This window comes from Centropristis striata, chromosome 10 (genome assembly GCF_030273125.1).
Source record: "Centropristis striata isolate RG_2023a ecotype Rhode Island chromosome 10, C.striata_1.0, whole genome shotgun sequence".
NCBI lineage: Eukaryota > Metazoa > Chordata > Actinopteri > Perciformes > Serranidae > Centropristis > Centropristis striata.
The window spans coordinates 5,393,611-5,465,699 of NC_081526.1; the positions used below are offsets into that span (position 1 = coordinate 5,393,611).

Here is a 72,089-nt window from a genome sequence, read left to right on the forward strand (position 1 = left end):
ACACTAAACTGTTATTATTGTCAGCATTAGAAATAACATTCAAGTCAAGTCAAGTCAAGTCATGTTTATTGATATAGCCCATTTCATACACCGAATGGTAGCCCAATGTGCTTCACATAATCATAACAATCACATATTAAAATATCTAAAATGTCATGTCATAAGAGGTCAAATCGTTTAAAATAGTTAAAATAATTTGAATTAAAAAAATGAAGACATAGGAATTCACACAACATATTACACAGAAATGACAAAAGCAAAATAAATAATTACAAAACAAATGAATAAATAATAAATTCAGCTCCTTAACTAAGGTAAACGTATGAGGACGGCAGTGAACAAATAGCAAATATGTACTCAAAATCTTAAAAACAGAAGGCCTAAAACAAATAATTGCACTTATGCAGCAGAATGACTCCAGTACGAATGGGCCTGCATATTAAAGTATTGGATAACTATTACTTGTAATAATAAATATGCTAGCAAATTAAGGTTAAAGCTGGTATTCATTTTATCTACCTATGCTTGGGTGCATCAGAGTTTAACAATGAATCACATTTTTATGGCCTTAATTTTGTGCATACATTTTTAATTATTAAACAGTAAATTATATTAAACATCTTACAGTGTAAAAATGAATACAATTATCTATATATAAGAATAAGAATAAGCATAAGAATAATAAGAATAATATAATGTCATAACTAAAATGCCAATTTATTTATTTATTGGATCTCCATTAGCACCAGCACATTAGCATAGCTATTCTTCCTGGAGTCCAAACATTAAATCAAATTATCCATTCTCCGAGATCATCAACGAAAACAAAAACAACAACAACAACAACAACAACAACAACAACAACAACAACAACCGTCAATACAGTCACAACACATATACAATCACAGACGCTGACAAACATGAACCACAAGACATGACGCAACACTTGTACAGTAAAATTAAGAGTCCACACACAACATACAAACAGATACCAAAAAATACATAAAAATTTAGTTGCATATAGTGAGTACTTTTACTCTACTTTTTAAAGTTTATTTTCTTGACTTTTGTTTATAGAAACTTTGCAGAAGATTTATGCATAGGAAATACAATGCATTATTAAACAGTAAATTATATTAAACATCTTACAGTATAAAAAATTAATACCATTATCTATATTATACTGCTGCTACTACTACTACTACTACTACTACTACTTATAATAATAATAATAATAATAATAATAATAATAATAATAATATAATGTCATTATATCAATCAATATCAATATCAATATCAATATAATGTCGACCAATTTAGTTGCATATAGTGAGTACTTTTCTATAACAGTATAAAAAAATGAATGCAAATATCTATATTATACTGCTACTTCTACTACTACTACTACTACTACTACTACTTATAATAATAATAATGATATAATGTCACAACTAAAGTGCCCACTTAATCCATACAGTGCATACTTTTACTCTACTTTTTTTAGTTTGTTTTCTTGATTATACTAACTATACTTAAGTAGGATTTTGAATGCAGCACTCTAATGGTAAGAATGTGTTGTTGTTTATTTCACTTTTGGTATTAGTAGTTTATTACAATGATTCTACCATTAGAAAGCACATATCTAAATTATTTGGATAGTGGTTTTAAAATGACGTTAAATGATTTCTTTTAAATAATAATTTATTCCATGTGTCTTACCATAGTAGTTTTTCGTGCCTATGTAACAGTGTGCTGTAGGGTCGCAGCACAGACCAACAGGCAGTTTTTTTTTTTTTTTTAACTTTATTGAGACATTCAAATACAGCCAGAACATTCATGTTGGATAGAACAAACAAAGTCTGGCATCACAAAAATTGAAAATAAATAACTATGAGACAAAGTGAATGAAGTGCATAAGTCAGTCCAGGTGTCAGATTAACAGTGAGTGTGTGTTGGAGCAGGCAGGGCGGGTCTGACGCGTCTCCAAACACTCGCATGTTCTAGACGCTCCGTCTATTTTCTCTCTCAGCTGATGGTGACGTAGCGCGTCAGCTTAGAGCCGCACATGAGGCAAACAAGGCTGCTGGCCGCTTGTTTTCTCTGCGGGGACACCGTGGACTAGTGGACCGTGGAGTCGTGGATCGTGGACTAGTGGACCGCAGCAGAACGGCACACTGCAGACATATTGTGCTGTGTGAGAAAAAGACTTGTGTCGGGGCGGTGGAGAACAGGAGGAGGACTGACTGAAGGAGGAGGCTCCGGCTGTCACGAAGGAGAAGAGGAGCGCATTCCAGACGCACCGCTATCATAACTAATTCATTGTGGCTCCAAACCGGTGGGATCACGGTTAAACTGCTTACTTATTAGGCCGAGAGACTCACACGGTAGGTCCCTATAGCTCTGACTAGTCCTGTTAAGTTATGGCTACCCACAATGCTTCTACACTTCATTACAGGCGTCCAACTTTACCATAATAGGAGTTATTTTGTTAACCGAAGGACCAAATAATGTGAACCGTTAATGCTGCGTTTGTAGAACCTGATAATGTAATAAATTCCCGATAATGTGGGCTAATAACCCCGATAATGTAATACAAATCTGCACTTGAGTCCATTGAAAATGCTATAAAACCTGATAATGTAATAACTTCCCGATAATGTAATAAAGTGCATTTCCCAATGATGTAATACACTTGTAGAACCTGATAATGTAATAACTTCCCGGTAATATAATAAAGTGCATTTCCCAATAATGTAATACACTTGTGGGACCCGACAATGTAATAAATTCCCGATAATGTAACAAAAATCTGCACTTGAGTCCATTGAAAATGTAATAAAACCTGATAATGTAACAACTTCCTGATCATGTTACCAATAATGTAAAACATTAGTGGGAGGTTATTACATTATCAGGTTAGCCTTCATTTCTCAAGTCCCGATAATGTAATAATTCCCCAATATTGTAATAATTTAACAGCAGACCACCCATTACTTGAGCTACATTATCAGGACTTGCGAAATGAAGGCTAACCTGATAATGTAATAACCTCCCATTAATGTTATACTTTATTACATTATTGGTAAAAAGTGTATTACATTATTGGGAAATGCACTTTATTACATTATCTGGAAGTTATTACGTTATCAGGTTTTATTACATTTTCAATGGACTCAAGTGCAGATTTTTATTACATTATCGGGATTATAACATTATCGGGAATTTATTACATTATCAGGTTCTACATGTGTTGCTTGAATGGCCTATAAACAGCACCTGTGCCTCTGCAAAGTGCATCTGCTGTTGTGTGTAAGTTTGTGTAGGCCCACTGTCATGTCAGCAGCAGTTGTCAGATGCCATGACTAGAAATAACATAGTTATAATACTAGTGTGAGGGCATGGCTGCTCCCGAGGGGGCATAGAAAGTTAAGTTTAGTTATTTCACCACAGTTTTGGAAGTCCCCCTTCAGCCCCTAAAACTGTTCAAGTCCACTAATGAGATTGGCATGGAGGTTAGCATGCTGACTGTGACTGTGGCTATAATGGAACTAGTGACTGGACTGACTGAGGTCTGATCATTTCAAGGACACATTTTAAAGTAGCTATGATTAAAAATGTTTTTATATATATATTTCAAACAAGTTGGAGACAAACATGTTCAGCTACATTTTAGAAAATAAAGTAAATGTGTGTTTATATCCATAGGACTGGGCGATATGAACAAAAAGTCATATCCCGATATATTTAATCTAAATATTGATATATATCCCGATATTTTTTATTGCAAAGTGAAAGTAAATGTTCAGTCAAAGCCAAATATGACATGTCATTAAGTAGTTTTTATACTGTATAACAACAGGATTACCTATTTTCAAATCATTTTCGAAGTGCACATTAAAAAAAAAAAAAATCTTAAATAAAAATAGCATATGAAATAAAATAGGCCAATCTTATTCTGAAGTAAATATATTTACATGAGAAAAGAATAACGAACATTACAAAAGAACTAAATATGACAAACCCTAATAAGGGCAGCATTTATATATAAAGAAAGACAAAACATTTTTTTAAAACTATATCCATATATTAGATATGGTCTAATTCCATATCACATTTAAAAATATATCGATATATCGCCCAGCCCTAATCTATAGCTAATTAAAAAGAATAAATATGAAATTAGCTGATCTCTATGTATAGATTTGTTTGTCAAATTAACCCAAGTTGCCAAGTCAAGATTATTTAAAATAAAATAAAAATAGGAAACACTGTTATCGTATTAGCAAAGTCCACAGTATGCATTATAATTGGGTTAAAACTCAAATGGAGTCTTGTTATTTGTCTATTATGGATTAATGAAAGTGAAAACAGTGCGAACCATAAGTGACTACTATTATTTCCTGCCCCGACACTAATTCTGGCCTTGGGTGTGAGACTTGGATCACAGTATTGATTGTTGTCTAAATCAGTTTGGCAGTCTACTCATCATTACTCATCACTGGTGTGAAGCATGATGACTCATCCCTAAAACTAGTGAAAGAGTGCAGCTTTAAACAGCAACTCTTGTCAATGTCAGTCACATGCTGGCTAAACTGGATGTGACTTTAATTAAATAAGGTTGACTTCATCAGCAAAATGTATTTTAACTTTATGTCATTTCGGATTTTGAGAAAATATCCATACACTTGACTATGGCATTAATATGTTTTGTGATACTGTTTCAATTCTCAGAAACACTATCAATATTTAAATTATATTTTATGTAGAGGTTGCACAAAAAGTAGTGCTGTAATGTTGGGTGGTGCAGGAAAAATGTGTGTGTGAAAAATGCAAATAATAATAATAATACATTTTATTTGTAATGCACTTTACATTACAGCAAATCTCAAAGTGCTACAGGTTAAAAGCACAACAGTCTAATTATAAAAAGGATAAAAAGGAAAAAACAGCTAAAAACAGAAGAAAGTATACATACATACATACATACATACATACATACATACATACATACATACATACATACATTTTAAAAGTGTCTATGGACTGTGGTGCCCTCAGGGTGTCAGGAAGTATACATTCGCCTGTTTTGATTGTATGAAAAAGGAACTTTTTCTCAGATTTTGTGCACATGGTGGATCAATCAAACACGATCTAAACAGGGACCATAAGTGAAAATGCTTGCATGGGTTATCTAATTCCAAAAAAGGGTATTGCATGTTTCCATAATCTGTATTTGTCAGCACTTTAGTGTACAAAATGATAAACAACTGTGTTTACATTACTTCTTTAGCCACTCTTAGACTGCCCTAGTTGTGAACTCTTGTCTGCAAATTATATAAATACTGAGCATAGAGCTGTTTCTTTTCCTTTTTTGGATTTTGGTAAATACCAAACATACCAAGGTTTTATAAACTCATTATTTCTGGGGACAGGAATGTGAGAGAACATGCATGTCCAATCAGAGTGGAGTATTCTGTACTGCGGTTCTGATAGTTGTGTTTTACTTCCAGGGCGGTGTGTTGAGGAGGAAACATGGTGGATTACTACAGCGTCCTGGGAGTGTCTAAAGCAGCCTCTCAGGACGACATCAAGAAGGCGTGAGTATCCTTTATTGTGATAGGACTCACTTTACTGTACAGTTCATTAAAATACAGTATATCTGGAGTTTATATAAGCTTTGAAATATAGGAAGCTGCCTCAAAATGAGCCAATGTGTCTGTTACGGCTACTCTTGCTTTCAAAAAAAGGAGAAAAACGTAGTCTGTGAGGAGGAGGTCTACGACTCACTAAATAACAAGCACTCACAGGGTTTCAGTGGTGGGATTTAAAGTTTAAAATATATATATATATATATTTTTTTTTTAAAACAGAAATATTCTCCGGGTTGACTTCCAACAAAAAGCAAAATAAAAAATGTAATTTAGTGGTTGATAAATTGTTTCACTCCTCACTCCCTTCTCTCCTTCAACAAAAAAACTTTTAATATTGTTATAATTTTGCGTCGTTTTTATGTGTCATTATTTTTTTTTTCTGTGTGATAGTTACTTGTTTTAATTTCTTGCAGCTACCTTGCACCTTCCTTTTGTTGTTATCTCTTTATCCTTGTCTTTTGTCTTATTTGTGCAAAATAAAAAACTTCAAACTTCAAAACTTCAAACTCCAAGAAACCAGCTGTCTTCACTCCTTAATCACAGGAGGAGGATGGCCTGGCTAGGAGGAGGGACCTGAGCAGCAAAAAACAATTAAAATCAATAATAATAATTAACCTACAATAGTCATCCGCATTCCTAAAATACAAAGAATTAATAGATTCCAACAGTGTCTGTATTTTCTGAACTCCAGACGACACATAAATTCGAGCACAAACAAAAACATTCCCGTTCAGAACATGTGGCTTAAAATGACAACAAAAATACAATATGTCATTATATTTTTTAACTATACACAGAAATAGAGGTTTGAAAACCACTGGTATGAAAAATACAGACTTCTTAAAAATATGGAATGGTGTCATATTTCTCCAGAGCTCTCCAGAGAGCATTGTTTGTTGTGTAGAAGAGACCATAATACTGGTCTGTCTGTCTGTCTGTCTGTCTGTCTGTCTGTCTGTCTGTCTGTCTGTCTGTCTATCTGTCTGTCTATCTGTCTGTCTCTGTCTATCTCTGTCTGTCTGTCTGTCTCTGTCTATCTCTCTCTGTCTGTCTGTCTGTCTGTCTGTCTGTCTGTCTATCTGTCTGTCTCTGTCTATCTCTGTCTGTCTGTCTGTCTCTGTCTATCTCTCTCTGTCTGTCTGTCTGTCTGTCTATCTGTCTGTCTCTGTCTATCTCTGTCTGTCTGTCTGTCTGTCTGTCTCTGTCTATCTCTCTCTGTCTGTCTGTCTGTCTCTCTGTCTCTGTCTGCCTGTCTCTCTCTCTCTCTCTCTCTCTGTTTGTCTGTCTCTCTCTGTCTGCCTGTCTCTCTCTCTGTCTATCTGTCTCTGTCTGTCTGTCTGTCTGTCTGTCTGTCTGTCTGTCTGTCTGTCTGTCTGTCTGTCTGTCTCTCTCTGCCTCTTCATGTCAATGTTTGTGTTGTGATTTCAGGTACAGAAAACTGGCTCTGAAATGGCATCCAGACAAAAATCCAGACAACAAGGACGAAGCTGAGAAAAAGTTCAAAGAACTCGCTGAGGCCTATGAAGTCCTATCTGACAGTAAGTCTGTGTGTGTGTGTGTGTGTGTGTGTGTGTGTGTGTGTGTGTGTGACAGAGATGGGGGTTTACAAGTGGCTGTTGGGGGTTTTGATGTGTACTGATGCAGTGAGTCACAGTCTGAATCCCTGTGTGATGATGTCAGGCTCCACAGAAAGGAAACTCATTCATACAACCAATCATACCAACAGTTTATAACATAGCAGTTATATTTGTCAGTTAATGATTCTATTTTTTGTGAAGTTAAATCATCAAAGACATTTAATTTGCATTTTCTTTATGATTTATGGTATTATAACTGTGTTAAACTGCAGAACACATTTTTGAGTTCCCCCCACTTCTTGCCATGATTGTGCTATTTCCATAGAGGTGTATGACGAATTAGGGCTGGGCGATATATCGATATAAAAGATATATCTATATATTTTTAAATGTGATATGGAATTAGACCATATTGCATATATGGATATAATTCAAATTTGCACTGTGATCCTTGCTCCAGGCAAGCTTTTTTTTTAAGATATTATTTTATTTAAATGTGCACTTTATGGAGTTTTAATTTAAAAAAAGGTACTCCTGTTGTTATACAATGTTTATGTTCACTTAAATAAAGGGTTTCAATAAAACATGTCATATTTGGCTTTGACTTTGACTGAACATTTGCTCTCACTTTACGATAAAAATATCAGGATATATATCATATATCGATATTCAGCCTAAATATGTCAGGATATGACTTTTGTTCCATATCGCCCAGCCCTATGACGTATATATTACAGCTAAAGTGACAGCAACAGAAAGCACCCTAATAATATGACAATACCTTTATTTAAAAACTAACTGAAACTGAACCTTAAACTGCTTGGGGTTTAGAAGATTAATTTCATGTGTGTGTTGGTTGTTTGTATGGAAAAAAAACCCAAAGAGACATATTTGTGTCTGTTTTTTAATTCTTTTTTTTTGTTTTTACTCTGTTCTTTAACTACAGAGAGTAAGCGTGATGCATATGACAGATTTGGAAATGACAGAATGCGAAACACAGGTAAATAAATTCCAGCTCTGATGAGAAATTGAGATATTATTGCATCCATTAACGTTCCTTCTTCTCTCAGTCTCTGTGCTTTTACTTCTCTCCTCATTTCCTTTCGTGCATTTTTCTCTTCTTTCCACTTTCCTCCTGTTCATTCTCTAACTCTTTCTTCCTCTTGGTTGCTCCCTTCTCCTGACCCCGACATCTTTATTTTCCAGGTTCTTCCACCTCAGACTTTTCATCAGATTTCCCAGGATTCACCTTCACATTCCGCAACCCAGACGACGTGTTCAGAGAGTTTTTCGGCGGTCAGGATCCCTTCGCCAGCTTCTTCGGTACGTCATTCACAAAGTTCTTGTGGAGTTATATTAGCATTTCATGAATATATTGTTAAAAAAATAAGATGTTGTTCTGTTATTGGGGTTATTTTCTCCTTTTGTATTTTGAGCAATAGTTACACATTAGAGCTAAAAACAAAAGATTCCTTTGCTTGACTAAAAAGTCAAATTTTTGAGTTTGTTAGCACCATAAAAACGTATTGTAATATTAGACTTTACATAAGAGTATTTCAGTGATAATAAGTGTCTTTTCTCTCATCCAGATGATTTTTCATCCTTTGGAGGCTCGTCCTCTCGCCTCGGACCCAGTCGGTTCTTTTCTTTTCCTTCTGCAGGAGGTAAACAGTGACATGAATTCAGTATCTTGTACTGTTAGTGGTCGAAATAGAAATCATGGCATATCTTTTTGTGACCAGAATATTGAAATAATTTTCTTCTCTTCTCTTCTCTTCTCTTCTCTTCTCTTCTCTTCTCTTCTCTTCTCTTCTCTTCTCTTCTCTTCTCTTCTCTTCTCTTCTCTTCTCTTCTCTTCTCTTCTCTTCTCTTCTTCTGATCATCTGTCTTTCTCCAGTTGATTTCACCTCCTTCTCCTCCTCTTCCTTGGGTGGGATGGATGGGATGAACAGCATGGGTGGAGGGATGGGCAACTTCAAATCCGTTTCTACTTCCACTCGCATCATAAACGGCAAACGCACCACCGTCAAAAAGTATGTATTGACGTCCTTAGAAAAGTGCATAAAAGTGGAATATTTAAAAAATATACAGTCAACGAAAAAATTATTTGACCACCCTTGTTTTCTCCTGGTACAACTAAAGGTACATTTGTTTGCACAAATATAAAGATAACAACAAAAATAGCTGATTAAAGTTTAATTTAAGAGCTGATATCTAGACATTTAACATGGTTTTGTTGATAACGATTTTGGTTATTATCAGTAAAACCATGGAAAATGTCTAGATATCAGCTCTTAATTTAAACTCTTATCAGCTATTCTTGTTGTTATCATTATATCTGTTCAAACAAATGTAACTTTAGTTGTACCAGGCATTAAAATGAACAAGAAATTGAAGAAAACATGGGTCTAATATTTTTTTCCATGATGGTATGTCTCAAATTTGTCAGAATTGTAGTGTCATTTTCCTACTTCAACTGGGTTGAAAATAACATTAATGCTTTGCAGCTCAGCATATTACCAGTTTGTGATTTGCAAAGTATTGTCGTTTTTTTCATCTTGCCTCGGGTGTGTTGGCATTTTGCATGCAAATGTATGCAAAACATATGTTATATAACTGCCACACTTATATAACATACATTTTTTTGTGCCTTACTTCTCTTTGTGTTTTGAGTTTTATGTGAATGCAACTGGATATTTGAGTTATTTTGATGATGAAGTGAACTTAAAGTACAGGAAACAAAGGTAATTTGAATATTTAGCCCATTACTCTGTTTAGTGTGATAATGAAAATGCCACAACATCAGTAGTGGTCACAAATTGATTAATTATACAGTTTCAAAAGATTGAGTTTGCATATATGTTTGATAAGAGAAGGTGTAAGACACAGTTACAGTACATATATACAGGTGCATCTCAATGAATTAGAATATGATATAAAAGTTTATTTACGTCAGTAATTCAATTCAAAAAGTGTAAATAACACATTATATAGATCCATTAGACACAGAATGAAATATTTCTTGTCTTCATTTATTTAATTTCTTCTAATTATAATGATTATGGCTTACATTTAATGAAGACCTAAAATTCAGTGTCTCAAAAAAATGTAATAATACACAAGACTAATTTTAAAAGTATGTTTAATATGGAAATGTTGGCCTCTGAAAAGTATGTCCATCTATATGACTCAATACTTGACTTGAACTACTGGAAATTGACTTTTCCATCATATTCTCTTCTAATTTATTGAGATGCACCTGTACACACAGACTTAAATGTGGTCAAAGAATTTGTAATACTGCCCTTCATTTGTGTATTTGTCTTTTTTACAGGATAAAGGAGAACGGGCAGGAAAGAACAGAGATTGAGGAGGACGGGGTGTTAAAGAGTATCCTGATTAATGGTAAGACCAAACACACTGAACGGTGTCACTATTGTCAACAAAGGTTCAACATTGATTTTAATGTATTTTAGTTCTTCCACAAAAGAAACACCAAGTCAAACAGCAAAATGTTGAACTGAATTCAACAAATTTAGCTGAACTGGTACCACGTGCAAAATTGAAAAAAATAGAAATAATAAGCTGTTTTGACTAGAATAGTGGGGAATAGTGGCCACCGGGAAAGTCTCAGGCCACGCCCTCTCAAATGTCCGCTCACTCTGCGTGTCTCCAATACAAGTTAGCCCTCAGAGAGATTTAGAGACTCTGGAGGCGACGTATGGTTTTCGACCGTCGCGTAATCGTTTAGCGACAGTTTCGAGCGTGACGTCACATATGCGAAGGATTAAACACGGGAGACTCAACTGTGGCCGCCGTCGCTAACTGTTCACAACGTCAGCAGCTGATCATAAACAAAGCAGCATGGCTAATTATGCACAGCATCTCCGCTGATCATAAACATCGTGATGGTGAATTAACCGGCATCACTAACTGTGCACAGAGTTTCAGGTGCTTGTTGTAAACAAACAGAGATTGCTAAGTGAACACCTCCTGCAGCAGCAGCACATACACACTGTACTGCTACAGAGCTAACTGTTAGCCTGTTAGCAATTTGCAGACTGGACGCTAAGGGGTAAACATCCCCTCCGGCTCTGTAGCTGGGAGAGACTGCTGCAGGAGGACTGTGACAATTCGACTCATTCTTACTCTTCTTAACGAGCTGCCGGCCCCCGCAGCTCGTTAAGAAGAGTAAGAACGAGTCTCCAAAAGTCTCCAGTAACACCAGAAAAAGTCGCTGGATTTGTCTCCAGTCGCTTTCGTGAAAAATAGTCCCTGGGCGTTTCGGCGAGTGAGACCCGCCTCATTCTGGGTATTGGGCGGTAGTGGAAACAGCCCTATTGACAGGAACTACATTCGCCTATCAAAAATCTTCGGATCAAATGTAGGAAATTTTCAAAACTATTGTATTAGCAGAGTTTTAGATATTTGTATTGAATATAAAGATTGCGGCATGTTGACGTCCCTATAGAATCAGATCTTGTTGCACCTCTTTTTCTGCGTGTTTGTGATAATATTACTGCATGCTGCTTGTCCACATACACACCTGTGTTGCTGTGTGTGTGTTCCCAGGGGTGGCGGATGAAATGGCCCTGGCGTTGGAGCTGAGTCGGCGAGACGGACGTCCCCGTAACGCCCCTCAGAAGCCACAAATCCAAAACAAAGCACCTGCGGAGCCCGAGAGACCTCGGCCCAGCCCTCACTCTGCAGCCACACACCGCTCCTTCAGCTCCGCCCCTTTCTACAACTACGGGGTGGCGGGCGGCAGCGAGGAGGACGAGGAAGATGAAGACCTGCAGATGGCTCTGGCATGCAGCCTGTCAGAAATGGAAGCCCAGCAGAGAGCAGCTGCTTCTGACTTCATATCAGGTGCTGGGGGTCGGGGCAGAGCCGTGAATGACAAAGCTGGTGGCCATAAAGGATGCAGATTTGTTACGACGGCACATTATAACGTGTCTCATAGTGGAACCATTGCTGTAGGGGGCAGAGGGGAAGAGGGCCAGGTTAAAAGAGGTGCAGGGACCGGAGCTGGTTGGGAAACGGAGGGAAAGGAAACCAGGGAGTCAGACTTGTCTCCTGATTCGTCCACAACTGCCAACACTACTTCACTAAGCCAGAGCAGTGAAGAAGAGTTTGAAGCTGCCATTAAAGCTAGCGACAGCAGTGTGAAAAAGAAAAAGAAGTGCGGGTGTATTATGTGCTAATGCTGTGTGTGGGTTTCTTTGAGTTGCCTTATTTTTTTATACTTAGCTCAGTGTTCTGCCTACAGCCAGACTCTAATGTTATGTGAGTGCCAGACTCTTAATTTGAGGCAGAGCTTCAGCTGATCACATGCAGACTTAACACCTCCAAAAGAGACACTGAGTCAACTTTGAGAGGGTGCCAACTCAGACAATTTCATAGAATTTGCGAATACACACTGTAAAAAAAGGGGTGTTGGAAAACAAGATAAAAACACTAAATCTGAGGGAAATGATCTTAGATAATTTCACTTGACAAGATTTTTTGAATTAAGATGGTTAAATCTAGAAATAAGCATATTGAATGCTTAAAATAAGAATTTAACTCTTAACCCTTTATCTGGTGAAGAACTATATTTGGTAACTTCAGTGGATATCAATGAGGTCCCCATGTCTCTCTGTTTGGTCGTAGAACCACATGGATTTATTCCAGCTGATCAGCAAAGATCAGGCTACGTCACAGACAGTGACACCATGACATCTGACCAATCAGTATAATAATAATAATATAATAATATTAACTTTAAAAATTTAGAAAAAAAATCTGCAAGAAACAGTTGTGTTATTCTGTTGACTATGACAGCATATTAGGGCATATTAAGTATGAATAAAAATAAAAATAAAAACCTGGGGTGGGGGTAATATTTAGAGAAAAAAGTTGCAAATTTACTAGATTAAAGTGGCAAATCTACAAGAAAAAAAATTGCAGATTTAAGAGATTTAAAGTGGCAAATCTATGCGAAAAAAGTCACAGATTTACGAGAAAAAAGTGGGAAAAAAACTATTTTTTTCTTGCAGGTTCACCACTTTAAATCTCATAAATCAGCAAAAAAAATTCTCGTAGATTTGCCACTTTAATCTTGTAAATTTATTACTCAAAATATGACCCCCCTCCCCTGGGTCCGTATGTTTTTTTTTTTTTTTTTACACATTCTGACAGTATATAATATCCTCCAATATTCTCTAGGGTTGAAATTTGGAAATTGCAAGTATTTCAATGAGTGCCCTATTAAGGGTTAAAACAAGATAAATTATCTAACACTTCTAAATCTAAAGGTTTTTTTTTATCTTGGTAAGAAACAAATAATTGTCAGGTCACATTGCTCGGGCCAGTTCATCGCTGCTTGCAGCTTTAATTTATCTTGTTTTAAGAGTTCATTTCTTATTTTAAGTGTTCAACATTTTTATTTCTAGATTTAATAATCTTAATTCAGGAAATCTTGTCAAGTGAAATTATCTGTCCATGCAGCAAGATCATTTCCCTCAGATTTAGTGTTTTTATCTTATTTTAAGACAAACCTTTTTTGCAGTGCAGCAAAAAGATCAAATTGAATGTGAAGCAGCACAGAGGATTGTTTTTAAATGAATGTAAATTTGCAGACTGGAAAAAACAGGATTAAGAGGGATATAGATTTGGCCACGTTGATAGTGATTTAAATCCTAGTATAGCAGAGTGTTGTGTGCTTATGTGTGTTTTTTTCTGTGAGTGAGTGTTTGAGTTGGGGTCAGTTTGGATCCTGACAGAAGTTTCTCATTCTGACTCTCCGGCAAAGGGAATGTATCAGAACTGTGTTACAGCCTAAAGCAAATACATCTTGTAAATACAGCCCTTCCTCCAAGTCAGAACTGTTCAGACTTGTAGCCCAGCTTGCAAAGTTGCAACCATAAGTACAGAATGTATCATTGAATTCAACTACTTGTCTTGATTTTAATACACTAAAATATCGAACCTGGTCTCACAGGAATCCGTGAAATAGCCACGGATTTGCTTAACTCAAAATCCGTGGAATAGCCACAGAATCACTCAAATTTCCGTGAAACTGACACGGATTTCGCTACAATGCAAGTTAATGACAGTCATATCCCGTGGCTATTCCAACATACAAAGTGAGTGAATATTTAGAAAAGAAAACATATATTTCTCGCTAGAAATGTATTTTTTCCTATTGGTTTGTTCCAAGTCACATGACTTTCAAGGTCCCGGTGGTCAAAACAAAAAACATGGCGGACAGTTCTCTCATTTTTAGTAAAAAAATCAATATTTTGACATAGTTTTTGCATAAAAATGGATTTTGATCACATTTCTAGCGAGAAATATATGTTTTATTTTCTAAATATTCACTCAGTGAATGTACATAATCACTTTCTATGTTGGAATAGCCACGGGATCATCGGGGTCATTAACTTGCATTGTAGCGAAATCCGTGTCAGTTTCACGGAAATTTGAGTGATTCCGTGGCTATTCCACGGATTTTGAGTTAAGCAAATCCGTGGCTATTTCACGGATTCCTGTGAGACCAGGTTGAAAATATCAGATTGTAGATTGGGGGGTGCAGCACTTTATGAAGTTGGAAGTCAAAGCACAGCATTTGATGTGTACTGCATTATGACTGATTGTAAACTACAGCTACAGATAATCATTGTATAAATCTTTCATATTTTGATCCATTCAGTGCCTTTGCACGTTTTAACACTTTACTGTGTGTTTACTTTTCCTACATTACCAGTGCAAACATGCCAAAAAAAGCCTGCTGTTTCAAAGTAAAGCAAGTGTCAAAGCTTTACATTAGTGATTGGGAGTGTTTTCAGGAGTTAAAGGGGCCAAATTCAACTGCTTTGTGCAAATGTTTAACCCTCTAGAGTCCATGAAACCACCTACACATTACTTATTCATGACGTGAAGACATAAAAATGAAGCAGCATTGAGTCTCTCCATCAGCTTCCCTCTAAAGTTCTGGCTTGAAATTACATGCCAGATTTTTTTTAAATTATATTCAGCCAAATAAAACAGAGATAATGTCAAATATATTTAGTATAAAATATTGAACTAGATATTATCCTCATTTTACCTGTTATATGTTATATTTGCAACCTGTGTTCATATTTGCAATATTTAAAATTCTGTGTTTTGAAACATAATTTTCAAGATCAGATTCAGATCAGTTTCTTTTGGGTTCAAAATTTTTCATCAATTGAGTCAAAGATAAAAAGTAATTATCAACTGATACCAACATGGCATGGTAAAGATTTTTTAACAGATTTTTTAACTGACATAATATCCGAAGATTTCAGAGGGTTAAAAATGTGGAGCTTATTCGCCAAATCAATACGAACTTTGATTTCCCTTGGACTGGTTTGAACTGTCAGGATAAAGGAGGTTCGCTAGCTGCGTTTTCTCTCCATCAGCATCTGTTGATTAATGCTGCCTGAAGCAAAAAAACTTAACACCTGCTGTAGTTTAGCTGCTTAGTGTGCAAAATGACAGACTGTTGAAAGCTGCAATAAGATAGCATCAGTAGTTAAAACAAGTATGAAAGTCAGAAAGTAGACATTTTGGTAACACTTTATATTAGGGAACACATTCAACATTATATAGTTGCTTATTAGCATGCAAATAAGTAACATATTGGCTCTTAATTAGTCATTATTAAGTAGTTATTAATGCCTTATTCTGCACGGCCTTATTATACAACCAGTAAGACATTAACTAAAAGAGTTTTCCCTCAATAACCTCAGAATTATTGCTTATTAGTAGTAAGTAATTTTATTTTGAAGGTGTCTACATAAGAGGCACACAAGCCTGTCAGAAACATGACATGACAAGTATCATGAGCATTAATGTTACTTCAAAGTGTCATTAATGTTCATGACACATCCCATGTCATGTTTATGATACGCTCATGTCACTCTCATGTAGACACCTTCAAAATAAAGTGTTACCATATCTTGCTTAAGTCACAAAGGCATGTTTAAAAAATGGCCTAAGTCACATTTTATTTTGACTTAGGCATAATAAATCCGCTTAAGTCACACACTTGACATAGGCCATTATCTTAAAGGGGTAAAATCACATGATCTGATCAACTGAGGATGAAAAAAATAAATAAAAATGGACAAAAAATGACTTAGGCGATTATTTTAACAGTGTGACGATTTGCACCTGACTATAACTACACAGCAACATCATTACATGAGCAGTGCACAAAATGCTGTCAACAGACCTTTCCACTCATTACCTTTTTTTTTTTCAGTGTAGCTGCTTATTCTAGCTCTCTGATTGGCTACACAGTCCACCTGTATCACCCAATACCTGTATCCAAGCAGCAAGGAGAACATAGCAACGGAGCAGCAGCTAGAAATAAGCAGCGCAGGTGTGTTATGTGGATGGAGAGACTAATGAAGGGAAAACACAACTCTAAATGTAGTACACACACACACACACACACACACACACACACACACACACACACACACACACACACACACACACACACACACACACAAACACACTGTACAATACTGATGTAACAGTTTTAAATGCAGTGGTGGAAAGTAACTAAGTACATTTACATTTAGTACTGTACTTAAGTATAGTTTTGAGGTACTTGTACTGTACTTGAGTATTTCCATTTTATGTAACTTTTTACTTCTACTTCACTACATTTTAAGCTAAATATTTTACTTTTTACTCCACTACAATTAGCTGACAGCTTTAGTTACTTTTGACATGAAAATCACGATAAATTTAAAGTGATACGATGTTTTTTTTTAAAAATTAAACATCATACCAGTATATTAAGTACTTAAAATGAGCCCTATTTTGAGGAAATTATACATAAATATACATATAATTACAAAAATGCATCAATACTACTGATCTAATAATATATATAGAAAATAAAACAATCTGAGTGGGTCCATTCTGCATAACGAGTACTTTTACTTTTGATACTTTAAGTACATTTTGATGCTGATACTTGAATACTTTGAATGCCGGACTTTTACTTGTAGTGGAGTAATTTCACAGTGTGGTATTAGTACTTTTACTTCAGTAAGGGATCTGAATACTTCTTCCACCGATGTTTGAATGTGATTGTTGCTGAATCTGTGAAATAAGGGAGAAAGTAACAGAAAGTGCTGTTGGTGCCAAAACACAGACGTGTTAAAATAACTGCTAGTACCAGTAATAGGTTTTAAAAATATTTTTTACTACTAATACTAGGCACAGCTGTCTCAATAAGAACCTTATAACAGGCCGTGCCTCATTCCCTGCCCTGCTCTTACAGGTTTGGTTGTCATATATTTTTCACGAGTGTTTCTTTTATATTGCATTGCATGAGTTTTTGCTTTCACTTTAAAGAATAACGATCATCACAGGCAACAGATAAGCTCAGCTGTGAGAACACACTGTCAGTTTTCAGGAATGAGAAAGAGGCACATGCTTTCTCTTCTACATATCCGCCTGTATTTTTTTTTGTACTACATTGAACTGCCATGTGTTTCTGTAATTTTTTATTTTCAGATTGTTAAAAAGGGAAATAACAAATAAAGATTGAGCAGAAGAGGATATTTGGGATATTTGATTTTTTTCAGAATATGGCAGTTAATAGTGTTGCATTTGCCACTAATTGTCACTGATTTGTTGCTATATTAGTACTAATCCACAAACTAATAACGATCAATGAAATGAAGTGCAGTGCTGCTGGACCTTTGATTCACTCAGCATTTCCTGTTATATTGGTCCATGGTACTTTATCTTTATAAGAAGGATTCTCAGGGTTAGTATCTAAAGAAGTGTATTGCATTCACTTGAAAAAACAACAACTTCTGTTTTCTTTTTTCTTTTGGGTCATTATTCCTTTTTTAATGATTATTTTTTTCCCTGTTTTTCTGATTTATTTTTTTCTGTTTTTCGAGGCAATTTCACCCCCATTTTTCAGGGCATTTTTTTTTACTTTGAAAATCCCCTGATAAACAGTAAAAAAAATAGTCAGAAAAAAAGGGAAAAAATACCCCGACAAACAGAAAAAATTAGTCAGAAAAACAGGAAAAAAATTACCCTGAAAAACAGAAAAAAATGATCAGAAAAACTGAAAAAAAAAATTATCCAGAAAAACTGAAAAAAAAAAATTGTCAGAAAAACTGAAAATATAATTACCCCGAAAAACAGGAGGGAAAAAAAATACTAAAAAAAAACGGGAAAAATTACTTCGAAAAACAAACCAAAAAAATAAATTACTCAGAAAAACCAGAGGTTTTTTTTCTCCAAGTGAATGATCCATCCTGCGTCTGATGTTTTTCATTATCTTAATACCAGATGTAGATCAGCCATTTGAGTCCATAAAATGTCATTTTTAAAAGTGCTTTTATTTGATTTCACTCAGTATTTTGTCCAAACTAATTTGTCCTCATTTACTTACCATACTGACCCTTTACCTCAAAAGCTGCGTGTTTGTGATTACAAGTCTGCCTGTTTCTCATCTGTTCTTCTCAGCTCTTCTTCCTCCAGTAAATTTGTCAGCAAAACCAATCATCACAAATTTGAATTTGAAATTTGATTATATTTTATATCACCCTTTTTATATCAAACATACACTGCAAAAAAGGTGTGTCTAAAAACAAGATAAAAACATTAAATCTGAGGGAAATGATCTTGCTGCATGGACAGATAATTTACCTTGACAAGATTTCTTAAATTAAGATTGTTAAATCTAGAAATAAGCATTAAAATAAGAAATTAACTCTTAAAACAAGATAAATTATCTAACACTTCTAAATCTAAAGTTTTTTTTTATCTTGGTAAGAAACAAAATAATTGTCAGTGCACTCTGCTCGGGCCAGTTCATCGCTGCTTGCAGCTTGAATTTATCTTGTTTTAAGAGCGAATTTCTTATTTTAAGCAAACAAAACATGCTTACTTCTAGATTTAATCATCTCAATTTAAGAAATATTGTCAAGTGAAATTATCTGTCCATGTAGCAAGATCATTTCCCTCAGATTTAGTGTTTTTATCTGGTTTTTAGACCCCCTTTTTTTTGCAGTGTAGTATTTTCTGTCGATTTCCACAGCTTACATTTTCATTTTGTTCCTCCATTAACAATATGCTGATAGCACCTTTTAATGCCTGTTTTGCATTGAGCTCTTACTTGCTGTAAAAAGATCTTTTAGTGACATTTAAGTAAAAGTTTTCACCTTAGGAGGCTGAAATTTGGCATGCAGGTCATGTGTGTGTGGATGCATGTGAATATGTGATTGCAGCTCTCTCGGATTCAAGCTTGTTTTTTATTGTCACTGTTATTGTTGCTGTACCACATTATAGGGATTAAGTTGAAATATGTTAATTGTCTTACACTTCCTACTTCCTGTTTCAGACTCAGACTTCGAGGCCTTCACAAGCTAACCTGATTGGCTCATGCTGTGCCCTAGCCCCGCCCCCGAGGTAAAGAACCAGTGTGAACCCGAGGCCTGAAGATGCCCCCTTTAAGCCCCACGTAGATGATAAAGTCCCATATTTATTTAACAGGTGATTCTAACAGTATCTGCATTACTAATAAAGTGTAACATGTCCTTGTAAATCTGTTCCTACAGGTCAAAAGGTCAATTCCCCCATGATGCACTTGTCTCTCTCTGTCGACCGTGGCTCCTACCTGCTGAATGACACTTAAACAAAGATGAGAAAATAGAGGAAATGTGTGTTTTTATATGTATGTATGAGTGTGTGTACATAGCTCGTTGTGGAGTGAAAGACTGGAAAGTTTGAAAGTATTTTGAAACCAGAGGAAAATAGTTCTGATCATCTCTGCATTAACTAACAACCTCAGCTACATTTTAACTGGACTTATGCCTGCAAGTGGAAACTGATGAATAAGACAAATAGAAAAAAATGTTTTAAAATATTTAAAGCAGAGAAAAATAAAGCATTTCCTGCTGTATCGGTCCATCGTACTTTATCTTTATAAGAAGGATTCTCAGGGTTAGTAGCTACGGAAGGGTATTGCATTCACTTGAAAAAATAATAATCCTGTTTTAGCGGGTCATTATTTCTGTTTTAAATCAGTATTTTTTCCCCTGTTTTTCTGTTTTTTTTTTGTTGTTTTTTCTGGGTAATTTTTTTTCACCTCGAAAATCCCGCGACAACATCTATGGTGACTCCTGCCCTGCACATATATAAAGTTTGGCCCATCTTCAACTTTCTACTGAAGAAACAAATGCGTCTATTGTTGCTCTCTAAACTGAAAATAAAGTTATCCCGAAATACAGGAGGGAAAGAAATACCACGAAAAAAAGAACAAAAATTGTCAGAAAAACAGAAAAAAAGTCTGAAAAACAGGAAAAAAAACGACCCCGAAAAAAAAGGAAGGGAAAGAATTACCACGAATAAAATAAAAAAAATAGTCAGAAAAAAAGGGGAAAAAATTACCCCAAAATATAAAAACTATAATAAATTACTCAGAAAAACAGAGGGTTTCTTTTCAAGTGAATGCAATACGCTTCCGTAAGTATCAGAGAATTTAAGATAAAATGCCAAAAATTAAATCAGAGGTTTTAAAAAAGATCCATTTTTATTATTGTAATGTGTTTTTTCTTTTGGCTGCTCCACCTTTATGATGCAGGGGACACTTTCTGTATAAACTCTGAAAGTGCAAAGATCGCATGGATTCTATCAGTAGATCAAATATATGGGACATAAGACCTGTTTTAATTTCAACATTTAAAAAAAAAGCAATAGCACCCACGAAGCAAAACAGGATTTAAAAATGAGCACTTGAGCCTTTTTTTTTTCATTTTTTGCTGCAACACATCACAAATTTATTCAGGTCAAGTCAAAAATACATTTTTATAGATATTTTCTATCTGTCTGCTACATGAACAAAACACAATCATCAGGGTGAGTTATTTACATTAATCACACGGTCGTACACTGAGTAAGACGATAAAAGAACCCAAATAAAGTCACTCTGTGTGCAGAGAGAGAGAGCGAGAGCGAGAGCGAAGGCGAGGTGTGAGGAAAGGACCAGTCCTTAAAGCAAACAATCATGTTGTCAAGGCAAAGACACGCCTCACAAATAAAACCCTGCCGGAAATCAACACACACTAGACAGTAGCATACAGTATTCTGGGGAACACGTAACAGCACACTCAGAGAGTTTAAATAAATTGAAACCTTATTGTTTATCGGCCAGATGGATGTCTCAGAAATTTGATAAGTTGTGAAGGGATTTACCATCATTTAACATGTAATGTTCAACAGAACAGCCAAACAAACCCTCAGTGTTAAATGGTGGTAAGTAATCTGTTAATGTTGCTTGATCATTTGAGGTAATCAGGGCCGGCTCTAGGCATAGGTGACATAGGCGGTCGCATAGAGCAAAAAAAAACCCCAACTTAAATTTAACAGATAAACAATGACATTTTTCTCACTTGTTGAGTCACGTGACATGTGGTCATTGCCTTGCCCCCCTTTAGACGGTCAGATCGCTGTCACAGAGGTCACGTCAAGTGACAGACAGGTTTTGTTTTGATAAATCTTGCAAGATGAAAAGGCCGTCAAAGCTCAAAGAAGAAAAGAGGAGGAGGAGAAGAAATTTAACTCTTTGATGCACAACATAATGACCCCCCCCCCTTCTGCACAAAACGGTAAAAAATGACCCGCATAAATTCTGTGTGTTCAGTTGCTGTGTGTTTCTGTGCTCTATCTTTTGATACCAACTTATTTTATGATTGAATATTCCAAGTAAGCTTCTCATACTTTATGAAGAAAAAAGTTTTTGTATTATGACATAGCTAACTACTTGGCTAAGTAGCTTGCTTAGCTAAATACTTAGCCAAGAAGTTAGCTAAGTAGTTAGCTTAGCAAGCAACTTAGCGAACTACTTAGCCAAGAAGTTAGCTAAGTAGTTAGCTTAGCAAGCAACTTAGCTAACTACTTAGCCAAGAAGTTAGCTAAGTAGTTAGCTTAGCAAGCTACTCAGCTAAAAAAATGGATATTGGTAATTTTTCACACATGTTGTGCATGGCACCAAATAGGCTAGAGCCGGCCCTGGAGGTAATCATGTCCAGTAGAAGGGAGTCAATCAGATGGCAGTAAGATAAGTAAACAATGTCATTATAACCATCAACAGAAGTATTTTCTATCCTCTCAGACTCAAAGTTAACATGGAAAGGGGCACAGTGTATGCAAGTTTTTACTCTTTGTTGTTCAGAGGGCAAAGATCTAATTTCAGCCATTTTGGCGAACAGATTTGATCTTCTGTCCATATTTACATCCTGCCAGACATCATTGAAGTTCCAAAAAAGATTTAAAAACCCAGAGAATGAGTAGATGGTGAAATACTGCATGCTGGAAACGAGCAGTAACTGCTGCGAGTGCTGTGGAGCAAATTCTTATTTACAGTGATGGCCTGACAAACATGACTGGATCGTTGGAGTGCGTCCTGGTGGGTTCTTCTTCTTCCTGCGTGCCTGTCCTCACTGCGTCCTCAGCTCACTGTGGCAGGGCTTTTAAAATGGCGTTCACCTCCTCGGCTACTGCTGTCAGTGCAAACTCAAACTGGTCCTGATCAGGAGAGAGGTGGAGGAAAGAAATGGGAGAGTGAAAGTGTGAGAAGGGTGGTTAGAGATAGGACATTGTAGTCAGGCGGCTTAGATAAATAAAGGGGACACGTCGGACAAAAGCACCAAATTTTGAAACTGAAACCTATAGTGATAGAGAGCATGTGGAAAAAATTTGGTGCTTTTATCCGGCGTGTCCCCATTGTAATCAAATCTGGTCCTAAGCTGCCTGACTATTAGGAAACAGGTGGATCGTGATGGAAATCCACCGTAAAAGTGCTCAAATAGTGCAAAGACAGATTTAATGGTACCTTGGTGCGGACTAAACCAGGTCTCTGGTCTCTGATGTGCTCCAGTGTGGCTGCGATGTCGATCTCCTTCACTCCTAAAGATAACAACAGGAGCAGGAAAAACAGTAAGTAACTGTGACAACTCAAGCTCAAAACAAAAATAATGCTTGAAACACTGAAATAAACTGATAACACCTTACAAAGTGCTATACATATTTAATCTTAAAATGTTTTCAACCAATGAATCATTTCAAAATCATTAACATTCTTAATATGGTGTAAAAAATGTTCAAATGAGTGCAACTAAAACTGTTAATAAACTTTATAAAATGTAATTGTTTGTTTTAATGGTAAAGTAACTATAAACTTACATTAATATATCATATATTTGCCATTTATAAATTATGTAGTTGGTTAAACATTAATATATGCTGCTTAAACATTAATAAACTATCTGTTTACTATTAATAAATTATGGTTATTGTAAAGTGTTACTAATAAACCTTAAGATTATAGACAGAATGTTTTCTGTCATTTCTAGAAACAAAATTAAACTACAACACTTTTTAAAGGTTTTCAGCTAACTTGGCACACCAGGCAACTTCTAAAACAAACATAATATCTAATAGTTTAATGTAGAAGAATAATTCAAATGTCTCAAACTGAATTTTTAACTTAAAATGTGACTATAGCACCCTCTACTGGCCACAATAGGCAACACTCCTAGGAAGCCCCATGCAATTAAAAAAAACATAACCAAGATAATTTTGCTCAATAATGATATAGTAATTATTTTGCACAATTACTCCCAGACTATAGAAACAACATGCATTAATTCAACTTGAATTTTTTTTTTTAAACAGAAGCCAACTGAAAAAAAAGAAGGAATTAATTAAAGAATAAAAATTATATATGTATACACACACACACACACACACACACACACACATATATATATACACACATATATATACACATAACATAAATTAATAAATAAATTAAAATGAATTTAATAAATTAGATCAACTATTTTCTAACACTATTGCACTTCCACAAGTAAACATATATTAAATGTTATATATATAATTATTTAGCACAATTACTCCCACACTATAGAAGCAACATGTATTAATTGAACTTGAAACAAATATGTGTGGTCATTTTGACAGTTTACATTTTTTTTTTTTAAACAGAAGCCAACTGGAAAAAAATGAATGAATGAATAATGAAAAAAAATGTGTGTGTGTGTGTGTGTGACTCACCCTTGGCCATGCGGTTCAGCACCATGTCAATAAGGATGTACGAGCCAGTCCTGCTGGTTCCATCACTGAGGGATAACAAGAAAACATGTGTAATTCTCCAAAGTGTTTTATCTCAATCTGCCAAATCCTCCAAACACATATCGTTCATATCCTTCAAATTGTATAATTCTGCAAACTCTGACACTCATTTGATTTTTTTTTTTTTTTTACCCGCAGTGAACGATGATTGGGCAGGAACGGCCTCTGTAGCATTTATTCACCTTCCTGAAAAGCAGAAACAAGGGACAGCAGAGAAAGAAAGGAGAACAAAGAACAGAAACAAGCTTTATTATAAATGATTTATCATTAATTTGTTACCGCAACTAACCTTTTTCTCAATGAATATACATGCACAAGTATTATTGTTTCTACTGCAGCTTCAGGCACTTCTGGGTTGTGATTTAATTATAAAGGCAATGAGAGGAGAAGCAGAATGTGGTTAAGTAGGAATAAAAACGAATGGAGAGATGAAAACGGTTAAGATCAGGAATGAGGTAAAAAGGGGAGAAACAGAAGCAGTATGAGGAGGTAAAAACAGGAAAGAATAGGTGGAGAGGAAGCCACAGATTCACTGTCCCTCCTGCAGTAGCCAGTCACACCTGCCAATGCTCATTTTTGTGACTATGCAACTGGAGCCAGAGTACTAGCTGCAAACCACAAAAATGACACTGGGAGATGTTAAAATACAAACCTATCAACCTGCACACTGGGAGAGAGAGAGAGCCGACAGGATGGATAGGGTCTGACGTTTAGAGAGCACGCCATGCACAATGACAGGGACGCTTGGAAACACAGAAAAAAAGATGGTTGTGATGATGGCGAGCAGGTGGATTCAAACCCCCGGGGAAGCAGTGAGTCACTGCGACACAACACACTCTGCATCCTGACAGCCTGTTCGCTCCTTTTTCCCTTTTACTTAGTGAGAGTTTCTGAATCTTGTGGCACCTGTTGAAATCAAAGGGGGTGTACTGGCCTACAAACAAGACATTTACCATCAAAATCACTTGATTTAAGCTATACCGCCCTATAAAGTCTAACTGCAGTAACTACATTTTTGGTCAAAATTGAGTTATAACTAAAAATGAACTCCTTGATGTTTGTTTAATCTTGTTTTAGATGTCAATTTTTGCTTGATTTTAGAGAAATAATGATATAAAAACCACAAAATCCAACTCAAAACCAAAGCAGCAATTGCACTTAGCACAGTCTGCTTTGGATGTATATACTAATTTAAACATAAAAATAATAGAACTTATATGTTTAGTTGAAAGGGAAATATTATCTAGATCAGGGGTCTCAAACTCAAATTACCTGGGGCCCGCTGGAGGCAGTATCAAAATGACCAAAAAAGACCCAAAATGACCAAAAAAAGACCCAAAATGACAAAAAATACACAGAATTACCAAAAAAGACACAAAATGACCCAGAAAAGATACAAAATGACAGAAAAAACGAAATTACTTAAAAAAAAGACAAAGACAAAGACAAAAACTAAGGACATTTCCACTATAATTTTAGTTAGTTTTAGTTAGTTTTGTAACCACAAAATACAGTTTTCAGTTAGTTATTGTTTTTTTAAAAACTCTTGTTTTTATTTTTATTTCAGTTAACGAAAATGTTTTTTCAATTCTAATTTTTGTTATTTCGTTAGTTTTCGTTAACTATAATAATCAAATAAATCGTCATGATTTTTGAGCTCATAAATGACATCATCAATACATGTAGAAATAAGTGTCATATCACTTATCTACATGTAACCCATTTGGCTGGCCAGTTAAAAAACGTTTCTCAGTTTTACCTTTTGCGTAGTTACTGCAGTTAGACTTTGTAGGGCAGTATAGTCTGTGTGTGTGTGTGTGTGTGTGTGTGTGTGTGTGTGTGTAATTGTGCCGTTTCTTACCTGCGGAAGTCGAGCAGCGGCCGTGTGGAGGTGGGGATGCCGTCAGCCGGCCAGCTCAGCAGGTGGAACTGCGTCAGGGTTCTGGTCTCCTGCGTCTGGACGTTCTTCAGGTAGAAGCTGCGCACCAGGAAGTCCTTACACCAGATGTGCTCCGACACAAGGTTCACCTGGAGAACACAAAGAGGGAAAGAAGGAGAGGGAGGGAGGAGTAGAAGGTAAAAAGGTGACTTTAGGGATGGATTCAACATTTCAAGACACAAACATTAATGTGAACATATAGTTCAGTGGTTTATTAACTCTATGGAGTTTTGGGCTATTTTGTCCATTTCTGAATCCTTTTCATCCTGCCTGTATGCAGGTCCATGTTGGTATATTTTTTTCAGCACAACCTCACTTATATGACCTAATAATAATTTATTTATTTTTTAATCAACATTTTGAACCAAAAAGAAACAAAGAAAAAACAACATAAATGTGATCTTGTGATTGTGTGATCCTGTCATCCAACTTGGGTTTTTATTCTAGTGGGACTCGATTTTATTTGTGTGTTGTGTGTTTAGCGTAACAATTTTGGTAATTTTGTGTCTTTTTTAGTCATTTTGTGTCTTCTGTGTTTTTTTTGGTCATTTTGTCTTCTCTTTTTGTGTCTTTTTTTAATGTCATTTTGTGTCTTTTTTAGTCATTTTGTGTCTTTTTGTGTCTTTTTTTTTTGTCATTTTGTGGGTTTTTTGGTCATTTTTTGTCTTTTTTAGTCCTTTAGTCCAACATAAAATGTGATTTTGAATCTTCTTTCAAATATATTATAATATAACATATACGAGGGTTACATCCAGTAATTCTGTGTCTTTTTTAAGTAATTCTGTGTCTTTTTTTGTCATTTTGTGTCTTTTTTAGTAATTCAGCGTTTTTTTTTTGTAATTTTGTGGCTTTTTTTGGTTAGCGGCTCCAGCGGCCCCCAGGTACTCAGTTTGAAACCCCTGATTTGGAGAGTAACAATATGCTAACCTAACAATAAAATGTTGTGATAATTCCATTAAAAAGCCACTGTGCTGACTGTAAAGAGCTGCAGGCTATGACAGTGATTTAACCTCGTAGATGTGGTAGAGGGACGAGCCCTCGTCAGGCCAGTATCGCTCGCACTGTTTCTCTCCATCTTCCACCAGAGCCGTCATCATCACGATCACCGTGCAGCCGTTCTCCCACACCATCTGTCAGTCAGAGAGACAGCGTCACATTACAATCAATCTGTGAGGAACGGGGCAGATTTCCTGCAGATGGACCGGATGGTGCCATTGCCTCCGTTATTGTCATTTGTCACTAAACAGCAAGTTAATCCTCCAAACGGGGTGTAAAAAAAAAAAAGGAACAGAGGGAAGATTTACTGACCTGCCAGAAATCAGCGACAGTGTGAGCCATGGGTCCCTGTGTGGCGATGTAGGCCGGCTGGCGAGGGTCGTGGTCAAACTGTGGGTTCAAAAAGGAAAAGAAAGGGTTTCTTCTCAAATAGATTTGAGTTATTGGAAGGGAGCAATATATTCTCATAACAGAAATACATGCAGAATATTCAAGATCTTTTCTTGACAAATGATTGAGTTTTACAAACTAGACTTGAATCAAGTGTTCAAGTGTTCGTATTATATATATATATATATATATATATATATATATATATAAGAGACCGGCTTTGGAATTTGCACATTGAAAAGACAAGAATGTAACTGGAAGACACAAAAAAAATTGCTATAATATTTTAGGGATCTTGATTTTGGCAAAAATCATAATCCTGATTACACTGGTCTAACTGGTCAATACTGAGATGATGAATATTTAACACAATTACTCACTAACTCTCTCTCTCTCTCTCTATACATACGATACATTATTTTTTTGGGGAAAATGTTGCATTGGTCCAGTTTCACAACCAATATACATTTAATATAGAAATAAAAACATTGTAATGACCTGCTACAACTAAATGAAACCTCCTAAACATATATATTTAATATTTTGGTAAACTATATCAACATATTCACAGTAATGCAGCAAAAATGGGCTAAAGCACACCGCTGTAATGGAAGTATAAAGTATTGTATAAAGGGATAAATTACCAAGTATCGAACCGACAATTATTATTGTTGTAGATTAATTTGAAGATGTATTAAAATTTCAGACATACAGCAGTTAGGAGCAGCTCTGAGTTAGGAAATCCCACTGCACCATTTGGAATAAAAACAGGAATTCATGAGACCTTACGCACGAACATTAGGTATAATAGTAACAGAAAAAGGAAAACTACGCAGTTGCTGTTTGGAACAAGGACCTGTTTGTGTGTCTTGAGTATGGTATCTGTTTTTAGATACTTCATTAAATCCTGCACAGGGCTGTCTTACTAAGAAACTCTTGTCGTCTATTAAGATTTTCCACAGCATTATATATCATCACATACAGTATTCGTTAGTTAGATTCTTTGAAGGATTCTTACGATAAAGCTGGCGTTGATGTAATCTTGTTTATTGGGGTTCACTTCAGTCTTCAGCTTCACCCGAGTGTGATCGTCTGTAAGAGAAAGCAGGAGTCATGGATGAGTCACTGGATGGATGACGAAGCGATGCGATCTATAATTGATGCTGATCACGGTGACACATTGCTGAACTCACAGGGGAGGGACTCAGCGTGTCGGTTTTTATCCATGTTGTTGGGGGTCTGAGCCACAGCCACTGAACTGGGATCAGCCTGGTAGGAACACAGAGCCTCCCACTCCCTCTGGAGACGGTCCTTATTACGCAGGTGATCCTCCATGTACGCCTGAGGAAATATTATAAAACAGTGTATGCATTTAATCCAATAGAGTGTGTTATCAATAAGGCAAAAATCAGTAAGGTCAAGATCAAGTTCACGTTCGCTGTTAAAAGACAAGCAGCAGCATTTTGCACAAGTTGTAGGCGTCGCAATAAGTGCTGGTCTAAACCTACGTAACACGTGTAATGATCATCGTTCCTACTCTTCTTAACGAGCTGCGGGGCCGGCGGCTCGTTAAGAAGAGTAAGAACGAGTCGAAGCGGCACAGTCCTCCTGCAGCAGTCTTTCCCAGCTGCGGAGCTGGAGGGGATGTTAACCCCTTAGTGTCCAATCTGCAAATTGCTAACAGGCTAACAGTTAGCTCTGTAGCAGTACAGTGTGTATGTGCTGCTGCTGCAGGAGGTGTTCACTTGGCGATCTTTGTTTGTTTACAACAGGCACCGGACACTAATGTTTGTTTAAAAGTAGTGCAATAAAAATACTGATGTTTTCCCTAACATGATGAATAATCGTGATTAATATTCGTGATGACAAAATTGATTTAAAAAAATCGTGATTATCATTTTGGGCATAATTGTGCAGCCCTACAGTGTATGATTATCAGTGCACACCTCACCTCATGTTTACAAAGATACAGATCTAGCCCTCACCCCACTCTAACAAAAAAAACACAGTAGTATGATCACCTAATGGGTGCAAACCATATCTCATGTTTAATAATACATATTGGTAGAGGGGGAGTCTGGGAGAGCCCACCAATGAAAGAAGGAGAAAAAGGAAGGTTGTATGACATATAAACTGAGCTGTAGCGAAATCCGTGTCAGTTTCACGGAAATTTTAGTTATTCCGTGGCTATTTCACAGATTTTGAGTTAAGCGAATCCGTGGCTATTTCACGGATTCCTGTGAGACCAGGTTCTAAAATAAGCATAAATCCCCTCAATCTAAGATATTTAATCTTACTTAGATTTCAGTTTTTGCAGTGTGGTTATTAATACTGGCAAGGAGAAGCTGGACTTTGTAGCTACATTTTCTCTCCACCCTGGTTAACTCACCAGTATCATGTGTCCGGTGGAGATGTCCATGTTGGACTGGGCCGGCTCTTCGCTCCAGGACGGGGTGGAGCTGTGGGTGGAGGACGGGCTGTGCTGGGGACCGTCGCTGAACTGGGAGGACACGCTGCTGACGCGGGACGTGTCCGTCCCCCTTCTTCCTCCAGCACCGGTGCCGATGGCGGAGCCCGCCATGCCGCTGGTTCCCACGCCAACACAGTCCTGGCGACACAAGGAGGATTTGGACGCCATGTGCTGCCGACAAAGCTCCTGAAGGGAAATTAATCACAATCAAAATACAGACAAGCAATGAATTAAGAGGTTTATGCAGAAAAATGGCCTTTTTCCATGGTTTTCTTGATAATTATTTTGGTTATTATAAAGAAAACCATGTTAAATGTCTAGATATCAGCTCTTCAATTAAACTCTTATGAGCTATTTTTGTTGTTATCATTATATTTGTCCAAACAAATGGACCTTTAGTTGTACCAGGCATTAAAATGAACAAGAAATTGAAGAAAACAAGGGTGGTCTAATCATTTTTCCATGAATGTATATGCTTTTGGTAATAAAACACTTAACTTATTGGCATTTTGTGTCTCTTCACGGTTTTTGTCATCACCTAGAGCCAGGTTTATGACACACAGTATGTAATATACAATATGAAAAACTACGGCCAATGGATTAAAAGGTCTTGTAACTGTAACCTTTAAATGTTTTGTATCTTTTATAGCACTGAGACATTGACACCAAGGTGAAAATAAACAAACAAAACCTCTGAGGAATAACAGTCATGGAAAAAATTGTGAGACCACCCTTGTTTTCTTTAATTTCTTGTTCATTTTAATGCCTGGTACAACTAAAGGTACATTTGTTTGGACAAATATAATGAAAACAACAAAAATAGCTCCCTATAAATAGCTAAAAGTTTAATTCAAGAGCTGATATCTAGACATTTTCCATGGTTTTCTTGATAATAACCAAAATCATTATCAAGAAAACCATGGAAACTATTATGAGCTATTTTTGTTGTTATCATTATATTTGTCCAAACAAATGAACCTTTAGTTGTACCAGGCATTAAATGAACAAGAAAGTGAAGAAAAATAAGGGTGGTCTAATATTTTTTTCCATGACTGTATATATTTCTTTTTTTTTCATCTTGTTTCCCTGTCCTGTCACCCCTTTGTCATATTGTATGTATCTTATGTATTTGTTTGGACGGGTTGATGGCTAATTTCGTCGTCCTAATACTTTTTTACTCTGTGCAATGACAATAAAGGCGATTCTGATTCTGATTCTGATATAAAATGGACTGGATCTTGCTATGCTGCCTCACCTGGTAGTCAAAGTGTGTTTCAGCTCCTCCCTCTGGCCCCAGGCCCAGCTTCCCATTAGCCACCTGCTGAGCGTAGTGCCTGAGACAAGCCACAGCCATGGCCAACACCAGCAGGCCCCCCACCACCGCCATGGAGGCCAGCGTGATGACTGTTCCACTGGAGCCCGGGGAGACCCTGCTCACCTGAGGGAGACCCCGTGCATCCGTCCTCTGGGAGAAAACAGACAGCATAAAGAGCGGCGGTGAGTCATATATGTACAAGTCGGGAAGGAACACAAAGAAAACATATTATTATCAAAGTGTTGTTTCCAGCCAGGCTGCCCCGGGGAATCTGCCCTCACCACTGGATCCAAAGGTCACTGGCTTCATCTTAACAACACGTTTGTTTCTAAGTAACTGTACGTGACAGCGAGGCGCTCTCACAGGGAGGTTGACTTTGAGTTTTAAAGACGGAGGAGTGAGAAGTCGAGGTAGTTTGAACCACAGAGTCGTTAAAAAGACAGCAGAGGCTCAGTGGAGATCAGTGAACCGTGTACAGGTTTACATTGGCTCAGTGTGTCATAGCACCTCTTTAGTTTTGGGCTATTTTGTCTTTTTTTTATGCTTTTTTCTATTATTTAATATTGTCTTAATCTAAGGAACCAACTGGGGACGTTTCATGGTGATATCTATAAGTAAATAAATTACCCTATTTACCTGGAGTGTCTCCCCTGGATTCATTTCTCAATCAGGTGCTCTAACTAAAAAGGATTTTGATCTGCTCTAAAAGAGATCAACTGAATCTGTTAATAAATGAATCAGAATTAACAGAACTGTTCCATTAATGTATTGGCAGAACAATCACATTATTATCTGCAGCCCTGAACTCAGTCAGTGTGTGTGTGTGTGTGTGTGTGTGTGTGTGTGTGTGCGTGTGTGTGTCCGTGTATGTGTGTGTGTGTGTGTGTGTGTATGTGTATGTGTGTGCGTGTGTGGGTGTATCAGTGTAAGTGTGTCTGTATGTATGTGTGTGTGCGTGTGTGTCCCTGTGTGTGTGTGTGTGCATGTGTGTATCCGTGTGTGCGTGTGTGTGTCCCCATGTAAGTGTGTGTGTATATATGTGTGTGTGTGTGCATGCATGTATCCGTGTGTGTGTGTGTGTGTGTGTGTGTGTCCCCATGTAAGTGTGTGTGTATGTATGTGTGTGTGTGTGTGTGTGTCCGTGTATGTGTGTGTGTGTGTCCATGCATGTTTCCCTGTGTGTGCATGTGTGTGTGTGCATGTGCGTGCGTGTGTGTGTTATACAGATATTCGGTCTAATTTCATTTTTGATCCATTATACACAAAGTTTATGCTGCCAGCAGTGATTCAGAGCGCGCGGGGGAGAGGGGGGTCGAGCTCTTTGACTGAAGGAAATAACGAGGTTAATGACACCTGTGACTGTTGCCATAGCACCTGGGATCTGGGAGCCTCAGTGGGGGGCTGAAGCACCATGGCAACAAGTGAGATGGTGGCTGTTATGAGGTGTACACTCTCTGATTTGTTCTGGCCACTTGGCCTCCAGGTGGCACAGACTAACAGAGGTTTACACACACAGACAAGCTCCCACACACACTAACACACACTAACACACACAGACAAGCTCCCACACACACTAACAGAGGTTTACACACACTAACACACACTCACAGAGCACGGAGAGAGTAGTGGAGGGTGAAAACAAGTCCTAGAACTGAGATAGATGAACTGCCTGTTTCTGTGCTGTGGCAGAGTACAGTACAGGGCTTGTAAAGCCATTTTTCTTATTACACTTTTTACTTCATCAGCACCTTGGTGTTTCATGGTATTCCAACTAACTGAATGATTTTCATTCTGCCTGTACACTGCAAAAAGGTGTGTCTAAAAACAAGCTTCCAAGAAACACCTTTAAATATAATAGATAGTGCTAGGGCTGGGCAATATATCGATATAAAAAATATATCAATATATTTTTAAATGTGATATGGAATTAGACCATATCGCATATATCAATATAGTTCAATTTTTTTGAAAAAAAAACTATATTACTTGAAAAACACACAAAAAGACACAAATTGACAAAACAAACAAACACAAAATGACAAAAAAATACACAGAATTACCAAAACAGACACAAAATTATTAAAAAAAGACCCCCAAAAAAGTAATTAAAGGGACCTTCCACACAAAACACGGTAAAGTGCCATTCATATAAAACTCACATTAAACTTTCATATCAAGGTGGGGGCCACAAAATATTGTCACAAGGGCTGCAATTGGCCCACGGGCCGCAAGTTTGAGACCCATGGTGTAAATGCATTATACAACCCCACTTTAAAAAAACCCAAACTATCCCTTTAACATGTCCAGATTATGTTACAGAAGCAAAACCCTCCATAAGTGTAAAAAACAGCCACAAATGAAGTCAGGTGCATCCATAGAAACAACAGTAATGAGCTGCTGGTTCGTCTAATGAGACAATAGAAAGTCTTATCATCTGTCGAGCCAGGGGCCATAAATGAATAAATGGTAAGGAATACAGAGCAGTGATTATATCTGTGTTGCCTTGACAACCGCTCCATATGTTACTGATAGGAGGGGTTACAAAGGAAATCTGAGCCAGTGTGTGTGTGTATGTGAGTGTTAAGTACCTCTCCCACACCAGTCTGTACGATCTTCAGGCCTGTCTCCGACTCCAGGAAGTTCTTCTCAGAAACTGTTGGAGTGAGGAAAAAAAAAACATTTTATTATGGATGTGAGAAAAATGCCAGTTTGGTGAAATAATATATGAGGGAAAAAAAAACTATGAAAGCGACAGTACGCTGCGCCCACACTCTTTCCACTCCGTGCCTGTGTGTATGCGTGGGCTGTTAGGTGTTAGTGTGTGTGTGTGTGTGTGTGTGTGTGTGTTTTTGAGCCTCACCAGCTTTAGCAGCCACCTCTGCAGCCGTCATGTTGTGTTCATTCTGGCGGAGCCGGAACGTCAGCGCCGGGCCGACCACGCTGCAGACACACAACCACCGGGACACACACCTCACTGTCAAAACTCTTCTTATTGTTTAGAGTAAAATAGTAAAAGTGACACAGATAAAGGAGGCGCTACCTGATGTTGATAAAGCTGCTGGTGGTCAGGTGGATCTTATTAGCCAGCAGCTCCAACAGCTTCACTCCATCATATAAACCCAGAGGACTGTGGATGAAAAACTTCATTATTTACATGTCAACATGTTGTTTTCTCTCACTTGTCCATCAGTACGGAAGCATATTGCATTCCAAAGAAAAAAATGTTTTTCTGTTTTTCTGGCAAATTTTTTCCCATATTTTTCAGACTAATTTTCCCCTCCTGTTTTTCAGGGTAATTTTTTTTTCAGTTTTTCAGACTTTTTTTGGGGGGGGGGGGGGTTTCGGGGTAATTTTTTCCCCTATTTTTCTGACATTTTTTTTTCTATTTTTAGGGGTAATTTTTTTTCACTCCTTTTTTTCGGGGTAATTGTTTTTAGTTTTTCGGACACATTTTTTTCTGTTTTTCAGGCTAATTTTTTTCCCCTATTTTTCAGATTAATTTTGTCCCTCCTTTTTTTCGGGGTAATTTTTTTTCAGTTTTTCTGACAATTTTTTGGGGGGGTTTTCGAGGTAATTTTTGCCCTATTTTTCTGAATATATATATATATATATATATATATATATATATATATTTTTTTTTTTCAGGGTAATTTTTTTTCCTATTTTTCTGACAATTTTTTTTTCTATTTTTTGCAGTAATTTTTTCCCTCCTGTTTTTCAGGGTAATTTTTTTTCTGTTTTTCGCAGTACTTCTTTCCCTCCTGTTTTTCCAGGATAATTTTATTTTCACTTTTTAGAGAGCAACAATAGACGCATTCATTCCTTTATTGAGAGCTTGATTTAATGGAAGCAAACATGACTGTTTAGTTTAATCAAGTTTAACTTTGATCTGGGTCTAAGACACTGGGTACCTGACCTTTATTGACCCGCTACGGTAGAAAGTTGAAGATGGGGCATACTGTATAGATGTGCGGGACAGGAGGCACCATAGATCCACGGGAGTCACTTGCAGGTTGGATGTTGTCGCGGGATTTTCGAAATAAAAAAATTACCCCAAAAAACAAAAAAAAAATTAGAAGGAAAAACAGGAAAAAAACCCTAATTAAAAGAAATAATTACCCCGAAAAACCAACCAAAAAATAAATTACTCAGAAAAACCAAAGTTTTTTTTTTTCTTTTTCAAGTGAATGCAACACACTCCGGTACATCAGGGCTTCCATAGCTGTGACATGTTTATCTACATAATCAGAGCTTATTGACCGGGTGCTGACCTCTGGTTGGTGACTATGTACCCGTACTCCTCCTTGGCTCCCGTCCCCTCAGCCAGAGGCAGACCATGCTCCTTCAAGCCTGGTCCGGCTTCAGCAGGAGCGACCTGCGGAGGCTTGGAGGCAGAAGGAGGCAGGATGGAGCTCTTAGCTGCAGGCGGAGCTGGGACTGAGGCGGAGGAGGGGGCAGCAGGGGGGCCGGCAACAGGGGCAGCATGGGCAACAGGGGCCGGCTTCTCCGGCTTCTGGGGCACACTGTCTGTTTTAAACAGCTGCATCTACAGAGGGAATGATAGAACAGCTGTCAGCAATAAAGTGTAGGATTGCTTCTTGTGTACACTGCTGATAATGATGCTGATATTCTGTACCTCTTTGAGGGTGATCAGGTCTTTCTCAATTGGATCTGTGTTCAGAAAAACAAACGAATAATTTTAAACAAACATTACAATAAAAAAAATATACACACTACTGGTCAAAAGTTTTAGAACACCCCAATTTTTCCAGTTTTTCCAATGAACAGCTTGAAAGGGTACAAAGGTAAGTGGTGAACTGCCAGAGAAATAAAAAGGTAAGGTTGACCAAAACTAAAAAAATAATGTACATTTCAGAATTTCAGAACAAGACATGGGTTAACAACTTAAAGCAGTTCTGCAGCAATGGAGGTTGATCAAGCCTTGAAAGGCTAAATTGATTCTATGATTTTTTTTTAAACTTCAATTGTTTGTTTGATCTATGCATTAATTTCAGAGTACACTGAGACATTAAACTGCATCATTTTCAATAAAATTCTGGAAATGTTGGGGTGTTCTAAAACTTTTGACCAGTAGTGTATATACAAGGTTCATACACTTTCTGAGTGGTCAAATTCAAGCACTTCTTCCATTTTCAAGCTTTTCCAGTATCTTAAAACAGTTGTAAGTTGCATGTTTTAGATGAGTACTTATTTGCTAAGTTTGATAATCTCAATATTAAATTTTTTTTTTTCATTGAACATGTGATTATCTATAGGCAGATTGCAAGAGAAATACAGTAAGAAATGTCAAGCATTTTCAAGCACTTTATCCAAAATCCAAGCACTTTTCAAACCTTAAAAAAATATCAGGACATATATCGTATATCGATATTCAGCCTAAATATATCGGGATATGACTTTTGGTCCATATCTCCCAGCCCTAGTAAGTTTAATATTTAATTGTAATTGAAATGAGTGAAGCTTACCTGGTTTCTCTTGAGCCTGCATCAGCTGCAGGATGAGGGCCAGCTTGTAGAGCTGCTCCTGGCTCAGCTCTCGGGGGTCCACCCCGTACCGCTGCAGGACTCCTGACATCCTCTGCAGCAGGCCGTCTGACACACAGCAGCACAGTTAGATTATCTTAGCTTCTCCAGTTTAGATGTTCAGTTAGATTATCTTCTGTTGTTCTCTATATGCACAACATGTTAATACGCCCACAGCTAAATCTGGAAGGATTTCTTTACATTTATTGTGAAGAATTGATCTGTTACATCATGTAGATCAGGGGTCTCAAACTCAAACACGGCTCTCGTGACGATATTTTGTAGCCCCCAGTTTGATATGAAAGTTTAATGTGAGTTTTATATGAATGGCACTTTACCGTGGTGTGTGTGGAAGGTCCCTTCAAATACTTTTTTGGTAATTTTGTGTCTTTTTTTGGCAATTTTGTGTCTTTTTAAAAATAATTTTGTGTCTTTTTTTGGTAATTTTGTGTCTTTTTTAAATAATTTTGTGTCTTTTTTCAATAATAATTTATTTTTAAAGTAATTATATATTATATATAATTTAAAGTTTTTTTCCCTGTCATTTTGTGTCTTTTTTTCTGTCATTTTGTGTCTTTTTTTCTGTCATTTTGTTTCTTTTTTAAGTAATTTAGTTTTTTCTGTCATTTTGTGTCTTTTTTAAAATCATTTTGTGTCTTTTTAGGTAATTCTGTGTATTTGTTGGTCATCTTGTGTCTTCTTTTGTCATGTTGTGTCTTTTTTGGTCATTTTGTGTCTTTTTCTGTCATTTTGTGTCTTTTTTAAAAGTATTTTTGTGTTTTTTTTTGTCATTTTGATACTGCCTCCAGCGGCCCCCAGGTAATTTGAGTTTGAGACCCCTGATGTAGATTAATTTTGAGTATAATCAAGTCACCATTTTTTCCAGACAGAGTGCTGATGTCTTGAGGAACTTTTTTATGTTGTGGAGTTTGTTGTCTTCCAGCAGTGCCAATTCTCTCCTCCAGGGTGTAGTCATCCACATAGTCCACTGGTATCTCCAGCTCCAGGTCCTCGTAGTAAGGCAGACCTGCACAGACCATTACAGGGTTAGGCTTACTGTTTATATATAATATTTCTGTTTAAGAATTAGCTTTAAAAAGTCTCATCGGCAGTGTTTTATTCTTTTTTTTGGCCTGACAAAAATGTTATTTCACGTTTTTTATCTCTCTTGGGCAGTTTTTTTCTTCTCTGTTTTATTCTAGAAAAATAGAAAATACCTGCAGGAGCCATGGACGCTGCTCCTCTGTGGCGATAAGAAGGCTGAGCAGACGCCAGGTAGAGAGACAAGGCTTCCTGTAGCAGCTGCCTGTCACGTTCTCGCTCTCTCTGATTGGCCTGTGACCTCGAGGAGGGGCGGGCATAACCGGCTCCTGCTCCCATCAGGGATCTCTCCACGTCATCTTGATATCTGTGCTACAGTTAGGAAGCATTAACCCAATTTAGTACTGTGAAAACTAACGAAATAACGAAAACTAGAATTGAAAAAACATTTTCGTTAACTGAAATAAAAATGAAAACGAGAGTTTTAAAAAAAAAAAACGATAACTAACTGAAACTGTATTTTGTGGTTACAAAACTAACTGAAACTAACTAAAATTATAGTGAAAATGTCCTTTGTTTTCGTGTTTGTCAACTTTTTTCATACGTAAACCTTTTTGGTTGATATGCAATCTATTTCATCTATCTGGTTTTATGACTTAATAAACTTATTGGAGCTGAGATGGATCAGACAAAGGAAATAAAGGAAACATTTATTGTGACCTTTTTAAAAAAAAAATCTGGCAACCAACAAATACCCAATTACAAAAAAACTAAAACTAAGCATTTTCAAAAAAATAAAAACTAACTCACTCTAAAAACAAATTCAAACTAACTGAATTTGAAATTAAAAAATCACAACGAAATTAAAACTAATGAAAAATCCAAAACTATTACAACGTTGCTGTTTACATATTTGTGATATCTAAGACTATCATTTTTTATTTGTGTTTTCTCTTCTTTGATGATGCTGTAATTATCTTTAATGCAGGTTTCTGATGTATTTACCACTGGACCCTAAAGATGTGTGTGTGTGTGTGTGTGTGAGTGTGTTCTTGTACTTCCTACATAGTGAGGACCGGAACATGTTTTTAACCAACAGAGTGAGGACATTTTTGCAAAGTGAGGACATTTCGGCCGGTCCTCACTTCTTTAAAGGCTTTTTTGAGATTTCAGACTTTGTTTTAAGGGTTAAAGGTTACATGATAATGATAATTAACTGAAACTGTATTGTGTGGTTACAAAACTAACTAAAATTATAGTAAATATATCCTTCATTTTTGTCTTTGTCAACTTTTTTCATACATAATGAAGATGGATCAGACAAAGGAAATAAAGGCAAACTTTACTGTGACCTCTTTTAATCTCCCACCCAACAAATACCCCATTACAAAAAACTAAAACTTATAAAAACTAAACTAAAACTAGCAAACTCAATCTAAAAACTAATTAAAACTAACTGAATTTGAAAACAAAAATTCACAACAAAATGAAAACTAAAACTAACAAAAAATCCAAAACTATTATAACCTTGCAAGGGAATTAACTGTTCCAATGAGGGTCCTCAGAAAGATAGAAGTACAAGAATGTGTGTGTGTGTGTGTGTGTGTGTGTGTGTGTGTGTGTGTGTACCTGGTGGTATGCGTATGGGTCCATGGAGGCGGTCTGCATGCGTAGCGGGGACTGAGGAGGCTCCACTATCATGTAGTCCACATAGTTGCCACCAGGAGGTGCGGACCCCGACTTAGAGCTGTGGTGGTGGGGGATGTTCTGTTTGGACCTGGCAACCCAGAGAGAAACAAGAGGATCAGGATGGATACAGAGGGATGGGAGGAAGGAAGGAAGAGTCCAGAGGGGAATAAACGGTGACTCAGAGTGAGTCATTTGTTTTGTGTGAGGTGTGTGTTTCTCTCTGAAGGTCTCTGTAACTGGAGAGAACTCACTGGGACGAATGAGACGAGGAGGAAGAGGAGGAGGAAGAGGAGTTGGGCCTGGCGGGGCGGGTGGTGTGGGGAACTCTCTTCAGCTCCTTTGATAAAATATATTGGGTGATGTCGTCTTGCCAGGAAAGACCTGCACACACACACAAACACAATCAGCTGTCAATGCAGATTCTTTGAATATTAATCAATTTAGGATGCTTATTAAACGCTATTTTGTTTTGGAAGGTTATATTGCTAATAGGAATGGTGATGTTGGACGGTATTTGGAAAGGTGGGAAAGGTTTATTGAAGTGGAAGGCTGGCATTTAACTTAACCCTTTATTATTTTCTCTTAGGTTATCAAGTTTACTGATATACTGTTTGTTTTATGTGGGGATTATGTTTGATGTTTGTTTGTGTCTTGTTTAGTTTTAATGTGTTAAAGTTCTTATTTATTATTGTAGTTTATTTATTTATTTAGATTGGTTTTGTGATTTTGTTGTGTTTTTTATTTTATTTTTAATTTTCTTTTACTGTGTTTGTCCATTTGTTTGTTTGTTCGTTTGTGATTTATGTTGTGTTTTGTTTAAATTAATAAAAGAAAAAAAACAAGAAAAAAACCCCAAACAAACACAATCAGTATGTGAGTTGTAGTATTTGTATAATAAATGGATTTCTCCCTGTACATTGTATTTTTTCTGCACTGCTTTGTATTGACATGCTAAACACTAAACCAGCGGTTCCCAAACTTTTTTACCCGTGCACCATCTTTTATGTCCCAACCGGGTTGACACACCCCCAATCCCCCACACCTTCAAAATAAACAAAATGCAATAAACTTTTTTATCGCCATATTAAAGGCGGCATGTTTAATCATGCTCAAATGACCAGAACACACATATAATTAAATAATCACCATCACGACAATATACTCTCACATTTGAATTAATCTGAAACACAGTTTCAATATAATGAAACAAAGTTATGCGCAAACTTCCAGTTTTAAGAGCAAAGCGGATGATGACAGGCTCAGGATCAGAGGCACTGATACAAACATTAATTGCAAGAAGTAATTTTGTGCATTTTTACACTGCACTTTTAAAATTTCATGCTCAAATGCATGTAGTTGTACTGAGGGCCACTTCAAGTGAGGGTGCGGGCCGTATGTGGCCCCCGGGCCTCCAGTTGCCCATCCCTGCTCTGATATATTGAGATGCACCTGTCGTGCCACACAGCAGAGTTCCCTTTGGTCCTGTGTACCTGAGATTTATATTACACATAACAGAAACATAAAAAAATCCTAAAATGATCCTGAAGAGAGACACAAAAAAATCACACACTATGTTGTCTTTGACTTTGACTTTCTACACAGCTTTTTAGAAGCGTATTCCCTTCAACATGTAGCCTAACAGAAGACTTTTGATGCATCATCTTACCTTGCAGCATGAGCTGTTTGAGGACTTCCTGCATCCTCTTCAGAACAGGAACTGACACCTGGTACTGGACCAGGTCCTGCTTAGAGCCCCGACACTGACCAAACAGCCCGTCTGGAACCACACAAACACACAAAAAAAAACATGTTTAAACCTTATTTTGCCAGTAAATTTCTTTCTGGCCCAGAATCAAAGGACAGGTGTAAATAACAGTATTAATGATGGCTGAACTCCATTTAGCTCATCGGTCTCAAACTCGCGGGCCGGGGGCCAATTGCGGCCCTCGTGATGATATTTTGTGGCCCTCACCTTGATATGAAAGTTTAATGTCAGTTTTATATGAATGGTAACTTACCGTGTTGTGTGTGGAAGGTCACTTTAATTACTTTTTTTGTAATTTTGTGTCTTTATTTTGGTAATTTTGTGTCTTTTAAAAATAATCTATATTTTTTTAGTAATTTTGTGCCTTTTTTGGGTCATTTTGAGGGTCATTTTGTGTCTTTTTTAAAATCATTTTGTGTATTTGTAGGTAATTCTTTGTATTTTTTGGTAATTTTTTGTCTTTTTTGTCATTTTGTGTCTTTTTTTGGTAATTTTTGTCTTTTTTTTGGTCATTTTGTCAGGTTTTTGGGGTCATTTTGTGTCTTTTTCAAAATCATTTTGTGTCTTTTTAGATAATTCTTTCTATTTTTTGGTCATTTTGTATCTTTTTTGGTCATTTTGTATCTTTTTTGTCATTTTTTGTCTTTTTTTTTTAGTAATTTAGTGTCTTTTTTTTGTCATTTTGTGTCTTTTCTAAGTAATTTATTTATTTTTCTGTCATTTTGTGTCTTTTTTTTGTGTAATTTTGTGTCTTTTCTAAGTAATTTAGTTTTTTTTTCAGGTAATTTGAGTGTGAGACCCCTGCTTTAGCTGCTGCAATTTCAAGGTCCTGGTATTGTTCATGCTGGCTCATGTATTTCTGGGACACTTGAATAAAACAAAGCCATTACTAATGTGATTAATAACCTGTGTTTTCTACTATGACACATCCCTAACGGTTATTTTTAATTAAGTATTACCTAAAACTTAAGCGATTTATTCCAGTGAAGCCGTCCTTGATACTGTACAGAACTTTGTATTAATATCCATAATTCTTATGTAGCCCACACTGCAGTAGCCCACAGCAGTGAGTCACAGTTTTGAAGTGCAGCCCACACACTTATACTGCTTGTCACTTCTTTTGACAAGGTGCTGCCACTGTCAGCGTGTGTGCTTTAGAAAATGTCCTTTGAAATAGCTGCTAACCTGAAGGCAGCCTCACGGCTACACAAACGCTCAGTATTGTTCTCGTATCTCTGCAGCAAATATGATCAGAAATTAATCCATATTTTGAAAATCTGCACATGAAGAAATGTACCAATTCTGTATCTTATGCCAACCCTAGCTGAGATATATGATTTAGGTTACTCATCCCTTTTAAATCAATTATAAATTATTATTTTTGGACATAAACCACAATGAAAAGTGACTGTAACCAGGGGATCGAGCACTTAATAGTAGAAAACTCTTAACCCATAAGAACCCATGGTCACACGCATGTAGCAAACACTTTAAATGTTCTATAATCTCCCATATTCAGCTTTATGCTTCACCTTAACTCATTAAATCCCTCAGCAAGACTGTGTGACTGTGACAAGAAGAGACTTCTCCAAAATGTGGCTGTGACTGGAAACAGAAATGTGAAAAAGTAGCTAATTTCAAAAAAGCTTATTTTTTGTTACTAGGCTAAGTTTAAACCCATTTAACACGTCTAATCCGTTAACAGGGTGTCCTGTATTGCATTTAACCTGTTTTGACCATATTTCCTGAACAAATTAACAAACAAGCCTGATGTGATGTATTTGTCACGATAACAAAAATGGTAACAGGCGACTCAATTATTTTCGCTGTTTGAATTATTTCGAATTAATATATGCTCTGCTGTTCAATTTAAAGTACATTTGACCAAATATAAACAGAAAAAAATTCTATCCTATCATGTCACAATTGATAAATTAAATTTAAATGTTGTGGAGATGCAACGAAAAAGGTAAATTTGTGTTTCTGTAAGCAGAAAGGGTCTAGTCATATAAAAAATATCATAAACATAAATTCCCTAACTGCCAATGTAACGTATATATGTCACATCACAGATTTTTTAGATTTAGGGGTAGTATTTTTTTTTAAAAAACATCATAAATGTGTTCTATGTGGTCCACTTGGTCTGTGGTATATCCCCCATGGGTTAAACTAGCCAGTGTCCTGCTTTACATGGATGGATTACTGAACAGGCCTGTTGGGTCCAAAGGGAAGATAAGAACCAAATAAAGAGGCTCAAAATGACAACAAAGTAGCATTAAATAAGGAGACAAGGAGACACAATCAGACTACAAAGAGAAACAAGAGAAACAGTGACTATGAAAAGGTGCAAACAACCACAAAGGGCCACAACATGACAACAAAGAGACACAAAAGTACTACAAAGAGACACTAAACAACTAAATAGACTAAAAATTACTACCAAGAGACACAAAACGACCCCAAAGAGATCAGAAAGAGACGCTGGAAAACCATGAACAGGCATGAAACAATGACTAAAAGTCTGTACGCTGCAAAAAAGTGATAACAAGATAAAAACAGTAAATCTGAGGGAAATGATCTTGCTGCATGGACAGATAATTTACCTTGACAAGATTTCTTGAATTAAGATTATTAAATTTAGAAATAAGCATGTTGAACACTAAAATAAGAAATTATCTCTTAAAATAAGATAAATTATCTAACACTTCCTTGTCAGGTCACTCCGCGGTCCCAGTTCATCGCTGCTTGCAGATTTAATTTATCTTGTTTTAAGAGTTAATTTGATCATTGTGTCTGTTTAGTGGTCATTTTTGCATCTATTTTTGGCCAGTTTGTGTCTCTTTTGTTCATTTTGTATATTTTTTGGTCATTTTGTGTCTTTTTTGGTCAGTTTATGTCTTTTTTGGTCAATTTGTGTCATTTTTTTGTCAATTTGTGTCTTTTAAGTGGTCATTTTTACATATATTTTTGGTAATTTTGTGTCTTTTTTGATAATTTTGTGTCTTTTTTGGTCAATTTGTGTATTGTGTGTAAAATAAGAAATAACTCCTAAACAAGATAAATTATCAAACACTTCTAAATATATATATTTTTAAATAATAATGATAATTGTCAGTGCACTCTGCTCGGGCCAGTTCATCGCTGTTTTTAGCTTTAATTTATCTTGTTTGAAGAGTTAATTTCTTATTTTAAGCGTACAACATGCCTAGATTAATACTCTTAATAATAATAATAATAATAATAATAATAATAATAATATTTTTTTTGCAGTGTGGATACTGTTCATTCTGCCTGTATATAGCACTTAAACATTGCATAGCATGAAACATTGGTATCATTGCTTTCAGCACCTCGCCTACATGTGCATCTCAATAGATTAGAATATAATAGAAAAGTTTATTTATGTCAGTAATTCAATTCAAAAAGTGGAAATAACACATTAAATAGATCCATTACACACAGCTGTGTCCACTGTCTCATAATGCTGCTTCAGCATCAGAGAAGAGATTTCGGAGGAGAGAAGAAAACTGTATGACTTTATTATTTAGAGCTGCCGTTATTGAGAATGCATCAGTGAGATGACTGTCTTTGAATTCTGAAATCTCTCTGTGAGTAAAAAATGAAGATATTTCTGCAAAAGAAAACTGCGATGTGATGGGAAAGCAGAACAGACTACGTATTATGTGGCGCACTGATGAGTCACCACAGTCCTTCAATTCACTGGCTAAACCTCACATAACCCAACCTGCCTCAGTCAAACAGTGGATTGCTATACTGAACAGATTAGATTGGATTAATGTGTTTATTTTAGACATAAAATGTGATAGGAAACAGCTTATTTTTGCCATTCTATTCATTGAAGAATAAACAGAATGACACATTTGTACCTATTTTGCAGTGAGTTGACTCATTCTGGGTGGGTGGGTGTATAATCATAGTGAGACTAAATATAGTGTTATCATGTAACCAAGTTGATCCTCAGTCTGACTTCAAATACAGAAACATATACTGTAAAAATGTCCTGTTGTAGAAAAAAACTGGCAGCTGTGGTTACCAGAATATTTCCATAAAAAATACAGTACATATGTCAACATCTTTACAGAACAACTTGTAAATTTTACATCCTAAAACTGTAGTAATTTAAAAAAAAAACATTTTAAAGTTGTAGTTTATACCGTCCTTTGCTGCTAATTTAACAGGATGATGCTGCTTTTATACTAATTATTTATGCAAAATTTACATGGACGCACATATTTTGCTTATTGTGCATTGAATACCAGTTAAATTTTCAAGTTGTTCTGCAAAGTTGTTTACATTTGTACTGTATTTTTTTTTTTTTGCAGAAATATTCTGGTAACCACAGCTGACATTTTTTTTCTGTAAAAGCAACATCACTTTTTTTTTTTACAGTGTACTGTAAACAATTGTCTTATACATTAACAGTAAAATACTGGCAGCAGGGTTGCAGCATTCTACTGTTAATTTTTAAAGTTCCCTTACTGTTATCTACTTTACACTATGGTACTGTGATAAAACCACATACTGAATTAGAGTAAAATCCTGCATTTCACTGATTTTTAAAGTAGACTAAAACACAGTATAGTGCTGAAGCTAGTTGCAATATTGTTGCAGTATACAATGCAGTCATTTTTTGTAAATAGAGCATATTAATGTCAATTAAAGCCAATTACTATGAATTAAGCACTGTCTTTATTACCATATACTGAATGAGTTAGTTAAGTAAAATACAGCCACACTGCAAAAAAGCCAACTTGTATTTTTTGGCCTAAAACTGATGCTAGCGGCTAACTGATGCTCACGGCTACTGACGCTAGCGGCTAACTAACGCTAGCGGCTAACTAATGCTAGCGGCTAACTGATGCTAGCGGCTAACTGATGCTAGCGGCGCTGCTTGCTACAGCTACAAGAGTAGCCATTAGCGTATCAATGCTACCTCAAAATTGTGGCAACATTAGCTGACATTTCATAGCGGCGTTACAATCGTGCCACTTCAGCACATTGCAGAAGTTAGCAGAAGTAAGGATTAAAAGTTATTACAATGTAAAATTATAAATTAGTAGTACAACTTTGAGTTGACAAAAATCTGAATTCAGAGTTGAGCAAATTCAAAAACAAAACTTAAAATATTTAGTTTAATTGTCCAACTTAAAATTTTATCGAAGTTTGTTGCCTTGAAATTTTGAGTTTACCCAACTTTTCTTTTTTTGCAGTGCATTAAAAAAATGTATACAAGAAGAGACTTAGAAAATATCACATATATACATCATATATTTTATGGGAAATGGCAAGCTACCTACAAATATTTCCCAGAATGCATTGTTTTCTACAGTATAATACCTTTTTAATGGAAAACAGTATGTTAAGGTCACAATTTGGCTGTTTTTCTTACAGCAATTTGTTACAGTGTAGTTGTGAATCTGTCCCGACTATTTTCAATCTCACTCAGTGAAATCTATAATCAAATTACGAACACTTGATGTTGGTGATGTGATGCAAGATATTGTATCCTGGCAATGAAGTGCACTGGAGAAATACAGTTGCTCCTATTCCTGGTGGTGAGCTGACTGATGACAGAGAGAAGAGGAGCGCCAGGAGAGAAAGGGATGGAAGATGAATGGAGAGAAGACAGCAAACTGCATGGATTGATTGGATTAGGACTATTTCTGGAGCTGGGGTTATTTCTGTGGGTATCGCTTTTGTGCAGGGAGCATAAAGCCGTATTTAGCTTTTGGACAAGTGAAATGTGAAAGCTTGGCTCAAAATTACACGATTTAAAAACAGAAAATCTGGAATTTTTTTTTTGTCAAATTAATTGCAATGACAAGCATTGGTGCAGCATTATACAGCAGATTAAGGAAGAAAAGTGTGTGTGTTCACAGTCAATTCATGCCACAAATTGGTTTTCTTATTGATCTTTATTTGTCAGTTGTGATTGATTTACATTTGCATCTCAACCCTTTATGTGCATGTGCTGCAGAAGAGCCACTAAACGTTCTCAACCTTGGGGTCGGGACACCAATTGGGGTCGCGAGATGATTTCTGGGGGTCGCCAAATCATTTTGGAAGACAGCTCTGTCTCCACTGTGTTCAAGTGTTCATGTGTTTTAGTCTTTTTGGTCATTTAAAGTCTTTTGTTCATTTTGTGTCTTTTTTTTTTAGTTCATTTTCTGTCTTTTTTTGATCATTTTGTGTCTTTTTTTGATCATTTTGTGTCTTTTTTTGAACATTTTGTGGGCAGTTTGTGTCTTTTTTTCGGCCATTTTGTTTCTTTTTTGGGTCTTTTTTGTTATGTTGTGGTCAATTTGAGTCCTTTTTTTCCCTTAATTTTATGTCACTTTTTGGTCATTCTGTGTCTTTTTTTGATAATTTTGTGTCATTTTGTGGTCAATTTGATTCTTTTTTGGGTAATTTTGTGTCTTTTCTGACAAATCCCAAAGTATCAAGTTGTTACTTTCCAAGGAGTCTCTGGCTTGAAGCTGACTGTTACACACTCAGGAGGTCAGAATGGACCTTTAAACTTATAGCAAAGGACTTAGATTAAAAGTAACGATAAAATAAATTTATAAAATATATAAATGCACAGACAGAGGGATGTTTTAGTTGTTGTCTGCTTCATTATTTGTCCAAAATTCGTCGTATCAACTGAGTTTGTCTGATCTGAACTGTGAGATTCTGTTCAGTGAACAACATGCATGTTAAATTGGGGGTCGCGACTCAAAAAGGTAGAGAACAGCTGCCCTAGTGGACTGCCCAGGTAGCTGTTGTACAACGAGCTGACATCCACCAAGGCAGCTCCTCAGGAAGCAGCTGGTGAACAACGTCTGGGTGACAAAGTCTGACCTTATCCTGTATAAAACAGACCTCACACTAACAGACGCTACAGGAGAGAAGCGCTGTAACAACATACAGAGAAAAAAGAAAGGGAACCTTTTGGAATTATCTACATTAATGCATAATAAATCCATATAAGTGTGATCTGTCCTTATTAAACTCACTGTAATAGACAAATGCATGCGATATAAACTATTGACTAGGGATGGCACCATACCACTTTTTCTGGTACAGATTCCAATCTTATACAGTCTATTTTCCCTTGAACAACTAAGCTGTTAAAACATTTTTTTTTCAGAATCTACATCACGCTCAAACTCTGAAATAACTACTCCCCTAAAGGAAGAAATACATTCAAATTCAAATACCTAAATACCACTAACTGCTCATCTCTCCCTACAGCAGGTCGGCCAAAGTTTAGTGAAGCATCTCCATAATAGTTTGGACTTATTGATCGGATCGGATTATTTCGGTATATATACCGATACCGATATATATCGGTTTTCTTCAATTTCTTATTCATTTTAATGTCTGGTACAACTAAAGGTACATTTGTTTGGACAAATATAATGATAACAACAAAAATATCTGAGATATTTAAACTAAGAGTTTAATTTTAGAGCTGATATCTAGACATTTAACATGGTTTCATTGATAATAACCAGAATCATTATCAAGAAAACCTTGTTAAATGTCTAGATATCAGCTCCTAAAATAAATTCTTATGAGCTATTTTTGTTGTTATCATTATATTTGTGCAAACAAATGTTCCTTTAGTTGTACCAGGCATTAAAATGAACAAGAAATTGAAGAAAAAATTGGTCTGATAATTTTTTCCATAGTTAGGTTTTTTTCTTCTGATATCCGATCCAATGATTTTGGCCTATATCGGCCCGATAGAGATACTGAATATCAGATTGGCGCATCCCCACTAATGACTCTCAAATAGCTGAAAACTGCTTCATTATATTGATATTTCAGATCAATGTGATTAAGCAGTTTTGTATGGTTTAAACTTCATCAAACAAATACTTTAATAAATGCACCAAAATATGTTTTATTCTTAATGTTACTAATGCAGGAAAGTGTAGCTTGTCCACAATTGTGAAGTGTCAGACCACATTTTATAACTAACTTTGGCAGAAATGCAGACAAATCCAAGGGGTTGATTTCTTCTACCGAATGTATTGAAACTGTGTAACAGTAAGAAGCTGAAAAACTGCCAGTCTGTCTGGCACAGAGCCACGTCTATAAGAGCCAGCCACACATCCTGTCACACACACAAATAAACAACTGCTGAGAGCTGCTAAAAGAAGCTGAGTATTCCACATAACACACCAACACAGAGAGAAAACAATCCATCTTCACTATCACTCATAACAGGCAGCAAAAAGAAACTTTAACTAAAAGAAACCTTTGACATTTGGGACAAAAAAGGCTGATTGTGGATGAACCACTGCTTGATAAAACTGTAGAGGATGCTGTTAAATAAGATAGCTTCTCTGTCATTAGTGGATGGAAATGAAACATCACTGATTCAAAAAATGTTGTTCACCTTCCATGGTACAGTGTTGCCCTATTTTAGGCCTGTCAAATTTCTATAATGCATGTATTTGGGTGATGCAAAACTTTAAAAAAGAGGGAAGACTATAGGGAACCAATAGCAATGCTTTAATTTGTCACATGACCTCCAGGAGGCCATATTGAAACACTATTTTTCAGACTTTTACAAAGTTAACAGCTTTGCCATTTTGCGCCACAAAAAAAAACACTCAAAACGTCATTTCCTGGCCCTTTTCCATTTGGAAAAAAATATATTGTAAGAAACCGGTTGAAAAAATTCCTTTTATGATGTTTTTAAATTTAAATTGTTTTGTAGAATCTACTGAATCTTTTACACATGTTTATTAATTAAATAAATAATGTTCAAATTGAAAAAAACCTCTCTCTTTTCCACTTCTGCACCGTTATGGTACTATAATAATAACAATAATAATAATAATAATAATAATAATAATAATAATAATGAGTCTAAAATGATCAAGGGTTACAATGAAATTGATTGAATTGATTTTTCAGTTTAAGCTATCATTCGTATTGTTTTGTAACCATGTGAATTATTCAGTTAATGTAAGATGGTACAGGATCTGCAAAAATAAGCCTTTAGTGGATCTTCAGCCTATTCCTTTTTCGGTTGCTGTCTGATGGATTCTTTTGTAAAAACATGATTTTTTTTTTTCTTTAACCGAAATAAAGCATTCATTCATTCATTCATTCATGTTGCCTACGGACAACAAACCCCCCCCCCCCCCCCCCCCCCCCCCCCCCCAAAAAAAAAAAATAAAAAAAAAATAAATAAATAAAATAAAATATCTTCCGATCATATTTATTTAGTCTGTTGTAAGACAAAAACCCCACATTTTTTCCCTAACTGGCATCATAATGCGAACCATAGAGGGGTAAGTTAATTTAAATGATCCACAGAGTCTGGTTATTATGTAGTGCTTTTATTTTCTAAGCTAAGCTAGAAGGCGTACTGCTCTTTCTCCTCTCGTTTGTCTTTCAGCAGAAGCCTGTTTCCTCTCTGAACGACATCACTCTCCACATCACTCAACACAGCGAGGCCAAATTGACATTGATACTCTGATACTCCCATTCAACTCCTGGTACGTCAGCAGACGAGCCTGTTTCAAGAATGCTGAAGTCACTTAATAACTGCTGAATGTGCAGCTGAAAAGATAAACAAAAAAGGAACAATAACTGCCATATATTTTTAATGAAGCATGTCTGCATGCAGGGAAATAGAGCAGCAAACATTTCAGCTGTTGTTACATGTTCTTTATTGGATAATTCAGCAAACATGCTACCAGAATTGGAATAACCAGCAAGTAAATCATTAATCAGTTTACAGAGATGCATTATACACTACTTGGTTTAAGAGAACTCTCTATTCTGTCCTACAAAGTCTAACTGCAATTACTAACTATGCAAAAGGTAAAACTGAGAAAAACTGCTTTATAGTTTTTTATGATTCAACTTTTATTGAGTTTTTACATTTTTTACAAGACCAAAATGACAACCACTTAAGAAAAAGAAAAAAAAAGAAAAAAGGGACAAAATTAAGAAAAACAATCTTATGATGATAAAACATAAAAGTAGCTTTAAAGTTTTTTTTAATGTTTTTTAACTGGCCAGCCAAATGGGTTATATGTAGATAAGTGATATGACACTTATTTCTACATGTATTGATGCTGTTATTTTTATGCTTAAAAATCATGATGATTTATTTGACCTTTGACCCCAAAAACGTAGTTACTGCATTGCTGTAAAAGGTTCTAATAGTAATGCAAAAACAGAGTGCAGTAACTATAATGTTGTTGTCTTCTTTCAGCTTTTATATTTTGTTTTCAGTGAATAAAAAAGTGTTTTTATATAAGTGTTTAACAACTCTATTTAAATATATGTATATTTAAGACTGAATATGATAAAGAAATGTTATATTTTAGTCTTAATATAATTTTATCTTACTTGTTTACTTCATTACTATCTAGATAATAATTTCCCTTTCAAATAAACTTATAATTTCTATTATTTTTATGTTTAAATTAGTATATATGTCCAAAGCAGACTGTGTTAGGTGCAATTACTGTTTTGGTTTTGAGTTGGATTTTGTGGTTTTTATATCATTATTTCTCTGAAATAAAGCAAAATTGAAATCTAAAACTTTGTCACAAGGTAAAACAGACATCAAGGAGTTAATTTTTAGTTATAACTCATTTTGTGAACACAGAAAATAATGTTTCAATGGTTTGGCTGCTTCAGTTAATGAAAAGCGAACAGATTATTGATGTTTTCTATTGATTGCACTGTTGCTCGACCTCTTAATCTCAACTCAACACAGTAGCTGTTTATTCTTTATGTGTTAGTCACTGGGAGACCTGCATGTATGTATCTATGGAGACTGCTTACACTGTCTGTGGACTTTAGAATTTTCCTCCCACAGGCTTAAAAATGAGGTCAATTAGTATTGTTAGTTTGTAACAAACAGCTTGTTTAAACTTTATTTTGCACTGCAGGAGACAGAGAGACAAAGGGCTCATTTCAACCAAGCAGACTGCTCCTTTAAGTAGTCATTAGTGTCCCATATTCTCTCCTCAGACCCACAGATGTGCATAAACAGCTCTGCTTCAGTCTGAGCTGCAACTACGCTGATCCATTCTGTATTCCATCCAATGGCTGATGGTGTGCGTAAGTGCAATTTCCACAGAGAAGTGCGTAAGTGTGCGTCAGTGACTCATCGCTGTATTAGCACAACAACTGTGGGGGTGTCGACCTCACGGTGATGTCAGTGTTGCCATGGAGACAGTGGAGCAGGGGAGGGGCTTAGATAAAGATGAGGGAGAGGGGCAGGTGACGGTGAGAGACAGACACATGGAGCTGAGAGAGGAAAAATCCTAGTGGTGGTGGATTTTCACACCAAGGATTTGTGCTATTGTGTGTGTGTGTGTGTGTGTGTGTTCTTGTACTTCCTACATAGTGAGGACCGGAACAGGTTTTTTTAACCAACAGAGCGAGGACATTTTTTGCGAAGTGAGGACATTTTAGCCAGTCCTCACTTCTTTAAAAGGCTTGTTTTAGGGTTTAGGTTAATACTAGGGTTGGGCATTTAGTTGCATTTAGGAAAATAGGGCTGGGCAATATATCGATATATTTTTAAATGTGATATGGAATCAGACCATATTGCATATATATGTATATTTCAATTTTTTTTCTTTCTTTCTATATAAATGCTGCCCTTACTAGGGTTTTATCATATTTAGTTCTTTTGTAATGTTTGTTATTCTTTTCTCATATAAATATATTTATTTCAGAAAAAGATTGGCCTATTTTAAGATATATTTTTCTTTAAATGTGCTCTTTATGGAGCTTTGGTATTAAAAATGGTTCTCCTAAAAATATCAGGATATATATATCGTATATCGACACTCAGCCTAAATATATCGGGATATGACTTTTGGTCCATATCGGCCCTCACAAAGATAGAAGTACAAGGATGTATGTGTGTGTGTGTGTGTGTGTGTGTGAATAATGTAACAGCTGTAGAGGTAGAGAAAGGATTAGGAAAGGAGTCTTTCTGAAAAGTTTATTGTTCACATTCTAGAGGGAGATTATGTCAGATTTTGTGTGTGTTGTACTCACCATCCGAGCAGAACTGATCCCTCATGCACAGTTTTCTCTCAAACAGGCAACCTGAGGTAGAAAGACAAAGAGAGGGCTAACTCAAAGTACTCAAAGTGAAAATTTTTCACAGCAATTTCCATGGTAACGACTGCTTTACCTCACATTTCTCCGGGTTGCACAGAGAACACAATAGAGTGAGCTTAACCCCGGCTCACCTGTTATAATCAGCTTCAAATGTACTATTAAAACACATGCACCCTGTCTTTTATATTGGAACGTCAAAGTCAACCCACACACCACTTATCATTTATATGACTTTTATATAATTGCACAAGGACATTTTTTTTAAAAGCCTCCTCAAACCTAAGTGGTGTCATTCATCAGCAAAACACCTGCAACTTCTGGGGACCTTGAAATGCAAAATTATCTTATTTGCACTCGGACAGTTTTGCAATGATCAAAATGTTGTTTGGGAGGTGGAACAGGCTATCAGTGTTTCTACAAATATATATTTGATAAGCATGACTGAAGATAAACACTGACCTACATTTTGTGGATGTGAGATACTGATTTGTGACAGGAAAAAGATAATTTGAACTGCAAAATTAGGCTGATTTGAAGGAGAATTTTAGGCAATATCTTCATTTTCATCATTGATAACATCGTCAATTGACCTCATTGGATACATATACTAATTATGAAATTGTTATTAATAAATTAACCTTATATATATTAACATACTATTACAAAATATAGAATAATATGTTCATAAGGTATATTAACTACTATGCAATGAATATAGCTATAATGCATTAAATGTATAAAGTGTAAATAATGTATAAAAGGTCCTGACTTTGATTTGCAATCTTTTATATTCTTGGTTTTTTTTTGGGTGTTTTCTTTTTTCTTGTTACTTTTTTCTTCACTATTCCCATTGTTAATTCTTTAAGTGATGTTTATAGATGGTTTATAAACCAATTATTAACCATTTACAAAGTGTTTAATCTTTAAATGTTTTCAACCAATTTCTTAAAGGTATATGAATCATTTAAAAATCATTAACATACTAAATATGGTGTTAAAAATGTTATGAGTGCAACTAAAACTATTAATAAACTATAAATTATAATTTAATTGTTTGTTAATGGTAAAGTTACTATAAACGTACATTAATATACCATCTATTTCTTATTTAAAAATTATGTAGTTAATTAAACATTAATAAATTATGTATTTACCATTCTAAATGGCCTATAAACAGTTTATAAAAGATGATTAAACATTAATAAGTTATCTGTTTACCATTTATAAATGATGGTTATTGTAAAGTGTTACCACATCATTTGATGTACTTGTTTAGTTTTATTTCTTTATTAGCCATCTTTGCACGTATATTATATGGTTTTGCATGGTGAAGCGGCTTTGAATTAAAGAATATTTTTATTTTAGGGTGGTGAGTAAGACCTTGGAGCGTATGGCAGTGTGGGAAGGAGCAGGTGGCTGACGACAGATAAGAATGTAACAGGGCAGAATCTGCACGGATCATTTTTCTGTCTTTCTCTTTCACACAAGAGCTCACTTTTTGACCCTACTCAGGATACATGTTTTCCTCTTTTTTTCGGCATGAACAAGACAAAAAAAAAGTGAATAAATGGTGTGAAATCTGTCAGTGCATGAGTGAATGTAATGTAATCCAAAATGAATGAAAAAAAGATGGTGGCTAAGTAGCTGGCTGGCAGAATGAGTGGACTAAGTGTTTATCTTCACACCTACTTGGATAGAGAAGATTTTATGAAGTGACGCAGAACCTAATAGCAGTTTCAGTGACTCACCTCTACTTTCTTTGCACACACACACACACACACACACACACACACACACACATTCTCTGTGCAAATGAGTATCTTGCATTTCGTCGATGCTTTCTGAAGCATTAACCCATAAGAAGCCATGGTGACACCCTTGTAACAAACACTTTAAGTCTTCTAGAATCTAAGATTAAACCCATTTAACAATTCTAACCCATTAATAAGGTGTCCTGTATTATATTTAACTTGTTCTGACCATATTTCCTGTCACAATTTTGATATATGTTATGGAGATGCACAAAAACAACAAAAAGGCAAATGGTTATTTGTTTTTATTTATTATTTATGTGTTACTTAAAAACAAATCGGACAAATAATTAGCTGTTTAACAGCACTATGAATGTCACAATTTTGATAAATATTGTGGAGATGCAAAGAAAAAGGCACATTTGTGTTTCTGTAAGCAGAAAATGTGTCTAGTTTATTTATTTTAAAATAAGAAATATTATGAACACAAATACCATAAACGGCCAATGTAACGTTTATGTCACATCACAGATCTTTGACATTTAGGGCTAGTATTTATTTTTTTAAAAACATCATAAATGTGTTTTATGTGATCAACTTGTTCTGTGGTATATCCCCCATAATTTTCCTTTACGGATATTTGGGTCTCGGTTCTTATACTTCAAAACCTGAGGTTATGTTTTAATTAATATTTGGGGCAAGTAATAGTTCTTTTTATTACCTAATTACTGTTTTATGTTGCATTATTTGGAGTAAATCTTTCCCTCAGTCTTATGCACACAATTGATGATTTCTTAAACACAGCAACAGTGTTTGAAATGTGCCTATTATCTCAGAGACCTGTGGAAGCTTCAGTGTATCTTCATGTGTAGCTGAAATAATAAGCTCTGTGAGTAACTGTTGAGGGACTGATACACACACACACACACACACACACACACACACACATCACCACAGTGTTGACAGGACACTGTGCGTAAATGCCACACTTCGTCATCAAACACTGATTGGTTTTCCAGGGAAGGACATCTGGTAGTGTTGGGCCAATAAAGCAACATGGAGCTAAAACAAAGAAACAAATGGCAACAATGCTGCAGAAATGTAGCTAATTTTAAAACTGGTTATCTTCTTAGGATCTCATTTTAATTTAATTTCCTCTGATTTAACCCTTTGGAGTCTCCAAAAGCTCCAAAACATGACTCCATGAGGCCAGTTTCAGTTTGATGATGATATACCAAGTAAAACTGGAGACAAGCTCAAATATATTTAGTATAAAATGATAGAACTGGATGGAACCCTCGTATATGTTATATTTGCAACCTTTGTTCACATTTGCAACATTTTTTTTTATTGAGCATGATAGAGTTTTGAAAGTAAAAAAAAAGATTCAAAATCACATTTTATGTTGGACTAAAGGACTAAAAAAGACACAAAATGACCAAAAAAAGACACAAAATGACCAAAAAAAGACACAAAATGACCAAAAAAAGACACAAAATGACCAAAAAAAGACACAAAATAACCAAAAAAAGACACAAAATGAGAAGACAGAATGACCTAAAGAACACAGAAGACACAAAATGACCAAAAAAAGACACAAAATAACCAAAAAAAGACACAAAATGAGAAGACAGAATGACCTAAAGAACACAGAAGACACAAAATGACCCAAAAAAGACACAACAGACACAAAATGACCAAAAAAGACACAAAATGACCAAAAAAAGACACAAAATAACTAAAAAAGACACAAAAAGACATAAAAAGGATTAAAAAAATGGACAAAATCGCCCATAGAGTTAATAAATGCAAGTTAAATATTACAATTATCTTCCTGAGGCCAACAGCAAAAATAATTGTGTTTTTGTAAGAACAATTATGTTGATTCAAAATAGAAAAACTAATACAAATAGCACAAATGTGATCATGAATCTGATACGTTTGGTGACCAATCGTAGGTGGAACCTGACCTTTATACAGTGTTTGTCATAGCAACAGGACATCTTCCGCCCTTAAGGAAATGGCTGGCGGCAGAGACATGAGCTCCAGCATGAACACGGTGCTGAATGTGTGAGGACGGACAGTGGGACACACGGATGGGTGGATAATCAAATGAACAGATGGATGGATGCATGTGTGACAGAACAGAGATAATGGATGAATGGACAAAGAGAAGCAACAGTGGTTTCTCTCCATGGTGCTGAAATCTCAGACACTTGCAGAATGGATTCCCACTGAGCTGTCTTTTCTTTATTGTTTGGGTTTTTAAATGATATAGTAATTTCTCATAGATGTTGTTCAATAGTGTGTGATTTTTAATGACAAATAGCACAGAAATAAGTATTTTACCAGCATTTTGTGTCAAATGTTGCTTGTAGATAGATAGATAGATAGAAAATAGATATAAAATGTATTTATACGTCTTATTTTTGTATATTCTTATTCAGTCTTCTATATCTATGTCTGTATCTTGAGCCAGCATTTTGTGTCAAATGTTGCTTGTTTTATAGCAGAAATGTATATATATATATATATATATAGATAGATAGATAGATAGATAAATAGATATAGAATGTATATAGAATGTATTTATATGTATTATTTTTTAAATCCTATTCTGTCTTCTATATCATTTGTCTGTATCTTGAGCTGCTGTGACAACTAAATTTCCCCACTGCAGGATAAATAGTCATATCTTATCATCTTATCTATTCTTATCTTATCTTTTATACATGTTTCGAGCATTTGCATGCACATATCTGTTCAAAGACGTGTTCTAATATGGTGTTCAAACTAATACTTTCAACAATCTGACAATTCAGCATAGAGATTTAGAATCCAAGATCACAATAAGGAGCTTTATGTCTAAATTAAACTGTAATCAATTGCTTAATTTGAGTGATTGCACTTAAATGATAATGCTTAAGAAGTAATAAAGCATATAAAAAAATTTTCAATTAGTAAAATGACAGGTGGAGGGACAATTATGGGGGTAGCAGCCTTTCTGTCAGAACAAAACTATGCTCACTTGTTTTTGTCAGAGAGAATCTGAGGGGCAATTAACTCCGTAGTTCACAAATCTCCTGCTACACACGTCAAACAGGGTCTCTGTGTGTTTGTCAGCAATAAATCAATAAAACCTATATTCAGATGGACATAATATATCAATAATAAATCAATAAAACTATATTTAGATGGAAATCTGAAAGGATATAAGGAATGTGACATTTCACCTGTTGCATCATTTAATTAATCAAAAATGATTATGTGAGTTCAGTGCACCAATCAAACAGAAAAATACTAAATCAGTCAATCTTTAGCAATAATGAAGAAGACATATAAGTGCTACTACTGCCATTTTTTATCGTATTAAAACAGCTATGACTGTTTGTGTCACAGCCATTTCTGCTGCTGAGGGTGAAAAGTGACATTCATCAGGCGTCAGTAAACACATTTTTTAAAATGTAGGAAATAATTCCAATTAACTTGTTTTTTTTATTTTTTCAAATGAAATTACGAATATATGTAACTTACAGTATATCTCTGATTTAAACAGTATTTTCTCTAGTCTTATTGCACAACTTTTAGTCTCTTATTTTACGTTTAAAGCATAATTATGCTTTTTATTTTCATTTTAAATCATACAGTATGTTAGCCGGTGCATTAGTCATTCATCCTAAACAAGTGGATTTGGCTTTCCTAATCTATTATTAATATAAAAACATAATGTCAGTTGCAGCACAACATGGATCTTAATTCTTTTAAAGGCTCTAGTCGAAAAAGAAATGAAACAGTTTGTTCCCTATCACTCTTTGCATCCTCCCTCTCTGAACCAAAATCATTAGGTTATCCTCTCCTGCAGCTCAGTATAATCTCATTATCTCCACATTTAACCACACAGCCCAGCTTTCTGTGGCAAATCATTAGGAATTACTCACAAATACAGATAAATGTATAGCAGGTAGTCTCTGTATGACTATAACAGGAGCATTAGAGTGATGCCACAGGGGATAAAGTATCCTGGATGAGGATTTCCTAGGATGAGATCACCGTGAAGTCTTTAGCTACTTAGACACATTATTCCAGTGGGAATATCACAGGAAAATGACGAATATTTCTGGTAAGGAGTGTGCCATCATCACCTCCATCCTCTTACCGTATTTATCTGAGAGTCCCGGCTGGCACAGCACGGTTAAAAGCAGCACAGCTCGCCATGGCTTGAGGTGTTGCATGATCCTGTGAAGCCTCGGAGGAGATGCAGACAGAAAGATGCGGACTCCTTTCTCTCTCTCTCTTTTTTAATTTTAATTTTTTTTTTTATATCCCCATCATTTACAGACGAGCCGCAGCCAGTGTGTCGACAGCTCACATTGCACCCAAACAGCCCATGTGACGGAAAAATATAAATGAATGGCTGGGGGTACAAAAAAAAAATTAATTCCTCACAGTGAAAAGGCGGGGTTTGAGGATGTAGTATCGATTCAGCACCGCACGACTGCGGAAATAACGTAGAAAGAAGAAGAAGCAGGGAGCTCTGAGGCAGCGGGGGCCGACCTGCACATACGTCATCACGGCGTCGGCACCCGGAGGGAGATGAGCCTTGTTGTTTTTTTATCCCACCTATTCATAAACGTCATGCATACATTATTCAGTAACGTGCATACATGCGCACAAAACGTGAGGAATGCATCGACAGCTTGCAGGTATGCAAATAAGGTAGGCTACACACATCCAAGGGTCAGATCTTATAGTGGTGTTTATAGGCAACGCTTTAAAAAAAAAATAAAGACACTGGATTTATTACATGTTTGTAAGCTGTCGTGAATTCTTAAGTATTAGGCACAGGATAGTTCTCAGGTGCTGGATGGATCACTGAATAGGCCTAAAATATTAGACGACATAAAATGACTACAAAGAGACACAGACTGACTGCAAAAAGATGCAAAACTACTGCAAGGACAAACAACAATTATTAAATAGGGATAAACAACCACAAAAAGACAAAATGACAACAAAGAGACACAAGGCAACTACTAAGAGAAACAAAGTAACAACAAATAGATTCAAAACGGCTGCAAGGAGACATTAATAGAAACAAAGATACAAACAACAACTATAAAAAAGGGGAGAAACAACTACAAAGAGACACAAAATGACTACAAAGAGATTCAAAAACTGCTGCAAGGAGACATAAAGAGAAACGAAGAGACACACATCAACTATATATAAAAAAAGGAGGATAAACAACCACAAACATACAAAATGACTACAAAGAGACACAAAGCAACTACAAAGAGACAAAGTGACGACAAAGAGATTTAAAACCATGGCAAGTAAACAACAGAGATAAAATAATAATACGTTTAAAATGGGGGTAAACAACCACAAAGAGACAAAATGACAACAAAGAGACACAAAGCAACTACAAAGATGCAGAAATTGACTACAAAGAGGTGTGGAACAACTACAAAGAGACACAAAATGACTTAAAATGGATTCAAAACCACTGCAACAACACATAAGGAGAAACAAAAGGACACATATCAACTATAAAAAAGGGGATAAACAACCACAAAGAGACAAAATGACTACAAAGAGACGCAAAGCAACTACAAAGAGACAAAGTGACGACAAAGAGATTTAAAACCGCTGCAAGTAAACAACAGAGACAAAATAATAATAATAATAATAAAAATGGCGGTAAACGACTACAAAAAGACAAAATGACTACAAAGAGACATGAAACAACCACAAAGAGATAAAATTAACACAAAAGAGACGAAACAATCACAGACAAGCAATAACTACAAGGAGACCAAAACAATTACAAAGTGACAAATAATAACTACGTAAAGAGACAAAATGAACACAAAGAGATACAACTCAGCTACAAAGAGATAGAAATTGACTACAAAGAGGCATAAGACAACTACAAAGAGACACAAAACAACAGTAAAAAGTGGCTTAAACAACTCTAAAACAAGTCTGTGTCTTGCTCCTGTGTAGGAGTTAGTGAGGCCTTTTGCATGATCCTAGGGATTACACATCTTTGTCTCTCAATCTGACACTTTAGAAATGCTTAAACAGAAGGTTCAACTCTTGATATTTATCTCAATAGATCCATTCCGCACTGAATGTGTCAGAGAAGCACACCGTCACTGAAGACTGGTGTCAAACAGTTCATGTTGTCTCGTTGTCCTCTTGCTCCCTCTTGTGTTTAATAAACACAAACAGAAGTCAAACTGAGCTACCAGGCTGCAGCTTTCTGTGTATCCATTCATAAAACACTCAATAATGAATGAAAATGTCTCCTGACATGTTAAGTGTGTTGTCTTCCTTAATAAACTCAGATAGAGTTATGATGACATTACATTCACTGTTCCAGGTTGCTCCGGAGTATACTTTTTGCATAATTTAAGTGATTTATGTTTTGCTTATACACTCTGATTTTAAGGTAGTCTATATACCTGTACACATAAGCTTTTATGCTTTTACTACATGCAAATTTAATTATTGAGCTGGGTTTGTTCTCTGCTATGGATTTAAGGATGATAAAACAATTCTACTGCTGCTAATATTAAGAATAATGATAATAGCTAATTGTATTTACCTGATAAAAGACTTTGTGAAATGTTATAAATTAAAGCCATGGGTATTGGCTGTTAGATTCTGCTTTCAGTGCTGCTGTCAGGGGCAGAGCTGCATGATGTAAAGGGTGAAGACGTTCGTGGAAACAGATTTATAATACCACCCCATGCAAGACAATAATAGGGATACAAAAATGTATATATATTGTTTATATACACAGTAGCACATAAAGTTGGAATAATTATGTTTTCAGACTGTCAGGCTTGGGCAAAAAGGAGGACTCAGATGCAGATAGGCAGTGGTAATGACAGGTTTTATTTATCTGAATAGATTTCTCTTTAGACAGCAATGATAAATAAACAGGCTATGAACTTCTCGAAGGTCCGAAGACACAACAAGAACACAAAACAAACAGAACAAAAGGCACTCCCGAAGGAGGAAAAAATAACTACTCTGATCTTATAGGAAATACTCTATGAAAATTAGAAACAAAACAAAATCACTCCGAAGAGGAAAAGCTCACAGGCTAAGAAACTATCTACTCTAATCTATGTTACAAAATGTATAAACAGAAAACACTCCAAAGGGAGGAAAACAATGCTACAAAAGATTACTTAGACTTAGAAAATAAAAGAAGCTAACCAGAAAACTATGAACAAAAAATCACTCTGTTTAAGAGGAAAAGTATTCAACAAACAACTTGACACACTTAACTTGGTACAAGACAGGACTGTGAACAAGGCTGGAGGTATTTGACAGGACGACGAAATACTCTGGCAACAAGGACAGGGGAAGACAAAGACTATATACACACGGGGGAGGGGAACACTGGTGGAAACAATCAGGAATCAGGGAAGACACCATACCATGACACAGGAGGAAGGGCAAGTGACCTGAAACAAGAGGGAAGTTACTTTTCAAAATAAAACCAGAAGTTACTTTTCAAAATAAAACTGTCTAAAAAGACAAGACATCCCTCACCGCGGTGTGACACAGACATGTCATAGCAATTTTGACAACTGCACTAAGTTAACGGGTGAGCTGGCCAAACACCAAGCACTCAATACTCTGTTCAGCAAGTTTTATTAGCACATTCGTGTTCCATACACCGCACAATTCCGAATGGCTCTTTAACAGTACAACAAAGCCCCATACACCACTCGACTTATATCTGTTGTATTTCCCAGCATTTATTCTTCAGGAAGTCTCAATGTGGTCCTATCTTCCTGCCCTATACATCACATTAGGACAGAGCCCACTGGTCTACATGTTCCCCTCTCTCATGGTGTTATCAGAGTTAAGTTCACAGAGTGAGTTCCCACAATGCCTTGCGTCTTGAATATCAAGTAGGTCGCCGCCTACTTCATGTCCCACCATGCAGGAAACACCAAATTTACTTCACTGACACAATCCTCTATTAATTGTGGTTTAATTTTCACTGTGTGGAATGTTTGGAATGGATTAATAAGGTTTTTGAGAATATATATACTTTATCTGTCAAGAATAAATCACATTGTCACAATAATTTCATGGAAAGAGGTAAAAAATATTTTATGCCAACTATGTGGCCGACCGTGTATATATACATACATATACAGTACTGTGCAAAAGTTTTAGGCAGGTGTGAAAAGTGCTGTAAAATAACAATGCTTTCAAAAATAGAAACGTTAATAGTTTCTTTTTTATCAATTAATAAAATGCAAAGTGAGTGAAGAGAAGAATAATCTAATTCAAATCAATATTTGGTGTGACCACACTTTGCCTTTAAACCAGCATCAATTCTTCTAGGCATTTTTGCACAGTACTGTACATCCATATACAGTCATGGAAAAAAATGATTAAACCACCCTTGTTTTCTTCAATTTCTTGTTCATTTTAATGCCTGGTACAACTAAAGGTACAATTGTTTGGACAAATATAATGATAACAACAAAAATAGCTGATAAGAGTTTAATTTAAGAGCTGATATCTAGACATTTAACATGGTTTTATTGATAATGATTTTGGTTATTTTCAAGAAAACCATGTTAAATGTCTAGATGTCAGCTAGCTTAAATTAAACTCTTATCAGCTATTTTTGTTGTTATCATTATATCTGTCCAAACAAATGTACCTTTAGTTGCACCAGGCATTAAAATGAACAAGAAATTGAAGGAAAAGTGTGGTCTAATAATTTTTTCCATGACTGTATATACAGACAGATGGACAGAGAGAGATGACGAAACTGCTTTGAACTTAAAAAAGGAATGAGAAACAGCTCTGTGTCAGCTCTAGAGCTTTCCAAACATGCACTTACTTTTTAATTCAAGTAAACTAACAGATGTAGACGGCCCAATGAAAGAGCAGATTCTTGGCTCTGGCCCTGATATTCACACAGGGATCCTCTCCTCGGGCTACTGTCGGCAGCATCCAACCAATGTCTGATAATGTCATGTGATTAGCATCACTTAAGCTTCAATGAGTTCACTTGTACTGAATGTGAAGTTGTTGATTGTCTTCATTTTACTAACAGGAGCCTGGACTGTGATAAAACAGGAAGTAGCGTTTTTTATCTAGCATGACTCATGAGTTGCCGGGTGTGATTTGATGCCGGCTGCTCGCTATATCAGGCACATTGTGTCGTCGCCGGCTTTTGATATCATATCTCTCCTAAGATAAACCTAGAATAGATCTGGAACAAGTTTCCTCGTAAAAAAAAAAGCCTATAAAGATGTTCTGGTTTCTATGTTACACGTTTGCATGCAATCACTGAAGAGCAAACACACACACACACACACACACACACACACTGTCTTACTCTCTCCTTTACTTTACTCTCATCTGTTCGTCCTTGTGTCACTCAGCTCAACTCATTGGCATGTGTGTATGTGTGTTTGCTCGGTTGCCGGGCAACCAGCATTCACCGTTTATGAAGGATGAAACCAGCTGAGCACCCTTCACCTATACACACTATTTAAACCATTTTAAAGCATCATGGGATTTTCACCATCTTTCACTCCGCTTTGTCGCTAATATACTGCTGCTATTATCACATTCTGCAGCTGCCACATTCAACAAACAGTAAGTCTGTGACTGTTTTATTTAATGTTTATTCACCTTAACACAATCTCATAGAGTGGATTTTGTAATCTTGTCTGTGTCTGTGTTTAGTTAAAACGCAGTTTGTTTTCTTAGTTGCTCATGTTCAGTGGTTAAAAAAGAATCCTCGGACGATTTCCCATCATGCCATTTTATCATCATGTTACCGACACTACTTGGCTCCTGACTGCCCCGGCATTCCTCAGACAGAAGGACCCACTCCCCCTCCCAAACAGCCCACCCCTCAGACAGAGTCAATGAGGAATGCAAAGATGACCAGACAGATTGGATTTTATAATTATTTCTCGATAAATGGTATTTTAGTACAAGAAATGTGATGTAACTGATGGAAAGGAGAGGAGTGGGCTTTAATTTGGGTCCAATATGCAATAATATGTCATAAAGAGTGAAATGCTGTCTCTTCAGACTGGACACTTCAGGGTAATATCGCGACAAACCTTGACTTACGTCCTGTATTAAATGACAAAACCATTTTTGCTTTTCACATCCTATCAATGAAACAATCTTTGAATCATTAAACAGCCTGGAATCTGGTGTTGCATTATACAGTCTATTGCATGGGTCAAACTCGTGGCCCGCGGGTTTTATATGAATGGCACTTTACCGTGTTGTGTGTGGAAGGTCCCTTTAATTACTTTTTTTTGGTAATTTTGTGTCTTTTTTTGGTAACTTTGTGTTTTTTTAAATAATTTTGTGTCTTTTTAAAAAATAATTTTGTGTCTTTTTTGGTAATTCTGTGCCTTTTTTTGTGGTAATTTTGTGTTTTTTCAGCCTTTTTTTTTGTGTGTAATTTTGTGTCTTTTTTTTAGTAATTTTGTGTCTTTTTTTGGTCATTTTATACTGCCTCCAGCGGCCCCCAGGTAATTTGAGTTTGAGACCCCTGATCTATTGCTTAAAACCAGAACAATATAACAAAACCAATAATTGTAAAGTGAGAGGCATTGCACTATGACATACATAGGACAACTTTGAACTGTGACATGTGTACAGACAGGAATGCACCATATAGAAAAGAGTGTCATTTAGCTTGTAGGATGTCAAGAGGCCATCTATGGACCACATTCCTATCAGTAAATCTTGTCTACAGTCTGCTCTGCAGTGCACCAGACTTTTGTTGAGAAATGCATTGAGGAAACCTTTAAAATTAAATTATCTGACTCCAAATCCTCTTACCAATTTCTCTGCGCAGATCGCTTGATGGGGATTAATGAGCAGGAGACGTCCAAGTTCTCAGTTTAACATCATTTTTATTACAATATGTCAAGAAATGTGCAGTTATAGAGTGTCTGGGTTCAAACATCACTTCCCTGATTTACACAAAATCATTGACGTACATTAATTTTCTGTCCCTCGAACCCTTTTTTATAACCTAACAGGGATTTTACTAAGAATGTAGGTAGAACTCTCCAGAAGGTGCGTCCCTCTCGAACCGTTGATTCGTCAGTTTTAATCAATATTGTGGACACGTTATATCACCAAGCAGAGAAGACAGTTACCTCCTCTCCTCAGCACACCATGTCCATGACCTGACCTGTTCCCAAAACATTCAACACAACCTCCTGCCTTGTTATGACTTGCAGAGATATTGGTGAGAACACAGATTTTGCAATGTTCTCATAACATATAAAACATATTTTTTTGTGATGATAGAATCTTACTAAGTTTAAGCAGATGGAATGAATGTAATTCATTTTGATGTATCTAGAGTAATCACAGTTTTAAAACAATATTAGCACATGATCATTGTATCAAAAGCATCTTACATGATTAATCTATAAATACACAGAGAGAGGGTACACACACAGTTAGTGAATTAAGCATGCATAGATAGTGACCTAGTCAATCAGATAGTGACCCCCATGCACAGAGACAGAAAACAGATTATTTCTAACACTTGTTTGTCAGATATTTCAACATTTGCTCAATTAGTGCATTCTAATGCAAAGTTGAGGAAATAGCTGCAGATATTTATATACATCAACACTGCATTATTCCCAAAATAGAACCCTGACATGGCTGAGTAGCATTTGGCCGCCATGCACTGTTGATATTCTCGGACTCGGTGCGTGCGAGTGTCTGTGTGATAACTATATTCCCAGCCGTGTCGTGATCTGGAGGCTAATTTAAGTGCGTTTTTCTAGGCTGCAGGTCAGGTATTGCTCCTGTGTGTGTGTGGTCGGTCGTTAGGCAACTCATAGGTAGCTCATCTCCTGTGCTGTGCTGATGATGTGGTCTTCAGATGGGAAACTCCAGGATGAGTCTCTCTCCAGTCACATCAGAATATAATACAGTCAGGTCACATCATGTTCAGTTAATTTCACATCATGTGCCAGTGAAACCCCCTCAGTGTCTCTGGTAGAGGATGTGGAGCAACAGTTTTAACATATGACTGTTAAAACTCAGAAATGAGACCTTCACAAGTGAAGTCATATTTGGTTTCTGCGTTTTTTTTCAAGTCCAAAATAAGCCCTTGACTGTTCAGATAGTTTACCTGGACCACATGGGCCTTTAGCATGGGAACAAGCAAAAACATGGTCCTGGTAAGTCCTGGACTCCCAGAGAGACAAAGGACTATCTAACAATAAGGCACATACATTTTGCTGTTTTTTGCTTTGTCTTCATTTGAAGTGATCTTGCATTTGTGCCATTTGTGCCCATTATCTGTGGAGGATTATGTGATTATGTTTTTCTATGATGAATGTGTTTGTATAGCCTGCTGCAACCAAATTTCCCCTGAAGCGATAATAAAGTTTGACTTGACTTCGCACACATCAAATTTGCAACAGTAGCATACAGTCAGTGGTGGGAAAAAGTATTTAGATCCCTCACTTAAGTGCTGATACCACACTGTCAAATGACTCCACTACAGTAAAAGTCCTGTATTCAAAACTCACTGAAGTAAAAGTACAAAAGTATCAGCATCAAAATGTACTTTTGTTGTTATGCAGAATGAAACCACTCAGCTTGTTATATATATTTCAAATATACTATTAGATTGTTTTTTATGATGCATTTTTCTAAGCAGCATTTTACTGTTGTTCAGGTTTTTGTTTTGTTTTTGTTTCAGCTACTCCATATGGTGTTATGTGGTTTAATTAATAAAAATGCATACTCATTTGTATTGATCACATCTTTTTCATGTTAAAGCTTGACCAGTAACTAGTAACTAAAGCTGTCAGCTAAATGTAGTGGAGTAAGAAGTACAATATTTGCCTCAAAATGTAGTTTAGTAGAAGTATAAAGTTACATAAAAAAGAAATACCCAAATAAAGTACAAGTACCTCAAAACGTACTTAAGTACAGTAATTGAGTAAATTACATTCCACCACTAAATACAGTCGGTAAGGTTTAATTCCAATAATCCAAGTGAGACAAAGCAAAAGTATAGCTGAGCATTTTTTTATTGTTATTGTTGTGTACTTTATATTATTCTGATTTTAACCCTTTAGAGTCCACAAAAGCACTGACACATTACTTCTACATTATGTCATTATGGCATAATAACAAAGAAACTTCAAGCCCTGACATCGAGTTCTGGCTTCAAACTCTGCCAGTTTTTGTTTGATGATGATAGGCCAAGTAAAGCAGATGATAAGGTCAAATATATGTAGTATAAAATATAGAGCTAGATCCTCATTTTATGTAGATATTCACATCTGCAACATTTAAAATTCTTACTGAGCATGATTATGTTTTGTAAGTAAAAAAAAAAACCCTATATTTTAAACTCCAGTTTTATGTTTTGAGTTTTTTTTCTGTATCCTGGGTTCAAAATGTTGATCCAGTAAGTCAAAGTAAAACATATTCATCAGATCAAATAGGTGAGGTGCTGAAAATAGTGATCCAAACATGCACTAGCACAGTAAACACTTTTTAGGTGGCAGAATGAAAAGTATTCAAAAACTGACAAAATAGACTCCAAAGGTTTAAAGTTCCTTCTCAGTTATGCTTGGACACCATTTTTTTTTCATTTGGTATTTGATATCAGAGTTTGATTGTCAGATGTTATATTTATCCTGGGGCATGTCAGTAAAAGCAGCATCATTATGCTTATTTTTATTGACGGTGTCTGGATCTGACTTCAGTCTCATGATCCTTTGAGAAAGTGGCTGGACAACAGAGTTCAAACGGAAAAGCTAAAAATAGAGCTGACACCATCAGCAGCTGACACACACGCAAATACATGCACGACCACACACGAACGCCCCCTCCCCAAACTACACCCACACAGAACACACACACACATACGCTCCTGTTGTCTCTGAATTAACTTCTACATCTTCAGGTTGAACACAAATAGTTTGCTGAAGTTACTGCAAATTTTCAGCTCACACAAATTCACAATTTGCACCACTTAGAGCGAACTTGCATCATTTCATGCTCACTCGCTTCTTTTGATTATCTATTGTATTCTGTGTGAGAACACAAAACAAAAACTTCTGGAGTTGTGTGTCTATGTGTGTGTAGTGTGTGTGTGTGTGTGTGTGTGTGTGTGTGTGTTTGTGTGTTTGTGTCAGCCAGTGGAGCTGAAGATTTTTATATGTAATATGTATTTGTTCATTATTTAAAGCTGCTTGACTGGAACACTGAAATGTCCTATTACATTTGAATGCTTCAGTGGCAACAAACCACTGAGTCATTCCAGTGTTACACATTCAAATTGACTGTTAGTGACAGCAGATTCTGCTGAAGCGTTGATATTTCATAGCTCTAGTGTGAGACTAGAGAATACGGAAGAAGTATTAATAAAACACCTAATTAAAGCCTCCATACACCAGTAGTCCAAGCAAACAGGTAATTTCACTTAGATTGCCTTGTTAGACTCCGTGTCAACAAACAACAGCTTGATTGACATCTTCCTTATTCGCCTGTAAGTTTTGCTACACCTACTTCTTATTAATCCTCAGCATCTTGTGACTTAACCTGACTTGAAGGGTAATCAGCAACATTAATTGAAAACGCCTCGGTGCGTGTGCAGGACCCATGAATGGATGATGTGTGTAGGAAAGTTAATGTGAAGCCTCCAGTCAGCTCTCAGAGGATTGTTTAGCATCTTACAGAACTGGAGTCATCACCATCGCCATCATCATTATCATTATCATTACCACCGAGACATTTACACACATTGACACACAGTAGATCTGGTGACAGGGCAGGGCAGAGATGCCTCGAGAGCCTGGACTGGCTGTCAGCTGCAGCCGGTGGCTGTCTGACATGAGAAATGTCTGTTTGTTATAGACCAACTGCATTCAGTCTAATATCACCCTAGCCCTCTCTCTCTCTTCCTCTCTCTCTCTCTCTCTCTCTTCCTCTCTCTCTCTCTCTCTTCCTCTCTCTCTCTCTCTCTCTCTCTCTCTCTCTCTCTCTCTCTCTCTCTCTCTCTCACACACACACACACAAATTACATTGACTTACATACTGACAATTTTCTGAAGACTTACCCTTGATACCCTGTAATTGTTACCCGTCTAGCCTTAACCTAACCTTTCAACCAAGTCTTCAACCTAAATGGGGGCCACAAGGAAGGGAAGTCCCCACAATATGACTGTCTAAACAGATGCATGTCCCCACAAGGAAGGGAAGTCCCAAAATATGACTGTCTAAACAGATGTATGCCCCCACAAGTTGCATAATACTAAAAGTAACTATAAAAAAACTATACGTACTATAAGTCTAAACACACACATACACTCAAAAATGTTCTCAAAACTTGTTCCGGTCCTCACTATGTAGGAAGTAGAAGTACATGCACACACACACACACACACACACACACACACACACACACACACACACACACACACACACACAAATTACATTGGCTTACATTAATTTTCTGGAGACTTAACGGTAACCGTAACCATTACCATAACCTAACCTTTCAACCTAAATGGGGGCTTGTAGTTTGTCCCCACAAGGAAAGGAAGTCCCCACAATATCACTGTCTAAACAGATGTATGTCCCCACAAGGAAAGGGAGTCCCAACAATATCACTGTCTAAACAGATCTATATCCCCACAAGGAAAGGAGGTCCCCACAATATTACTGTCTAAACAGATCTATGTGCCCACAAGGAAAGGAGGTCCCCACAATATTACTGCCTAAACAGATCTATGTCCCCACAAGGAAAAGAGGTCCACACAATATGACTGTCTAAACAGATCTATGTCCCCACAAGAAAAGGAGGTCCCCACAATATGACTGTCTAAACAGATCTATGACCCCACAAGGAAAGGAGGTCCCCACAATATGGCTGTGTAAACATATGTATGTCCCCACAAGTTGCATAATACAACACACACATACACTCAAAAATGTCCTCAAAACTTGTTCTGACACACACACACACACACACACACACACACACACACACACACACACACACGTTGCACCATCCTACTGAGGACCTTGCCCTTACATACAATAATTTTCTGGAAGCCCGCCTTCAACTTACCACCTACAAAGATACATATTTTAACCTCTTACCTGTAAGTGCTAATTCATATACAGTACTACTAAATGTTCAACCAACGCAGACAGAGCAGTGCTGATGTGCACAGATTTCTCCTCCACTTATGATCTGTGTGTTTCCAGTGGAGAGCACTTATGACAAAATGGAGAGAGTGAGTGACCTTCCCGGCAGCAGCTCTATCAGTCAACCCGTACCGCTCCTTATGTAACCAAGGGTAAACACATAACTCTATTGTAACTCTAGAGCTACTGGCAGGGTAATAACTCAAACATTATATAAGATATATCCTATCATAAATTTAATTATGTTTATAAAACAAGGCTGTATATTCCAGCAGAAAGAGGAATTTGCATTTTATGATCCAGTTTCTTTAGCACCATTAAATTCACATATACTGAATAAGAGTAAGAATGCCGTGGCTATTTCAAACATTTAAGCTATTAACAACCGACTTAAAATGGGATGTGATCTATTTTAGTCTATT

General features: G+C 36.2%; 2 protein-coding genes across 3 annotated transcripts; one reads left to right on the top strand and one right to left on the bottom strand.

Annotated features, from left to right (window-relative positions):
- Window positions 1-1,956: 1,956 nt before the first annotated feature.
- Window positions 1,957-20,240, top strand: dnajb2 (DnaJ heat shock protein family (Hsp40) member B2). 2 transcript variants are annotated; one of them, XM_059343603.1, is made up of 11 exons: window positions 1,966-2,384; window positions 5,511-5,597; window positions 7,080-7,189; window positions 8,175-8,228; window positions 8,435-8,551; window positions 8,818-8,892; window positions 9,126-9,261; window positions 10,563-10,633; window positions 11,801-12,097; window positions 19,620-19,687; window positions 19,837-20,240. In XM_059343603.1, exons 2-10 carry the CDS (start codon window positions 5,533-5,535, stop codon window positions 19,646-19,648), a joined length of 954 nt encoding a protein of 317 aa, XP_059199586.1. In that variant the 5' UTR covers window positions 1,966-2,384; window positions 5,511-5,532; the 3' UTR covers window positions 19,649-19,687; window positions 19,837-20,240. The 2 variants fall into 2 exon arrangements, with proteins under 2 accessions (XP_059199585.1, XP_059199586.1); XM_059343602.1 differs by lacking the exons at window positions 19,620-19,687; window positions 19,837-20,240 and having other exon boundaries at window positions 1,957-2,384; window positions 11,801-12,665.
- A 1,972-nt stretch (window positions 20,241-22,212) lies between these two features.
- Window positions 22,213-59,932, bottom strand: ptprna (protein tyrosine phosphatase receptor type Na). The gene is made up of 24 exons (XM_059343412.1): window positions 59,603-59,932; window positions 53,630-53,680; window positions 41,480-41,590; window positions 40,065-40,194; window positions 39,754-39,901; window positions 38,301-38,496; window positions 37,958-38,110; window positions 37,027-37,152; window positions 36,177-36,211; window positions 35,812-36,086; window positions 34,581-34,667; window positions 34,401-34,480; window positions 34,129-34,193; window positions 31,481-31,690; window positions 30,145-30,411; window positions 28,949-29,096; window positions 28,774-28,847; window positions 27,678-27,755; window positions 27,380-27,499; window positions 26,292-26,458; window positions 24,563-24,616; window positions 24,353-24,417; window positions 23,112-23,185; window positions 22,213-22,804 (listed from the first exon to the last, which is right to left on the bottom strand). The coding sequence occupies exons 1-24, from the start codon at window positions 59,676-59,678 to the stop codon at window positions 22,733-22,735; spliced, it is 2,862 nt and encodes a 953-aa protein (XP_059199395.1). The 5' UTR covers window positions 59,679-59,932; the 3' UTR covers window positions 22,213-22,732.
- Window positions 59,933-72,089: the final 12,157 nt, after the last annotated feature.

What these genes read in the sequence shown, in the direction of transcription:
- dnajb2 (XM_059343602.1), top strand. Translation starts at nt 5,533, where the DNA reads ATGGTGGATTACTACAGCGTCCTGGGAGTGTCTAAAGCAGCCTCTCAG. An exon ending in TCCCTTCGCCAGCTTCTTCG is followed by an intron (nt 8,552 to 8,817) that starts GTACGTCATTCA and finishes TCTCTCATCCAG; the next exon opens with ATGATTTTTCATCCTTTGGA. An exon ending in AAAGAGTATCCTGATTAATG is followed by an intron (nt 10,634 to 11,800) that starts GTAAGACCAAAC and finishes GTGTGTTCCCAG; the next exon opens with GGGTGGCGGATGAAATGGCC.
- ptprna (XM_059343412.1), bottom strand. Translation starts at nt 59,678, where the DNA reads ATGCAACACCTCAAGCCATGGCGAGCTGTGCTGCTTTTAACCGTGCTG. An exon ending in TACATAGTCACCAACCAGAG is followed by an intron (nt 34,668 to 35,811) that starts GTCAGCACCCGG and finishes TTTCATCCACAG; the next exon opens with TCCTCTGGGTTTATATGATG. An exon ending in CTGGTTTAGTCCGCACCAAG is followed by an intron (nt 22,805 to 23,111) that starts GTACCATTAAAT and finishes TCTCCTGATCAG; the next exon opens with GACCAGTTTGAGTTTGCACT.